The sequence below is a fragment of the Arachis ipaensis genome, chromosome B06 (genome assembly GCF_000816755.2).
Source record: "Arachis ipaensis cultivar K30076 chromosome B06, Araip1.1, whole genome shotgun sequence".
NCBI classification, from domain to species: Eukaryota; Viridiplantae; Streptophyta; class Magnoliopsida; order Fabales; family Fabaceae; genus Arachis; species Arachis ipaensis.
In genome coordinates this window covers 49,146,428-49,212,225 of record NC_029790.2, presented here as the reverse complement: position 1 = coordinate 49,212,225, position 65,798 = coordinate 49,146,428, and the positions used below count along the sequence as shown (strand labels likewise).

General features: G+C 36.2%; 2 protein-coding genes and 1 long non-coding RNA gene across 4 annotated transcripts; 1 reads left to right on the top strand and 2 right to left on the bottom strand.

Annotated features, from left to right (window-relative positions):
- LOC107648748 lies at positions 23,277 to 37,728 on the top strand. The gene is made up of 3 exons (XR_001622048.2): positions 23,277 to 23,370; positions 37,250 to 37,315; positions 37,524 to 37,728. It is a non-coding gene; the product is annotated as an uncharacterized LOC107648748 (long non-coding RNA).
- Positions 41,925 to 43,991, bottom strand: LOC107648747 (betaine aldehyde dehydrogenase 2-like). Of its 2 annotated transcripts, none has more exons than XR_001622047.2 (5): positions 43,842 to 43,990; positions 43,187 to 43,279; positions 42,952 to 43,093; positions 42,515 to 42,610; positions 41,925 to 42,153 (listed from the first exon to the last, which is right to left on the bottom strand). XR_001622047.2 is itself a non-coding variant. In XM_021104475.1 (5 exons), the coding sequence occupies exons 1-5, from the start codon at positions 43,880 to 43,882 to the stop codon at positions 42,139 to 42,141; spliced, it is 279 nt and encodes a 92-aa protein (XP_020960134.1). In that variant the 5' UTR covers positions 43,883 to 43,991; the 3' UTR covers positions 41,925 to 42,138. The 2 variants fall into 2 exon arrangements, 1 of the variants encoding a protein (XP_020960134.1); XM_021104475.1 differs by having other exon boundaries at positions 43,060 to 43,093; positions 43,842 to 43,991.
- Positions 63,537 to 65,792, bottom strand: LOC107648749. Its single transcript, XM_016352577.1, has 2 exons — positions 63,757 to 65,792; positions 63,537 to 63,606 (listed from the first exon to the last, which is right to left on the bottom strand). The coding sequence occupies exon 1, from the start codon at positions 65,730 to 65,732 to the stop codon at positions 63,894 to 63,896; it is 1,839 nt and encodes a 612-aa protein (XP_016208063.1). The 5' UTR covers positions 65,733 to 65,792; the 3' UTR covers positions 63,537 to 63,606; positions 63,757 to 63,893.

Sequence of the window (65,798 nt, the reverse complement as noted above, 5' to 3'; positions counted from 1 at the left end):
AAATTAATTACTTCCTTGCCCTTTTATGAATCAAAAAGGTGTTCTTTATTGTTCTTCATCACACTCAAAGTGTTCTTCATGTTCTTCATAAATTCTTCAGATTCCTTCTCTGTTTTTACCCGTTTTTCAGTCTTTTCAGCAACCGATTTTTACTATAATTCATAATAAATTAGCAGCCACTAAAACCCCATATTTTCTACATGATTTCAACACAAATTGAACCTCAATTTAAGCTTAGGGTTTCGTTTTTCCAGCTGCCCCAAGAACATGAACTTTAAAGCTTGAATTTCATCAAATTTCATCAAAATTTCACCAAATTTTCACCAAGAATCACTCATATAAATCATCAATTTCAAGCACAGCCAAACCATATCATAATCACACAACTCAAACACAATCAATCAAGATTAAATTCGTCAATCCCTACCTGGTTTTGCTGCTCCTATTTCGGTTAAACTTTCAGGTGGTCCTTAAGCACTTTTTCCTCCTAAATCACATCAAGAACAACTTTAAATCCAAAAACTCTCAAATGACCAAATCTCACTCAGTATGTTAGGAAGAGATATCTCACCTTAGATTTGCTGGAAATTCACGTTTCTTGGCCCTCAAGTCAAGTTAAGCATGATTCCTAAGGAAGAACATCAAGAAAACACATGTTTAAGCATGTTTCCTTGAAAACCGAATTGAAATGGGAGGGAGACAGCTATCTCACCTTATTTCCATCCTTGATAAGTTACATGGTTATGTAGAGGAAGAAGAGAGGATCATTTTGGTGAAATCGGAGTTTTGATTTGAGTTTTAGTTCAGAAGAAATCAAGCTTTGAAGATTAAGTGTTCATGAAAGTTTCTCTCTTTTCTCTCTTATTATTTTCGGCCAAAATGATGAAATAAGACAGCCTTGGAGGTCTTGGGGGTGTAAGGTGAGTTGTGATTGGTTGGCTTGGAGGTGGATTAAAATAATATTAAAATATCTCTGGTGTACAACTACTAAAACTAGGTGTATCGGAACACTCGTAAAAACATCTCTAAAAATTATTTTCTGAGCTACTAGCATAAATGAACACTAGTAACATATATATTATGAGAATAGTACATGTATAATGAGGCCTTAGCATTGCTAAATTCATCAGAGAGTGTTGGTGCTAAGCTACACCAGTAAACCGTAAACCCGGTTAAACCGATTTTCTGTTTTTAACTAAAACTGACTAGGTAACCTTATAATATTATTCAAGAAGCTTCTAATACTAATATAATGATAATATCATCCTATTATCTCTCTTCTCTCATAAATCGAGTCCGGTTCGTCAAACTGAGTCTATTTACAAAAAACCAAATCAAAACTTCTAACCGATACGGTTCAAAAACCAGGTTCTTCGTGACCGCGTTATCGAGCTTGTCTTGGAAAAGGTTCTAACTTAAAGATGACATAATGACAATGAGGATTGAGATACTTGATGATATATCAAAGGTTTTTCCCTTACTAATCTTCCGGAGAAATCCGTACTTTCAGAAAAGATTTCGCGTTCTCGAAAACCGGGGTTGTTACATTTAAGGTTCGATCTCTCAGTTCTCTACTAATCTTGCTTTCTAAGGCTTGCTCTTCTTCTACCAATCAACACTAATTTAATGCATAAATACACATATCAAGAGGTCTTTTGAGGGTTGTAATGGGGTTAGGGTCAAGGTAGGATTGTATTTGGCCAAGTGGACTAAAATCTGAATCCTTAATTAACTTAAACTTTCCACCTAGCTTTAGATAATCCATGTAATTATAATACAATATCTAACTATCCATTACCCATGTTTTCCACATATTCATGCATTCTAATTTCAAGTACAGTACATATGCATTGCTTTCACCACTTACTTTGGGGCATTTTGTCCCCTTTTATTTATTTGCTCTTTTTTTTTCTTTTCTTTTTTTTTATATATGCCTATAATAATTTTTTTTTCTCAATGCATATGATCGAATGCATGATCATGTCCTAAAAATTTCTTTCACATTTCATAAAATTCTAACATACTCAATTCTCAAACAAAATATTTCCAAACCCAATTTCCCCACACTTAAATCATAAGCACTCTCGCTAGTCTAAGCTAACCAAGGATTCAAATTAAGGACATTATTGTTTTTTGCTTAGAGTTAGTGATGAGCTAAAGTAAAGAACAAAGGGGTATAATAAGCTCAAAATTGGTTTGCAAGGGATAATGAAAGGGTAAGGCCATATGGGTGTGTAAGCTTAGTGAAACAAAGGCCTCAATCATATAAGTGCATGCATACATTAAACAATGGAAATATAGAATCAAGCAAGACAAAGATCATAATTTTAGAGAGAACAACACACAACAAAAATAAAATATTGGTTGATAAAATACAACCAATCAAGTAGGCTCAAAATCTCACAGGTTTTATGTGTTCGAGCTCTAAACCATGTTCCTGATGCCAAGGCATCTTAGGCTAGTTTCACTAGCATTTTTCTATTAGTTTTAGTGGTTTTATGCACTTTCTTGAGCTTAAAGTAACCAAGAATGGTTAAAAGAATAACAAAGCAATGAACCATCCAAACAATATGATTTTGATGCAATATCCATGAGTTTTAGTTAAATTACTTGAATGCTATGAATGGAAGATTTCTCATGAAATTTTGCAAGACTTTGATGCAATTGTTTGGATGATTTCAGGGAAGAAGAGGCTAGGCAAGGAAGCAACAAAATCAATAAAGGAAGCTTGAATATCACATGTGGAGTTTAAGTTCCAGTTTAAGCCTAAACTGGAGCTTAAACGCCAGCCAAAATAAAATTTCTTCAAAGAAGTTCAATAAAAATTTTAATTCAAATTAGTGGAATACTTTAAAAATTTTCTTGAAAAAGAAAATATTACTTTAACAAAGTGGTAAAATATGCACAAAATCAAACGAATATGCAATCAAACATGCAAATACAACAATAAACTAACAAAGGAAATAAAATGTTGTTGTTGAGAAGAAAATAACTAACCCATGGAGATCGGTATCGACCTCCCCACACTTAAATATTGCACCGTCCTAGGTGCATGCAGAGATGTACAAGTGGACGGGTTGTTTTAACTGACGCTTTTCTCCCAAAGAATGTGCAGGTGGACTTGTTTGTCGCCCCATGTAAAAGTTTTCTGTTCCCTTTTCTCGGTGGCCATCCTGAAAGAAGAGGAAAAGAAGGAAAGTAACCCAGAAATAAAGTTAGGAAAACAAATAAAGTATGGGTGGGTTAATGCCAAATAATAAGGATCTCAATTACATGGTAGCTACAACATGCAAGTGAGAAAATAGTAGAAGTAAATGGCATATCAAATAGTACAAAAATTGCAACAATGGGGATGAGTGTGGGTAATAAGGGACAATATAAATTCATGTCAATGCAAAAGAAATACAAGTATCATAAAAGATTGACATTGACAGAAGAATAATATCACCCAACATTGTAAAACAAGTCACTAAGCACCAAAATAATACCAGAAAGGACACAACAGTTGAATAAGAACATTTAACACCAATGGAAAAATAATGAATTTAGGAAAGAAAATAAAAATATGCACAAAATTAAAATGCAATGAATGTAAGTATGCAAATAAATTAAGTAAAAATAGAATGAAAGTGAAGAAAGATGAGAAGTTCAAGAGATGAAGAAGAAGGAAGTAAAAAAGAAGGAAGAAAGAAGAAAAAGATAGAAGAAATTAGGATTAGAAAAGAAAAGATAAGATAATTGGCGCTGACCTGGATAAGTTGTGCGACGTAGGCGACGCGGACGCGTGGGGCACGCGTTCGCATGATTGGCGATATTCTCAAGTGACGCAGACGCATGGGGCACGCGGACGCGTGACTTGATTTGTGCTAGTGGCACGAGTGCAGCCTCGCGTACACACAACTCTCTGTTTTAAATGCATTTTGCCAAAAATCTGGGTGACGCGTGCGCGTGGGTGACGCGGTCACATGAATGGCCATATTTTGAAAAACGACGTGGACGCGTGGGGCACGTGTTCGCGTGATAGGGCTTGTGCTTCTAGCACGACTCCAGCCCAGCTCCATCATAACTTACTGCCATATACCTATTTACGTCGATTTTGCAGGGTCACGCGTTTGCATGGGTGACGCGATCGCGTGGGAGGCTATTTTTCAAAATGACGTGGATGCATGGGCAACGCGTTCGCGTGGGCATGCTTGTGCCTAAGGCACGCCTCCAGCCACACTTTCACGTGACTTTCTATTCAATTCTCTTTTCTTCAGAACGCACCTATGACGCGGACGCGTCTGCGACGCTTGCGTGTCGTGTGCATTTTTTTTATGCAATATGCAGATGCAAATGCAGAATGCAGGTGAATATGCAGAAATTATAAATGAACACTAGTAAAAATGAAATAAAATAAGATTAAGAATAAAAAAGGAACGATTATACCATGGTGGGTTGTCTCTCACCTAGCACTTTTAGTTATAGTCCTTAAGTTGGACATTTGGTGAGCTCCTTGTCATGGTGGCTTGTGCTTGAACTCATCCGAAAATCTCCACCAATGTTTGGAATCCCAATAGCCTCCGGTGTCCCAAACTAGGCATGTAAAGCCCTTGAGCAAATTCAAACAGGTTTTCAGGCTCCCAGGCTGTTGAATGTCAGAATATATTCTAGGATCCCAAACCTTACTTTTATACCCGCCTTTGTCCCGATCTATACTTTTCCAGCCGGGCGGTATGGAATTTGTATTCTCATTGAGTTGACCAAAAAATTTCCGAGACCCATTCAATCAAACTTGATACCAATCCTTGCACTTCAAATTGAAGCATGGAACCTCATTGAATCTTGTATACCAGCTCTGAGTACGAACCATTTCCTTCTTACTCTTAAAGCTGCAAAGAGCTCTAAGCTGGCCATCTGTCTCAAGTAAAGCATATTCAAGTGAGCTAATTAAGCTTAGATATGAGAGATTTACCCACTTGAATGAAGGGATGGGTGGTTATGACTTTGGGGGAGAGGTCTCCAACAACTTTGGCAAGGTGATTTTCAGCTCCATTCCCTTGAGCTCTTCCTTGACAACTTCCACCTCTTTGCAAGCTTCTTCAGTATCAACCTCTTCCTCTTGGTAGCTTTCTTCCAATTTGATCTCTTCTTCATTGTTCACCAAGGGCATGGGAGGTTGTACTTCTTCTTCTTTAATCTCCATGTCCAGTCTAATGGGAGAGGATTCAAATGTAGATAAGAATTCATCAATGATTGAATCCATCTCTTGATCATCCCCTTCAAAGTCTTCAACCATGATATGCCTTGGAGGTTGTATACCCTCCTCAACATCAAATTCAAACTCCTTAGAAGGGGGCTCTATGATTGGGCTTTTCCATGGATGTTCCACATCTCCTAAGTCTTCGACCACTTCTTCATCTTCAATAATTCCGGCTTACTCCAATTGTTCCAATACAAGGTCATGCTGCTCACTGTCCACCAGACTTTCTAGTGTCTCCTTCATGCTATATTCTTCATTAGATTCTCCACATGAAGCCATGGGGGTTCTTTGAGTGTCCGAACGTCTGGAAGGTAATCGATTTATCGCTTGCTCTAGTTGATGAATGGTTGCATGAAATTGATCTACTGTTTCTTTGAGGCGAGCCTGTGATTCTTGGGTTGATGGATATGGACATGGTGCATATGGAAGTGGTGGTCCTTGGGGGTAATTGGGTTGGAATTGGGGTGGATAAGGATTAGGGTCATATGGAGGTGAATGGTTGTGGGTGGCTTGTGAGTATGGTGGTTCAAAGCTATGTTGAGGAGGTGGTTCATTGACATATGATGGAGCTTGCTGGTTACTACAAGGGGGTCCACCATATCTATCATCTTGGTACGTACCTCGGAATGGCTCTTGACCATAGTAATTTGGTGGAGGTTGGTTGTCACGGAGAGGTCCACCATAACTATTGTCTTGGCATACATTGTAGAATGGTCGTTGTCTATGGTACCTTGGAAGGTGTTGTTGTCGAAAGGGTTGATCAGATCCTCGTGGCTCCTTCCATCTGTGATTGTTTCGACCTTGATGCATGTTTCTGTTATATCTTCCATTCTTTTCAACAATATTAGAACCAAACTCAAAGCGACGGGGGTGAGAACTCATAGTAGCTAATAGAAATTAAAAACAAAAATAAAAGCAAATAAACAAGCAAAATAAAATATTTACCATAACCAATAATAAGGCACACGTTTGCGATTCCCCGGCAACGGCGCCATTTTTTGACGATCGGATTCTTGCTAATTTATAATTTTATAAAAATAATCACGTTGTACGTATAGTTTCTAAACTAACAGAAAATCCTTTCGTACAAAAATTTGTTTGTCACAAGTAACAAAACCAAATAAAATTTATAACTGAAGTATTTAAACCTCGGGTCGTCTTCTCAAGGAATTACAGGGAGTTGTATTTATTATTGGTTATTGAAAAGGTAGAATTTTGAGTTTTTGAAATAAGGAACAAGTAATTTTAAATGACAAGAAAAATAAATTAATAATTAGAAAATCTCTTGGCCAGGTATGAGAACTGGAAATCCTATCCTAGTTATCCTTATCAGGTGTGATGAGAATTGGATTTTGCTCCCACTTAGTTAGCCCTTAGTAAATAAAGGAAAATCAAGTGGACTAATTAACTTGATTCCTCAAGTCCTAGTCAACTCCTATGGAAAGACTAGCTTTAGAGGGATCCAAATCAACCAGCAATCCCAATTTCCAATCAACTGCTGAGTTTGACAACTCAAGTGTCACCAATTACTCAACCAAAGTCAAAAGGGAAGAAAATCTACTCGAATGAAAGTAATTTGGATTAATGAGAAGCATCAATAACATAAATTAAAGAAAGCAATTATAAGTCTGAAATATCTCAATATGTATTAAATAAGAAAATCAATTCTAACATGGAAAGTTCATAAACCAAATTGAAAAGATAAATAACAATTAAAGTAATAGAATAAATAAAAGTAAAAAATAAACTAAAGGAACATTGAACCTGGAATGAAGAGAAGTAGCCTAATCCTAATCCTAATCCTAAATCCTAAGAGAGAGGAGAGAGCCTCTCTCTCTAAAAACTACATCTAAAACCTAAAATTATGTATATGAATGTTGTATGAATTGTTGTTAATAAATGGATTGATTCCCCCACTTTGTAGCCTCTAATCTGTGTTTTCTGGGCCAAAAACTGGGTCAAAAATAGCCCAAAAATTGCCCCCAGTGATTTCTGATACGTCCAGGTCGCTGCAAAGTCACGCGGAAGCGTCGTCCACGCGTTAGCGTGGATTGGGTTTTTGCTAGGTCACGCATCCGCGTGATCCACGCGTTCGCATCACCTGGCTTCGGGGAAGCGAATCGTTGCGAAGCCCCAGATGTTAGCTTTCCAACGCAACTGAAACCGCATCATTTGGACCTCTGTAGCTCAAGTTATGGTCTATTTAGTACCAAGAGGTCAGGCTGGACAGCTTTAGCAGTTCCTTCAGTTTCTTGTATTCCTTCCACTTTTGCATGCTTCCATTCCATCCTCTAAGCCATTCCTACCCTATAAACTCTGAAAACACCTAACACACATATCAAGGAATCAAATGGTAATAAGAGAGGATTAAAATTAGCAATTTGAAGGTCCAGGAAACATGTTCTCAATCATAGCACAAAATCAGGAAGGAAAATGTAAAACATGCATTTTGTATGAATAAGTTGCAAATACTTGATGAAACCACTCAATTGAGCACAAGATAAACCATAAAATAGTGGTTTATCAATCTTCAACCTCAGCTTGTCTATCACAGCAAAGGAGATAATCCTCAATCTCAACTTGCTTACTCGTAAGCTGGACAAAGCCACTGTCCTCACCACATAAATCCAAATCTCATTTCAATCAAACATAATTTTAATCATAACCAAAAAAATCAAATAAATAATATAAAATTGGACCGAAGGGAAGCCTCAATATTCTATCCAACTCTCCGATGCGACAAGAGAGTGAATTCTTAACCTCAAGCTTGTCCACCGTGATAAGAGAGGGAATCCTCAACCCCAGCTCACTACAAGAAAAACACCCATTCAGCCACACTTTTTTAAGCTACATTTGAAAAGTGTCGCCTATTCCTAGAATACGCTACGCTTTTTCAGATGGTGCCCTTTTATAAGAGAAAAGGAAACACTACTGAGGCATCACTTCAAAAGCGTCTCCTTAGATATTTTAAATATTGCTTATAAAGATTAGCCAAATCTGAAAGGCTATTGATACACTTTCTTTTACCAAAGAGAGCGCTTTTAAAAGTAACTCATTTGTTAAGTTTTGGGAGCACATTGTAACAACCCCGGTTTTCGAGTACGCGAGATCTTTTCTGAAAGTACAGATTTCTCCGGAGGATCAGTAAGGGGAGAACCTCTGATATATCATCAAGTATCTCAATCCTCATTTTCATTATGTTATCTTTAAGCTAGAACCTTTTTCGAGGCAAGCTCAATAACGTGGTCACGAAGAACCTAGTTTTTGAACCGTATCGGTTAGGAGTTTTGATTCGGTTTTTCGTAAATAGTCTCAGTTTGACAAACCAGACTCGATTTATGAGAAAAGAGAGATAATAGGATGATATTATCATTATATTAGTATTAGAAGCTTCTTGAATGATATGATAAGGTTACCTGGTCAGTTTTAGTTAAAAATAGAAAATCGGTTTAACCGGGTTCACAGTTTACTGGTGCAGCTTAGCACCAGCACTCTCTTATGACTTTAGCAATGCTAAGGTCTCATTATACAAGTTTTACTCTCATAATAGATATGTTACTAGTTTCATTTATGCTAGTAGCTCAGAAAATAATTTTTAGAGATGTTTTTACAAGTGTTCCGATACATCTAGTTTTAGTAGTTATACACCTGAGATATTTTAATATTATTTTAACCCACCTCCAAGCCAACCAATCACAACTCACCCTACACCCCCAAAACCCCCAAGTCTGGTTCATTTTCACTTTATGGCCGAAATTTCCAAGAGAGAAAAAGAGAGAAAAGTTCTTAGTTCCAAATCTTCAAAGCTTGATTTCTGCTGAATTAAAACTCAAAACAAAATTCCAATCCAACCAAAATGATCCTCTCTTCTTTCTCTACATGATCATATGACTTATCAAGGCTGGAATCAAGGTGAGTTGGCTGCACCATCTCCCTTTTGATTCGGTTTCAAGGAAACATGCTTAAACATGTGTTTTCTTGATGTTCTTCCTTAAGAATCATGCTTAACTTGACTCGAGGGCCAAGAAACATGAGTTTGCAGCAAGTCTAAGGTGAGAAATCCCTCCCTAACATTCTGAGTGAGATTTGGTTAGTTGAGGGTTTTTGGATGTAAAGTTGTTCTTGATGTGATTTAGGAGGAAAAAGTGCTTAAGGACCACCTGAAAGTCTAACCGAATTAGGAGCAGCAAAACCAGGTAGGCTATCACGAAATTAATCTTGATTATTTGTGTTTTAGTTGTGTGAATGTTGTTTGATTTGGCTGTGCTAAAAATTGGTTTCATATACGATTGATTCTTGGTGAAAATTTGGTGAAATTTTAATGAAATTCAAGCTATGAATTTATGTTCTTGGGTGCAGCTGGAAACTGAAACCCTAGACCTTAAATTGGGGTTTAATTTGTGTTAAAATCATGTAGAAAAGATGGGATTTTAGTGGCTGCTAATTTTTTATGAATTATAGTAAACATCGGTTGCTAAAAAGACTAAAAAACGGGTAAAAACGGAGAAAGAATCTGAAGAATTTACGAAGAGCATGAAGAACACTTTGAGTATGATGAAGAATAATTAAGAACAGGCTTTAGATCTTTAAAAGGGCAAGGAAGTAAAATTTTTGTGGTTTAAGGAGTTATTTGGTAATTTCTGAAAGTTAGGGTGGTTAAAGTAGAAATATTAAAAGTTACGGATGGTAAAAAGTGAATTTTAAAGGTTAAAGGTAAAGATAAGGTAATTTTCAAAAATTTAATGATAAAATAATAGATAATAATAAAATATTAAATAATAATATTTAATCAAAAATATTATTTTAATAAAAATAATAAAATAATGCGAAAAAGGCAGTTTTTTGTAAAAGTTTTAGAAAAGACAACTTTAAGCGCAGAATCTCATAATTACCTTCATAAAACACTTAGGGAGTGGTAAGAACATATTAGTGAGGCAAAGATAAAAGAAAGATAAAAAGTTGAAGAAAAGATAAAAAACAAAGAAAAGTCTGTAAAGTTTTAACGACAGAAAAACAGACAGAAACTACTGAACGAATTAAGGCAACATTGTTAGTCCTTGAGTTGCGACTAAGAGGTATTATATGAAAAGTTAAACTGTTTCAGTATAGACTTAATGAACCTATACTTTGGACAGGCTAATGGTGCACGAAATCACAATCACACTTTTGCAATTCCGTACAACTAACCTGAAAGTGCACTGGGTCGTCCAAGTAATACCTTACGTGAGTAAGGGTCGATCCCATGGAGATTGTCGGCTTGAAGCAAGCTATGGTTATTCTGTAACTCTTAGTCAGGAAATTAGTAATAAAAATGATTGGATTTATGAAGAGTAAATAACATAAAATAAATACTTGTATTCAGTAATGGAGAACAAGTTGAGGTTCTGGAGATACTCTGTCTTCTGAATTTCTGCTTTCCTACGGTCTTCTTCTTCACGCATGCAGATCTCCTTCCATGGCAAGCTGTATGTTGGTGGATCACCGTTGTCAATGGCTACCATCCATCCTCTCAGTGAAAATGGTCCAAATGCACTGTCACCGCACGGCTAATCATCTGTCGGTTCTCACTCATGTTGGAATAGAATCCATTGATTCTTTTGTGTCTGTCACTACGCCCAACACTTGCGAGTTTGAAGCTCGTCACAGTCATCCCTTCCCAGATCCTACTCGGAATACCACAGACAAGGTTTAGACTGTCCGGATCTCAGGAATGGCCGCTAATAATTCTAGCCTATACCACGAAGACTCTGATAGTGAACCAGGAGGCTAAGAGATACACACTCAAGCTCATGCAGATAGAACGGAGGTGGTTGTCAGGTACATGTTCATAGGTGAGAATGATGACGAGTGTCACGGATCATCACATTCATCAGGGTAGTGCGAGTGAATATCTTAGAATAGAAACAAGCGTGATTGAATAAAAAACAGTAGTAATTACATTAATTCATCGAAACACAGCAGAGCTCCTCACCCCCAACCATGGGGTTTAGAGACTCATGCCGTCAGAAATACAATGTGAAGTGTAAAAATGTCATGAGATGCAAAATAAATATCTAAAAGTAGTTTTTATACTAAGCTAGTGACCTAGGTTTACAGAAATTGAGTAGACTAAAAGAGATAGTACAGAAATCAACTTCCGGGGCCCACTCGGTGTGTGCTTGGGCTGAGCATTAAAGCTTCCATGTGTATAGACTTTTTTTGGAGTTAAACACCAGGTTGTAGCCTGTTTCTGGCGTTTAACTCCGGTTTGCAACCTGTTTCTGGCGTTTAACGCCAGAATAGGGTAAAGACTTGGCGTTAAACGCCAATTTACATCATCAAAGCTTGGCCAAAGTATGAACCATTATATATTGATGGAAATCCCTGGATGTCTACTTTCCAACACAATTGATACTGCGCCAATTGGGCTTCTGTATCTCCAGAAAATCCATTTCGAGTGCAGGAAGGTCAGAATCCAACAGCATCTGCAGTCCTTTTTCAGCCTCTGAATCAAATTTTTGCTCAGGTCCCTCAATTTCAGCCAGAAAATACCTGAAATCATAGAAAAACACACAAACTCATAGTAAAGTCTAGAAATGTGAATTTTGCATAAAAACTAATAAAAATATAATAAAAATTAACTAAATCATACTAAAAACAACCTAAAAACAATGCCAAAAAGTGTATAAATTATCCGCTCATCACAACACCAAACTTAAATTGTTGCTTGTCCCCAAGCAACTGAAAATCAAGTAGGATAAAAAGAAGAGAATATAATATAAATTCCAAAATATCAATGAAACTTAGCTCTAATTTGATGAGCGGGACTAGTAGCTTTTTGCCTCTGAACAGTTTTGGCATCTCACTTTATCCTTTGAAGTTCAGAATGATTGGCATCTATAGTAACTCAGAATTTAGATAGTGTTATTGATTCTCCTAGTTCAGTATGTTGATTTTTGAACACAGATACTTTATGAGTCTTGGCCGTGGCCCTAAGCACTTTGTTTTCCAGTATTACCACCGGATACATAAATGCCACAGACACATAACTGGGTGAACCTTTTCAGATTGTGACTCAGCTTTGCTAGAGTCCCCAATTAGAGGTGTCCAGGGTTCTTAAGCACACTCTTTTTGCTTTGGATCACGACTTTAACCGCTCAGTCTCAAGCTTTTCACTTGACACCTTCACGCCACAAGCACATGGTTAGGGACAGCTTGGTTTAGCTGCTTAGGCCAAGATTTTATTCCTTTGGGCCCTCCTATCCATTAATGCTCAAAGCGTTGGATCCTTCTTTTATTTTACCCTTGCCTTTTGGTTTAAAGGGTTACTGGCTTTTTGCTCTTGCCTTTTGGTTTAAAGAGCTATTGGCTTTTTCTGCTTGCTTTTTATTTTTTATTTTTTTTTATTTTCGCCATTTTTTTATTTTTTTTCGCAACCCTTGTTATTCACTGCTTTTTCTTGCTTCAAGAATCAATTTTATGATTTTTCAGATTATCAATAACATTTTTCTTTTTCATCATTCTTTCAAGAGCCAACAAATTTAACATTCAAAAACTCCACTTATAAAAAATATGCACTATTCAAGCATTCATTCAGAAAACAAAAAGTATTGCCACCACATCAATATAATTAAACTAATTTCAAGATAAAAATTGAAATTCATGTACTTCTTGTTCTTTTGTAATTAGGAACATTTTTCATTTAAGAAAGGTGAAGGATTTATGGGACATTCATAACTTTAAGGCATAGACATTAGACACTAATGATCATGTAGTAAAGACACAAAACATAGTCAAACATAAAGCTCAAAACCAAAAACAGAAAAACAAATAAACAAGGAGATTAAGGAACGGGTCCACCTTAGTGAGGGTGGCGTCTTCTTCCTCTTGAAGAACCAATGGTGCTCTTGAGCTCCTCTATGTCTCTTCCTTGCCTTTGTTGCTCCTCCCTCATGGCTCTTTGATCTGCAGTCAAATGCTCTACCACTGAACTATGGACCCTTGAGATGAACCTCTTCATCTCTCATGATTCGGGGGTGGAAGCAACTGCCTTTCTTTTCCTCTTTCTAGAGGTTTCTCCAGTCTTAGGTGCCATAAATGGTTATGGAAAAACAAAAAGTAACACTTTTTTCCACACCAAACTTAAAAGGTTTACTCGTCCTCGAGCAAAAGAAGAAAGAAAGGAGTAGAGGGAGAAGTGGAGGAGATGGAGGTGGGTTTGGGAAGGGAATAGTTTGAATTTGAATGGTGAGGTAGCTGGGGATCCTGTGGGGTTCACAAATCCTGAGGGGTCAAGGACTTCTCATCCCTGCTCCATTTATGCGTGCAAAATGCCCTTATAGTGCAATTCTGGCATTAAACGCCAGGCTACAGCCTATTTCTGGCGTTTAATGCCAACTTCTCTTCCCTTTCTGGCGTTTAACTCCAACTTGGTGCTCTGTTCTGGCGTTAAACGCCAGCTTGTTGCTTCTTTCTGGCGTTAAACGCCCAGAATGGTGCCAGACTGGGCGTTTAAATGCCAGCAAGTCTGTCCTCCAGGGTGTGCTATTTTTTATACTATTTTTGATTCTGCTTTAATTCTGTAGCTGTTTTTATGACTCCACATGATCATCAACCTAAAGAAAATATAAAATAACAATGGAAAATTAAATGAAAAAGTAATTAACATAGATAAATAAGATTGGGTTGCCTCCCAATAAGCGCTTCTTTACTGTCAATAGCTTAACATTACTGAGCCTTATAGTTTGCAATGTCTGCAAACTACGGAGCTTCCTAAATAGCAAACAATTGCTCATCCAGAAAGGTTTCAGAGATCTCAGTAGGAGGGAAGGATGCTCCTGCTACTGGTTCTATCTGGGACAGGTGATCAGCTACTTGATTCTCTGTCCCTTTTCTATCTCTTATTTCTATATCAAACTCTTGCAGAAGCAACACCCATCTTATGAGTCTGGGTTTTGAATCCTGCTTTGTGAGGAGATATTTTAGAGCAGCATGGTTAGTGTACACAATCACTTTTAATCCTACTTGTCAATTCCTTTTCTGTGGTTGTGTAATTCTTCTGTGCGTTATTTAAAACACAGTTGGCATAGTAAATGACGTGCAGAAGCTTGTTATGCCTCTGTCCTAATACTGCACCAATGGCATGGTCACTAGCATCACACATTAGTTTGAATGGTAATGTCCTGTCTGGTGCAGAAATAACTGGTGCTGGGACCAGCTTAGCTTTCAGAGTTTCAAATGCCTGCAGACACTCTGTGTCAAACACAAATGGCGTGTCAGTAGCTAGCAGATTGCTCAGAGATTTTGTAATTTTTGAAAAATCCTTTATAAACCTCCTATAGAATCCTGCATGCCCCAGAAAGCTTCTGATTGCCTTAACATTGGCAGGTGGTGGTAATTTTTCAATTACCTCTACTTTAGCTTGATCCACCTCTATTCCCTTGTTTGAAATTTTATGCCCAAGGACAATTCCTTCAGTCACCATAAAGTGACATTTTTCCCAGTTTAAAACTAGGTTGGTCTCTTGACACCTTTTCATAACAAGTGCTAAATGGTCAAGGCAGGTGCTGAATGAGTTTCCAAATACTGAAAAATCATCCATGAAGACTTCCATAAATTTTTCTACCATATCAGAGAAGATAGAGAGCATGCACCTCTGAAAGGTTGCAGGTGCATTGCACAAACCAAAAGGCATCCTTCTGTAGGCAAATACTCCAGAAGGGAATGTGAATGCTATTTTCTCTTGGTCCTGGGGATCTACTGCAATTTGGTTGTAACCTGAATAGCCATCCAAAAAGCAGTAATATTCATGACCTGCTAGTCTCTCTAGCATCTGGTCTATAAATGGTAAAGGAAAGTGATCCTTCCTGGTGGCTGTATTGAGCCTTCTGTAGTCAATACACATACGCCACCCTGTAACTGTTCTTGTAGGAACCAGTTCATTCTTTTCATTATGAACCACTGTCATGCCTCCCTTCTTAGGGACAACATGGACAGGGCTCACCCAGGGGCTATCAGAAATAGGATAAATAATCCCAGCCTCCAGTAACTTAGTGACCTCTTTCTGCACCACCTCCTTCATGGCTGGATTTAGCCGCCTCTGTTGTTGAACCACTGGCTTAGCATCATCCTCCAATAGGATCTTGTGCATGCATCTTGCTGGGCTAATGCACTTAAGATCACTTATGGACCACCCAAGAATTGTCTTGTGTGTCCTTAGCACCTGAATTAGTGCTTTCTCTTCCTGTGGATTTAAATTAGAGCTTATGATCACTGAAAAAGTGTCACCTTCTCCCAGAAATGCATATTTCAGGGATGGTGGTAGTGGTTTGAGCTCGGGTTTAGGAGGTTTCTCTTCTTCCTGAGGAATTTTCAGAGGTTCTTTTATTTCCTCTGGTTCCTCCACATCAGGCTGGACATCTTTAAAAATGTCCTCTAGCTCTGATTCGAGACTCTCAGTCATATTAACCTCTTCCACCAGAGAGTCTATAATATCAACGCTCATGCAGTCGTTTGGAGTGTCTGGATGCTGCATAGCTTTGACAACATTCAACTTAAACTCATCCTCATTGCCTCTCAAGGTTAATTCCCCTTTTTGGACGTCAGTGAGGGTTCATCCAATTGCTAGGAAAGGTCTTTCTAGAATGAGAGTTGCACTCTTGTGCTCCTCCATTTCCAGCACTACAAAGTCAGTGGAAAAGGCAAATGGCCCAACCTTGACAATCATGTCCTCAATTATGCCTGATGGATATTTAATGGAGCCATCAGCATGTTGGAGGCATATTCGGGTTGGTTTGACTTCTTCAGTCAAGCCAAGCTTTCTGATAGTGGATGCAGGTATTAGGTTGATACTTGCCCCAAGATCACATAGAGCTTTCTTAGTACAAGTACCCTCTAATGTGCATGGTATCATAAAGCTTCCCGGATCTTTAAGCTTCTCTGGTAAGCTCTTTAAAATGATTGTACTACATTCTTCAGTGAGAAAAACTTTTTCAGTTTCTCTCCAATCCTTCTTATGACTTAAGATCTCTTTCATGAACTTAGCATAAGAGTGTATTTGATCAAGTGCCTCTGCAAACGGAATCTTGATTTCAAGAGTCCTGAGATAGTCTGCAAAGCGGGCAAATTGTTTATCCTATTCCGCTTGGCGGAGTTTCTGAGGATAATGCATTTTGGCTTTATATTCTTCAACCTTAGTTGCTGCAAGTTTATTTCCTACAGAGGCAAGTTGAGAAGCCTTCTTGAGGGAGTTATTATCAGCACTTGCAGGTGTCTGATCCCTCATTGGCATTTGAACACCAGTATTGGACGTGCATTGGGTGTTTAACGCCAAATTCCAACCCTTTTCTAGCATTTGAACGCCAGAACTGGACATTGATCGGGCGTTTAACGCCAGTTTTTCACCCTTTTCTAGTGTTTGAACGCCAAACTTATTCCTCTCTGGGCTCTTACTGTCCTCAGAGGAATTTTGGGTAGTAGGTTGCTCATCCTCTGTCAGCTGTTCCTTTCTTGGCTTTCTGCTGCCTTGAGTTGAGATATTTAATGTTTTTCCACTTCTTAATTGAACTGTTTGGCACTCTTCTGTTATCTGTTTTGATAACTACTGTTTTGTCTGATTCAATTGTGATTCCATATCCTTGTTAGCAATTTTGGTTTCCTATAGCATCTCCTTAAATTCTGCTAACTGCCTTGTTATAGAAGATAGTTGCTGATTGAGTTCAATAACTTGTTCCTGAGGACTAAAGTCAGTTGATACTGCCTTAGTTTCTTCTTTCATGCAGGACTCATTACTTATGTACAGATGCTGATTTCTAGCAACTATATCAATAAGCTCTTGAGCCTCTTCAATAGTCTTTCTCATGTGTATAGATCCACCAGCTAAGTGGTCTAGAGATATCTGAGCTTTTTCTGTAAGCCCATAGTAGAAGATGTCTAATTGCACCCACTCTGAAAACATTTCAGAGGGAAATTTCCTTAGCATCCCTCTGTACCTCTCCCAGGCATTATAAAGGGATTCATCATCCTCTTGTTTAAAGCCTTGGATGTCCAGCCTTAACTGTGTCATCCTTTTTGGAGGGAAACATTGATTCAGGAATTTGTCTGATAACTGTTTCCATGTTCTTATGCTTGCTGTGGGTTGATTATTTAACCACCTCTTAGCTTGATCTTTTACAGCAAACGGAAACAGTAACAGCCTGTATACATCCTGATCTACCTCCTTGTCACGCACTGTGTCAGAAATTTGCAAGAACTGCGCCAGAAACTCAGTAGGTTCTTCCTGTGGAAGACCGGAATACTGGCAATTTTGCTGCACCATGACAATGAGCTGAGGATTTAGCTCAAAACTGCTTGTTTTGATGGGAGGTATACAGATGCTACTCCCATATGCAGCAGTAATGGGGTTAACATATGACCCCAGAGTCCTTCTTGACTGTTCATTTCCATTTAGGTCCATGATGGATAAAATGGAATTGATATGAATTGCAAATAAAATATATTTTTGTTTTTATTTTATTTAAGTAGAAAATAAATTTGAAAACGAAAATAATTACTTAATTAAGAAGATTTGAAAAACTTTGAATATGATTTTTGAAAAAGATTTTGAATTTTGAAATTTCAAAACTAAGATAAGATAGAATAGGAAGTTTTAAAATAAAAGTCTGAATTTTTAAAGAAAAATTTGAAAATTAATTAAAATAAAGAGAAAAGATATTTTTGAATATAATGAAGAAAGAGAAAAATAGTAAAAATGACACCAAACTTAAATTTTTAGATAAAAAGAAGGAAACAAACAGGAAAACTTTGAATATCACGATGAACACTAAGAACAACTTTGAAAAATTTTTAAGAAAACAGAAACACAAAGGACACCAAACTTAAAAATTTTTTATATTATGATCACTAATAATTCGAAAAAAATTGAAAGAAAAATAAAATCATGCAATTGACACCAAACTTAAAATATGAAACTAAACTCAAACTGAAAAACTCAATTATTAGTTTATAAAAAATTTTCGAAAAATTTAAAAAGAGAAAATAAGGATTTTAAAAAAAAGTTTCAACCAAAAACAATAATAGAAGACTCTAAACCAAAAAGAAAAAACTTTTCCTAATCTAAGCAACAAAATAAACCGTCAGTTGTCCAAACCCGAACAATCCCCGGCAACGGCGCCAAAAACTTGGTGCACAAAATCACAATCACACTTTTGCAATTCCGCACAACTAACCAACAAGTGTACTGGGTCGTCCAAGTAATACCTTACTTGAGTAAGGGTCGATCCCAAGGAGATTGTCGGCTTAAAGCAAGCTATGGTTATTCTGTAACTCTTAGTCAGGAAATTAGTAATAAAAATGATTGGATTTATGAAGAGTAAATAACATAAAATAAATACTTGTATTCAGTAATGAAGAACTGGTTGAGGTTCTGGAGATGCTCTGTCTTCTGAATTTCTGCTTTCCTACGGTCTTCTTCTTCACGCACGCAGATCTCCTTCCATGGCAAGCTGTATGTTGGTGGATCACCGTTGTCAATGGCTACCATCCATCCTCTCAGTGAAAATGGTCCAAATGCGCTGTCACCACACGGCTAATCATCTGTCGATTCTCACTCATGTTGGAATAGAATCCATTGATTCTTTTGCGTCTGTCACTACGCCCAACACTCGCGAGTTTGAAGCTCGTCACAGTCATCCCTTCCCAGATCCTACTCGGAATACCACAGACAAGGTTTAGACTTTTCGGATATCAGGAATGGCCGCCAATAATTCTAGCCTATACCACGAATACTCTGATCGTGAACCAGGAGGCTAAGAGATACACACTCAAGCTAATGCAGATAGAACGGAGGTGGTTGTCAGGCACGTGTTCATAGGTGAGAATGATGACGAGTGTCACGGATCATCACATTCATCAGGATGAAGTGCGAGTGAATATCTTAGAATAGAAACAAGCGTGATTGAATGAAAAACAGTAGTAATTGCATCAATTCATCGAAACACAGTAGACCTCCTCACCCCCAACCATGGGGTTTAGAGACTCATGATGTCAGAAATACAATGTAAAGTGTAAAAATGTCATGAGATGCAAAATAAATCTCTAAAATTAGTTTTTATACTAAGCTAGTGACCTAGGTTTACAGAAATTGAGTAGACTAAGATAGATAGTGCAGAAATCCACTTCCGGGGCCCACTCAGTGTGTGCTTGGGCTGAGCATTGAAGCTTCCATGTGTAGAGACTTTTTTTGGAGTTAAACGCCAGGTTGTAGCCTGTTTCTGGCGTTTAACTCTGGTTTGAAACCTCTTTCTGGCGTTTAACGCCAGAATAGGGTAAAGACTTGGCGTTAAACGCCAATTTGCGTCATCAAAGCTTGGGCAAAGTATGGACTATTATATATTGCTGGAAAGCCCTAGATGTCTACTTTCCAACTCAATTGAGAGCGTACCAATTGGGCTTCTGTAGCTCCAGAAAATACATTTCGAGTGCAGGGAGGTCAGAATCCAACAGCATCTGCAGTCCTTTTTCAGCCTCTGAATCAGATTTTTGCTCAGGTCCCTCAATTTCAGCCAGAAAATACCTAAAATCACAAAAAAAACACACAAAATCATTGTAAAGTCTACAAATGTGAATTTAGCATAAAAACTAATAAAAATATAATAAAAATTAACTAAATCATACTAAAAACTACCTAAAAACAATGCCAAAAAGCGTATAAATTATCCGCTCATCAGCTAACTATTCATACCAAAATTTACATAAGCTTTAAATACATACGTTAAGCAGAGAAATCAAAGCAGAATAAAGTAAAATAGAGAACAGAGTAACCAGAGTAGAGTAAAGAGATATAGAAAACAGAGTAACCAGAGTAGAGTAAAGAGGTACAGAGAAAAGAGAAACCAGAACAGAGTAAAGAGATACAAAGAGAAAAGAGTAATATGATAAAGAAAAATGGTTTGAGCCAAGATATTGTGAAAGTGAAAGATGTAAAGTTTGAATAGTATGATTGAACAGAGAAAGAAAGAGGTACTGCATAAGAATGTGAAAGTGATGATGAATAATGAGAATGATAATGAATGATGGTAATGAGAATGATTATGTGATGATCTGCTGCGTCAAGGCAGTCAGATAGATAGTGGTACGACCACAGAACATTTTCCAGTGCTACACAGCTATTGAGAGCTATACCTGCAACTGATAACCTGGGATCACTTGCAGAGGATATTAATTCATACACGGCTAGAATGCCGCACCTGTAACGCAAAGATTGCTTACAGAGGATATAATTTCATACACGGCTGGAATGTCGTCACCTGTAAGGCAGAGTCTGCTTACATAGGATATGACGCATACGCCAGTTAGTGAGAACTGTACTTATACTGACTGGAAAACTTTACCCATTTCAGCTGCTTCGGATTACGTCGGGAGTGGGTAGAAACCGACAGATGAGCTCATTACCTGCACTAGGGCTAGACATGCATCATACTTGGTTGCGCATTTACTCTGTTATGGTTGGTGTTTGAATGTATGCTTTCTTTGTTTGTATTCTTTTCACTGTGCCTGTGTTTTATTTTCTTGTATTCTCTTGTTTGTGTTTTGCTTTCTATTTTCTCTGTTTTCTCTAGTTATCTGCTTCTTTTGTTCACTGCTTTTCGGTATTCTGCTATTTATCTGCTAAACAACACGGAATTAATGAACTTAACTAATAACCCCGGCCCTACTAAGAACTCCCCAGTTCTTATCCCATTCTCTCCCTTCCTCCCCTCAGATGGAGATGGGCGTGATATTCTTTGAAGTCGAAGACCTTTACATTTATAAGGACCCAGTGTACTATGGTTACTACATTTTGAGCACGAAGCCTCGTATGAGATGTTACGCGTTACGAAACCATCCCTTCCAACATCCTCTGTCTAGCCCGCAATTTGACCCCGATGCTCCTTACGACTTTTCCTTATCCTGGTTACACCCTGACGCACCTGGGCATCCTTTTCCCGATGGTCCCGGACACCCTATACCAGCTCAACCTTTGAATGTGGTGGAACATGAGCCTATCATTCCTGATGAGCCCGAGTTAGCTGGTGACTACGTACTTGTGATACCACCAGAGTGGGACTTTCCCCCTGAGCCGATCCCTGACTTTCCACAGCCTGATGAACCGGCATTACCGGACGGTGAGGTAGCTCCTATATACGCTAACGGACCTGTGCTCGCGAATAGTTTTGTACATAGTGACAGTAGTGTTTCTGGTGGATCTGATGGTATAACTGTAGTTGCCGATGATGAGGAGGAGGAGGATCCTGAGATAGAGACAGAGCAGGATGAGGAGATGGTCGAGCCTCATGACGATCTTCTGAATGGCCACGTATAGATATAGTCTGACAGCCGTAGGGGCATTCTTTTGATGACACTCTAGTCTGACATTATTTGTTAGTTAGTCTCTCACTTGTGTTAGTACACCTGAGAGCTAGGAGCCATATAGTGGTTAGGCTAGCCTGGGCGCCAGTTTAGCGACTTTTTGTATGGGCCAGGCCCTGGGAGTGCCATGTATATACTACCTACGTAGGATGACGTGGATGTAAACTGACTTAATCTTTTGTGAACGCTATATGTTTTGTTATAGTGTACATGATGTATAATATTAGCTGAGTTATATGTTTTTTTATGCTTCCTTATTATTTCTATCAGTGTGTGCTTATTTATTTTACTCCTTCGCTCGCAAAGATATAAGTAAAAAAAAAAAGCTACCCATAAAATTGGCAACGTTCTAACAAGGAACAGGCTCATATATTAAGTAATAGTCAATAATTAGGAAGAACAAGTTGGTAACACTTGGTTTCTTGTATGACCATGGCATACTAGGAGTTGGGTCATTACACACATTAGAAATGTTGCCTAATCTATGTAGGCCTAAATCCATGCGAGACTTAGTAATTTTTTTTCTTTTTCATCCATACTACACTAACACTTAACCAAATCATCAGAGAACATAACACTCACCCTTCTTCCCTTTTAGGTGCGCTCTCAGGAACATCTTCTAGTATACATGCCAATGTATCATATACTGAGCCTAATGAATATTTTTTCTTCGATTCGTCACCAATTCATGCTACATGCACAAACTCACACACCTTCTCCTTCGATTTGTCGACGCCGCTCATCCCTTCTACAAGGGTTTTCACCTTCAATTCATCGCTGCTCATCTCTTTTTCACCGTTGCAGATCATCACCATGCTTACCAAGTAAGCATTATGTGCCTCATTCTCTTCTTCTCGCTCATTATCTTACTCGCTCTGTCTCAATTGCCCTCTCTGTGCAGTGTCGAAGAAACTGTGTGCTCTCTTGTGACCCCTTCTCTGCTCTACTGTGAAGCATCATAGTTTCCGAGGAGGCAAAGCATCAATCCCTAACAAGCGAGGTAATCACCCGATGATGATCATGGATCTGTGAAATTTGGGAGGTTTTGGGTTTTGATTTTAGGCTTTTTAATTAGGGGTTTTAGCTTCTGTATTCTGCGTTGTTTATTTGTGGACTGCCAGATCAAACTAAAATCACCAATGTAAATTTCACCATGTGTCAACTGAATTATTATTCTTATTTTTGTTATTATTGTTGTTGTTGATTTTTTTGTTTAAATTTCACTTTTAAAGAGAGCAGAGTATTCTCAAGAGAGGATTTTTCTTATGCTTTTAAATTGCTTTGTTGATTGAATCAATAACTTGAAGTACTTGTGAATTTTAAGATGGATTTTGGGAACCCAAGCTTGATTTGAGACATATGCAGTGATTGCAGTCAATTGCGTGTTCCAATTCCTACTCAAATGGGAGAATATATATTGTAGAATTTAAATGGACATTTTCATTTGGTAATATTATGACACTTATGCAGCTAATTTTTTAACTATAAGTACTCTACTCTAATTTATATCTCTTATCCTTCATCATTTATTTTCTATTTCTTCCATAAACATTCGAAGATGCGATGCAAAGAGAAGAGAAAAGAAGAGGAGAGAAGAGAGAAGAAGAGAAGAGATGCGAAGAGAAGAGAAGAGAAGAGAAGAAAAGAGAAAGTAGTGCCGGAGTAGTTCGCATTCACCGTTCACCCACTCGTTGAAGCTCTGAAGCTAGCCATCTAATTATGATTATCTTTTTCCCCTCTTGGTAGGTAGTTCGGAGCACAAAGTCTTGAAGCTAATTTTAGCTACAAATTTTCTCAAATAATTTGTTACTCATTATACGCATGTCTTTGTATATGAATTTATATATATTTTCTCATGTCTTACATGTTTAGGGAGACTACACTTTTTTCGCATCTTATTACTTGCCTGTAAAGACTAAATCATGCTGAATTTTATAAATGTAAAGACTAATCGTGGACATGAGCTGTTTATGATTGTTGAAATACCTTTTCAAACCTATAATCTTTCTTTTCTTTGAATATGTCTATTTATGTGATTCTATGCTATATATGATTAAGTTCTCTATCAAAAGAGAGAGTCTGAGTTGGAATTTTTATTATTTACCCTTATTTGATTATACTATTCAAATTTTGAATTTATGTTACAAAAGCAATGTTGCAAACCATTGGTTATCATTTGCCTTTGGATAAGTTTATATTGCCATTTAGTTATAGTATGTAGCCCAATTATTGGGTTTGAATTGCTAGTCTAGTTTTATTGAAAACTATAGATGAAATTACTGAATCAGCTACCTTTTTTTCCAATGTTGAATAGAGAGTAATAGAAGGGGAATCATCTAGTTCCATTGAGATGCATTTAGTTTATGTCTAGGCAAGATTAGAAATTTCACTCATTTCTTGACAAAGTTACAGTGGAAACAAATGTTGTCAGCCTTGATTAAAATTGTTCTTCACACCTATTTCAAGCTAGTTTCTTTTCTGATTATGAAGTGAATAGTAGAAAAAAATTCTGTAGTTTCATCTTTGTTTTCTTTGTGTCTGTTGTGCAGGTTGGCACTTTGCTATTTTGATTTATTAAAGGTAACACTACAAAAAAAATTAGTTTTAGTGACAAACTTTTAGCGGCAATAATATAATAGCCACTATTTCTATTGTTTAAGCTATGTTATTATGGCAACTATATAATTGCCGTTATTATATATATTATACCGGCAATTATTACTATTGCCATTAAGTTATTATTTTTTATACTTTTAATTCTATTCTCTCTAAATCAATAGTGGCCATTATCAAGATAGCCATTAACTTTTTATTATATATTTTTTGGTCTTATCTTAATTCAGTTGACTCACAAGCTCTGTCCCCAACTAACCTAAAGAGAGAAACTCCTCAAGCTGTTCCCTCCGTCGCCGACCACCGCCGTAGGCCTTACTATCGCCGACGACCATCCATCCTCCTTTAATCATTCACACTCATTCAAATTGATCATTCTTCATGTTTTTATCTTCCCCCCTCAGATCCGCATCGCTATTCTTGTTCATTTGTGTCTCAGATCTCCATTGCTAGGTTCGATTTCTATCGCCAAGGAAGAAACGAAAATATGGCAGAACCTGCAGCACCTTCATCTTTAAAACCATCGTTAATAGTGGCAGGGAAGTCCGACGCGGAGATTGGGGAGGTTCTTGATCAGATTCTCACTTCCGCCACATGCATTGTCGCTAATCTCACGTGCACTACACTCTTCAAATCTCAATCTCAATCCAATCTCTCAAACACACTGCAATATCTCAATCACCACTCTTACTCGATCTTCTTCACTGTCTATTGTAACCGACACGCCTCCGCTGCTTGCACCATCATCGGTCTTGCACGCTCATACAATCTTCAGATATCAATTTTGGTCTCGATGTCACTTTAACCTCTCTGATTGTTTTCTATTTAGGTTTTCATCTTCAATTTCTCCGATTTTGAGATTTTCAAAAACTTTGTGATTTTTGCGTCTTTCTTTTGTGTGTGATGTGAGTGCAGCGGCTATAATTTTGGTTTTGATGTCACTTTTATCTAATTTTGATTTCTATGGAACGGAGTAACTTAATTTTTGTTCATATTTTTGCAGGTGTGGCATTTTTGGCGTTTGTTGCTGGAGTCGCTGAAGGTTGAATTGCTGCAGGGGGTTGTTGGGCTTGTTTTCGGCAACGAGAGTTCATATGCATATAGGTAAAGTAGTTCTTAAATGTTATTGCAATTGGAAGCTTTCTGCAAGTGTAGTCAGTTCCTACCCTTTCCTTTTTTCTGATTTCATATGCTATAACTTATAATGGGACCTGAAGAATGTTTTCTTGCTTTGCTATATGAATGTTGTTTAAGCGCATTGTGTATTGGTCATTTGATTGAATGTTAAGTGTGAAATTCACTCTGCTTAACTAGTTTTCTTTAAATCTTTTTTGTTGTATTTAGTTTCCCTTTACTCTATGTCATCATTTTCAATTATCCAGATACTACTTATTTATTTATTTATTTATTTTTATTTTGAATAATCTGTTGCTTAATCTTACTACAGTAATGAGTTCCTAATACTTAATGCTACATGCTTGGTATTTTATCTTGTAGCTATGTTAAGTGGTTGCTTGACCGAATAAGCAATGGTAAACTTGCAAATGAAAGAAGAAATGCTATTATTGAGCTTCAAGCTATTGTCTCAGAAAATCAGGCTTCCCAGTTAGAATTTGGTGCCACAGGTATACTTAAACGAATTGTTTTGTTCTATTTTCTTTTTATTTATTTTTTTATATTGATGATTAATGCTTCAGGATTTCTAATGACTGCGTATTATGTACCCTCTTTCTTATCTAAAATGGCCTTAAAAAGAGCATAATCGCATTAAATTAATGCAATTTCATGAACCAAATGATATATATTATGGTACATTGCTTTAAAATGGGTTTGTGCTGAATTTTAGGTGAAAAGAGCAAACAAAAGGGGAAGAAAATAACATATAAAGCTGGCCATGTAAAGCTGGGCGTGCCACTTGAAGCTCTGGAGTGGCACACCAAGATTTTAAACCAACTCTCAACAATGGGCGTGCCACTTGAAGCTATGGGCGTGGCATGCCAGGCCAACATTCCAGCAAAGAAGGTTGAAGAATTTTACATAGGCGTGCCACTTGGAGCTCTGGGCATGGCATGCCAAGTTTGTGAAGCCAAAATCTCAAAGAGGGCGTGCCACTTGGTGTTTTGGGCGTGGCATGCCAGGGTTAAGTTTCAGAGGAGAGATTTTGATCCCCACTATGGGCGTGGCACGCCAAGAAGTGGGCGTGGCACGCCGGGGCATATGCCAGCCTGACCTCCTCTTATTCAAATGAAAATATCTTGAGCTACACAACTCCAAATGAGATGCTTCTAGTGACATTAAAAAGTAGACATCCAGAGCTTTCCAACCATTATAACACTTTATAATGGACACTGAAATTGAGGATGATATTGACCCCGAAAACACAGGGAGCAAAACACGTCTCTGTAGAGTTACCAGCCTGACCTCTTCATCTTCAAAGGAACATAACTTGGGTTGTAGAAGTCCAAATGATGTGATCTTGGTGGCTTTGGAAAGCTGACATCAAGAGCCTTCCAACGATATATAACACTTTAGGGTGGACATTAACACTTAGCGTTGCAAAATCTGGGCGTGCCACTTGACATCGAAGGCGTGGCACGCCAGCTTTATTTTCATAATGGGCGTGCCACTTGGAGTTCTGGGCGTGGCACACCAGTTCTAATAGCCAGAGAGCATCATTGAAAGCGTGGCATGCCAAAGAATGGCCGTGGCATGCTAGTTTCATAATATATGGGCGTGGAACGCCAGAGAGTGGGCGTGGCACGCCGGGCTACCTGATAGACTGACCTATTCACCTTCAAATAGGCATAACGTGAGCTACAGAGATCCAAATGAGTTGATTCCAAAGGTGTTGGAAAGATAACATCCAGGGCTTTCTAACAATATATAATGGTTCATAGTGGACATTCAATTTGAGGCTCAAACAACTCATCAATTAAGCATTGCAAAGTGGGTCATACTCCAAAGGGCGAAATCAAGTGGGCGTGGCACTTGAAACCACACGCCAACTTCTTCCTGCTGCCCCCAACCTTCAATAAAGTCCACTCCAACTCTCATTCAAGCCACACTTATCAACCAATCAAGGTCACAAGAAGCATCTAGAATAGTTTATTTTTATTTAATTGTAATTTGCTTTTAATTTCATTTAAGTTTGTAATTTAGGAGAGCCTATATAAAGGCCTTAGTTTCATAGAATTAGTCACGATGGATTGGGGGAGTCTTCGGACCCTCTCTGTTCACCATCAGCTTCCTTTCTTTTCTTTCTTACTTTTGTAAATATCTTTTAGTTATGAATCACTAACTCTTTCCATTGGGAAAGAGAGCTCTATTATTTTTCAATGGATTGATTGTTTTTATTCTTCTTCTTCTATTCATCTCTCTTTGATTTACTAGAAAGAATTTTGTTCTTCATTCTAGTATACAATTATCTTGGAAAAGAGATTGAATGTAATTGGATTTTATGGGAACCTTGGAAGAGGAAACATAAAACCATGCTTGAAATCCTTTTTCACACTTGAGTAATCTGGGTTTTAGTGTTTGGATATGGTGACATATAATCCTCCCTCTACTTGGACCTATAATGATATGTGGTATAATCAGGGACCATTCTTCATATCTTCTCATGAGCAATTAGACCAAGGAATTGGCAATTGATCAAGATTTGAGAGATTGAGTCACCAAGGGATTGGGGCTCAATCAATCATGATTGCCAAGAGGTCAATGAGTTGAATGATTGAAGATGAAATGAAATCTATTAATCTAGAGAATGCAATATCTCTTGATCCCAATGTTTATTTTATCTTTCTTTCTTTTATTTACTTTATGGTTATTTACATTTTCTGCACTTTACATTTCTAGCACTTTACTTTCTTGTACTTTACTTTCTTTGCCATTTACTTTCTTGCACTTTATTGCTTTCCTTTACTTTTATGTCATTTACATTTCCTTGTTGATTATCACTCCAAATCTGAATAGTCTAACTAGGATAATCAATTAACTATTGTTTGCTTTAATCCGTTAATCTCTGTTGGATTCGACCCCACTCCTAGTGTGTTATTACTTGACAATATTTGGTGCGCTTGCCAAAGAACGGATTCACCATTTTTATATAGGGAGTAAATTCGACTCATCAAGTTTTATGGCGCTGTTTCCGGGGATTAATTGTGATTAACAAACCACCGGTTGGTTGATTACCTAGATTAGACACTTTTTTTCTTTGTTTTTGTCATTTAATTTCTTTTAATTTTCTCTTGCTAGTAAGGTATTTTTGTTGTTGCCTCACTAAGAGTCTCTCATCTGTGACAATGGGGATTCCAATTTCTTTTGGTAATTATTGTTTGAGACAGAGCATTTTGCAAGTAAGAATGGAGTCTACCTCATCTTTTGATCAATCATGTCATATGGGATATTGCCCACCACCACAAAATGATTCTAGTCATTTTCCTAATGGTGGCTAGGAATATCACCAAAGAATGATAGAGTATGAGCAATCAAATGAAATAGAATACCTCCCAGAGCCACAAAATAGTTCATATTGTTATAACAACTATAGAAATTTTGGCTTTAGAAGGAATTTTAATGTTGCATACCCCTTTCTTCAAGGACTATCATCCCATAATTGTCCAACCTATGCACCTCCACAAAATCTTCTAGAATTTGCAATGGAAGAACTCTCCAAGAGATATCTCTTCATTGCCCAACTCAGTGAGTTTTTAAGGCAAAATGTAAGAGAGGTGATTGAAAATATGGAAATCTCAAGGAGAAATCAAGAAGAGCAAAGAGATAATTGGCACAATATTTTGTTGCTGAACCAACCAATGTCTTTCCTTGGCTAGGGGAAGAATATTATGCTATTAGTCTAAGGAATGGAAAAGTGCCTAATGTGGGTGAAAATGAGGAATTAGTAGAGCAAGAAGAAGAGATCTTTGTACCAATAAGAGAGCCACCATTCCAAGAAGTTCTTGATAAGAGGATACTCCAACCATCTCACAACACCCAAGTTCTAAGAACAAAGAAGTGAAGACAATCAACCAAAACACTGGAATGAGGATTGTGACTAAGATACAAAGGACAACATTCATAAAGAAGAAAAGGTCAACTGCAAACAATCCAACCCCTGCCCCAACAAGAAAAGCAAATCAAGCAAATAAAAAAAGAAAGCTTGTTGGGAAGAGGCCTACACAGGGGACATCAACTTGCTCTTCTCTCCCCTTGAGGTCATTCCTCTTGAAAAATTGGAAGAAGAGGAAGAAAGTTGAGAACAACATGTCAAGCTAATGACACTAAAAGAGTGCTTGTTGAGAGGCAACCCAACCGTAGGTAACATTTCCTTTCTTTGCATACTTTACTTTCAATAATTTGGCATATGATTGTATTCTAAGTATGGTGTTGCCATGCAACAATTTAATTTTCAATCTTCACTGGGTACTTGCATCATGCTAAAATGAAAGTGTCACGCTAAGTTTGGTGTTGCCATTTATCTTTCATGCTATGTACCATGCATACCACTTATTAATACAATCATATTGCCTCTGTTTCTTTCTTGTGCCTTTGTTGTGATTCTTAATTTTGCTTGCTTAAACACATGTACTACTAACACTCTATTGTTTAAGACATTCATGAACTATCATAAACCCCATCACCACTGTTTTATTTGTTGCTTGAGGACAAGCAATCATTCTAAATTTGGTGTGGGAAGGAGAAGAATAGGAGGAAAGTGACAACAACAATGAAGATGAACTACAAGGTGGTAAAGTTCTTTTTCCTCTTACTTATTTCCAATATATTTAAATTGCATGATTGTCTTCTATTTTTTTGTATGCATGTGTGATTATTTGTTGTGAATAAGCATAACTTGATTGCTGAATTGTAACATGTGCTATGACATTATGACTACCATCTTGAATTTTGTGAGTCAAAGTAATGAAGTTTCAAGATCATAAGCAAACAAGGTCATTAAAGAAGAAGTTAGCATGAGCTTATATGTATTGGGAAGCTAGCATGATTATTGTTGCTCAATTGCATTTGAATTTGTTTGATTGAAGTTTTCATCTAGGACATTTTATGAAATTTTTTGAAATCATGAAAACCTTGAAGAAGCAATTGTAAATAAGGCAAGAAAAAGAAAAGGGAAAGAATGAGAAAGCTGAAGGCTATGAGTACCAATGACAATTCAATTGTTAAGTACTTGTGTTGTTTATGTATCAAGAAAAAAGTTTGAAAATAAAACACTTAGAGTCAAGACTAGGCTCAAGTGCAAAAGCACTCCCTCAAAGCTCAAGGCTCTGAGCATCAATGATTAGAGAGTAAAGAAAAGAAACAAATGAGCTTAAAAAGTCCTCTAATTAAATACTTGTGGTGGTTATGTATCAAGTGGTAACAGTTGAAAATAAAGCATTTAGAGTCGTAGATTTCAACACATGGTGCAGAGCACCCAAAAAGTTAAGCTAAGAAAAGAATGAAAAGCTTGTTTCAAGGAAGGAACATAAAGAAAAAGATTTCATAAAATGAGCTAGATAGAAGCATCAATCATTTGAATGTCTTTTGATTGTAGCATTCATAAGAAACTAGCCAACCATGAACATAAAAATTGTTACTCTTCTCACCTTAGTTTGTCAAACTTTATTGCATGATTATTTATTTGCTTGAGGACAAGCAAAGTTTAAGTTTGGTGTTGTGATGACTGCGCATTATGTACCCTCTTTCTTATCTAAAATGGCCATAAAAAGAGCATAATCTCATTGAATCAATGCAATTTCATGAACCAAATGATATATATTATGGTACATTGCTTTGAAAAGGGTTTGTGCTGAATTTTAGGTGAAAAGAGCAAACAAAAGGGAAGAAAACAACATATAAAGCTGGGCATGTAAAGCTGGGCGTGCCACTTGAAGCTCTGGGCGTGGCATGCCAAGCTTTTAAACCAACTCTCAACAATGGGTGTGCCATTTGAAGCTATGGGCGTGGCACGCCAGGCCAACATTCCAGCAAAGAAGGTTGAAGAATTTTACATGGGCGTGCCAATTGGAGCTCTGGGCGTGGCACACCAAGTTTGTGAAGCCAAGATCTCAAAGAGGGCATGCCACTTGGTGTTTTGGGCATGGCACGCCAGGCTTAAGTTCTAGAGGAGTGATTTTGAACCCCACTATGGGTGTGGCACGCCAAGAAGTGGGCGTGGCACGCCGGGGCATATGCCAGCCTGATCTCCTCTTATTCAAATTAAAATATCTTGAGCTACACAACTCTAAATGAGATAATTCTAGTGCAATTAGAAAGTAGACATCCAGGGCTTTCCAACCATATATAACACTTTACTATGGACACTGAAATTGAGGAAGATATTGACCCCGAAAACCCAAGGAGCAAAACACGTCACTGCAGAGTTACCAACCTGACCTCTTAATCTTCAAAGGAACATAACTTGGGTTGTAGAGGTTCAAATGATGTGATCTTGGTGGCATTGGAAACTGACATCTAGAGCTTTCCAACGATATGTAACACTCTAGGGTGGACGTTAAAACTGGAGGTGAAAAATGCCATTATTTCAGCATTACAAAATCTGAGCGTGCCACTTGACATCGAAGGCGTGGCACGCCAGCTTTATTTTCATAATGGGCATGCCAATTGGGGTTCTGGGCATGGCACGCAAGTTCTAATGGCCAGAGAGCAACATTGAAGGTGTGGCATGCCAAAGAACGGGCGTGGCATGCCAGTTTCATAATATATGGGCGTTGCACACCAGAGAGTGGGCGTGGCACGCCGGGCTACCTGATAGACTGACCTATTCACCTTCAAATGGGCATAACTTGATCTACAAAAATCCAAATGAGTTGATTCCAAAGGCGTTGGAAAGCTAACATCCAGGATTTTATAAAAATATATAATACTGCAACGTTGACATTCAATTTGAGGCCCAAACAACTCCATCAATTCAGCATTGCAAAGTGGGTCATACTCCAAAGGGCAAAATCAAGTGGGAGTGGCACTTAAAACCACACTCCAACTTCTTCCTGTAGCCCCCAACCTTCAATCAAGTCCACTCCAACTCTCATTCAAGCCACAATTATCAACCAATAAAGGCCACAAGAAGCATCTAGAATAGTTTATTTTTATTTTATTGTAATTTATTTTTAATTTCATTTAAGTTTGTAAATTAGGAGAGCCTATATAAAGGCCTTAGTTTCATAGAATTAGTCATGCTGGATTGGGGAAGTCTTCAGACCCTCTCTGTTCACCATCATCTTCCTTTCTTTTCTTTCTTACTTTTGTAAATATATTTTAGTTATGAATCACTAACTCTTTCCATTGGAAAAGAGAGCTCTATTATTTTTCAATGGATTGATTGTTTTTATTCTTCTTCTTCTATTCATCTCTCTTTGATTTACTAGAAAGAATTTCTTTCTTAATTCTAGCATTCAATTATCTTGGAAAAGAGATTGAATGTAATTGGGTTTTAAGGGAACCTTGGAAGAGGAAACATAAAACCATGCTTGAAATCCTTTCTCACACTTGAGTAGAATCTGAGTTTTGGTGTTTGGATATGGTGACATATAATCCTCCCTCTACTTGGACCTATGATGATGTGTGGTATAATCAGGGACCATTCTTCATCTCTTCTCATGAGCAATTAGACCAAGGAATTTGAATTTGATCAAGATTTGAGAGATTGAGTCACCAATGGATTGGGGCTCAATCAATCATGATTGCCAAGAGGTTAATAAGTTGCATGATTGAAGATTAGATGAAATCAATTAATTCGGAGAATGCAAAATCTCTTGATCCCAATGTTTATTTTATCTTTCTTTCTTTTATTTACTTTATGGTTATTTACATTTTCTGCACTTTACATTTCTAGCACTTTACTTTCTTGTACTTTACTTTCTTTGCCATTTACTTTCTTGCACTTTATTGCTTTCCTTTACTTTTATGTCTTTTACATTTCCTTATTGATTATCACTCCAAATCTGAATAGTCTAACTAGGATAATCAATTAACTATTGTTTGCTTTAATCCGTTAATCTCTGTGGGATTCGACCCCACTCTTAGTGGGTTATTACTTGATGATATTTGGTGCGCTTGTCAAAGAACAGATTCACCGTTTTTATATGGGGAGTGAATTCGACTGATCACTTTCCTATATTGATTAGCATCTTAAAGGAAGAGCACAAAGATGTTGAAATGGTGACAAACTTTTCTTCCTTATCTTGTCTTCTTTCTAATTGTTTTGTATTGCTCAAGGCCTGGGTCCTGATCCTCAAGTTCACCATTAGTTATTAGACAAAATAAGGGAAATAAGAAATAAAAAAACTAGAATGTGAAATTTCTGAGCTTGTTTTTCAACAGCTTAATATGAGATTCATAGAATAGTTCACCATGCTAACTCTAGAACTCAATACCATCTTCTCTCTAGGACTACGCAATATGCTGAATCAGTATAATGGTCATATTTTACATTATGTCATCCCTAAAACAATTTTCCAATCTTGGCTTTGAGCTTATCCAGTGAACTTATTTACTTTTTCCTTTTTCCTTTGGAGAATGATAAACTTTCCTCAATATATTTAAGATATTTTAGATACTGATACATTACTCAACTTACTTCACCGTGTCATATGTTACTTTTGTTAACCTCGTTTAATGATGTGTATAGCCTAATAGGGCATAGGCTTTGTTATATGTTATTGTGTTTGTTTATGATTATTGAGTGGGAATTCATTGCTGCATTTCTTTATTTCTCTTTCAACCCTTCTATGGTTGTGTTTTTTTCCTCTTTTTTTTACCACTCGGATGTGAATTCTCTCTCATGTATTTGTACCATTTGCTTCTAGTATCAAGTCCGAATAGTTTATTAGTTAAGATTACATTGAATTGTCCATCAAGGTTCGTGGTGCCCTGGAAACTCTAGTAAGTGCACTAACTCCCATTAATCATGGAAAAGGGTCAAGTAATGAAGTTCAGCTAGCCTTGATGAACACTGATTTACTTTCTAGAGAAGCAGACATTATCTCTCTCCTTTTAAGTCTGTTGGTAAGAATTTCCTTCTAATCATGGGATGTATTTTGAATTATGTCTCAAGAATTTTGCTTGATTTCTAGGCTTATATTGCATATAAATAATCATTATATTGTTTTTGTCATTTTTCCTTTAGGGTACTTTGACAGAAAGAGGATGATTTCTATGTGCGGTACTATACTTTGCAACTGCTGACTGCCCTTCTCAGTAATTCTCCACAGAGGTATTAGTATCATAAATTCTATTTGGATTAGTTCCTGAAATTGTTAAATCATCTTTCTCAGTAAAGACACTTGCTGGATTCCTCTTCAGGTTGTAGGAAGCTATATTGACCATCCCTCGTGGAATAACACGGCTAATGGATATGCTCATGGATCACGAGGTACAAGACTTGAAAGCTCCGCAGTCTTCTCAGTAGCTTTTTCAAACTTAATTGTTGTATTTTCTCATATGGCTATACAATATATACTTGTTTAACCATTCGTATTTATGTTGGCTGGTAAAATTTCAATAACTATCTCGGTGATAATCTGGTACTCTGTAAAACTATTTACCATTGGAAATTGGAATATTCTAATATGGGTTGCCTATTGATCCTCATTTTAAAAGCTTGAAATATAATAATCAAAGTTTACCTCTATGTAATAAGGAACGAGGCCTTATTGCTTCTTACTCACTTGACGCGTGCAGCTGAGGTAAACTTTTTGTTGTACTAGTATTTTTTATATTTATTATGTTGGATGATAGAGTGTTTGTCTTATTTAAATTATTTAATGATTATAGGAGATTCAAAAGATTGTCGTCTTTGAAGGTGTATTTGAGAAGATTTTCCGTATCATAAGAGAGGAAGGAAATTCAGATGGTGGAGTTGTCGTACAGGTGATATATTAATAATGTCAGAACGTTAAGTAAATTTGTTTTGTGTGCTTCATGATGAAGCATACTAACCCATGGTTATGGTCTCTACTTGGAGCTTCCAAATTTAGATTTCCTCAAGTCTTTATGCACACAAATATTTTTCTTTGGGGATAGAGGAGTTTAGTTAAATGAGTCTTGCAGAGAGCTTACCTGTTTTGTTTTCTAATTATGATGAGCTAGTTTTGTTTACAAGTCAATATGATGTATTATTATTATTATTATTCGGATAAAAATTTATAAAACAATATGTTCCAAGCTATTTTAAGACATTATGTCTTTCTGTTACCAATTCCTTCATATTTGTATAATTTATCACCTTTTGTTTGTTGACTCTGTTCTGTTTATTCAGTTATAATCCTGTCCTGGTACTAACCTCAAATATGTATGGTTCAGGTACTGTTAAGAGAGACCATAGGACTTGATTCATTGATATCAATTTTGAAGCTAAGAGGAAGTGCTTTCTCTTTTACTCAACAGAAGGCTAGATTCTTTCAAATTTTTGCTTAAGTTTTTTTCTAAGTGAACCCATATAGCTAACCATTTTTATAAACACCATGCTACTAGACAATCAATCTGCTCAGCGGATTAGAAACCATTAGACTGCTTATAAATGGTTCCGAGGCTGATATTGGGAAAGACATGAATTGATCATTAGCTATGTGCTGATCATTGATGTAATATAGATTTGTAATATTTATGTTGTTTAAATTTGTATTATACTTTATTATTTTTCAAGAGAAATTCGTGTATAAATATTTTAAATTTATTTTATTTTGTAGTAATTAATTTTAACATATTTATATTTTGTACAATAATAATAATTGTTGGTAAAAATAATTTGAAATTTAAAAAAAAGACAGGTTGTTATTTCTAAAAGAGTGAGTATAATTAAAAAAGTTTTAATATTTTAGCGGCAATAGTAATGGCAACTAAAAGTGAACATTACAATTTTAGAATTATTTTTAGTGGTCATATAAATTGCCGGTAAAATAGGTTTTAGTGGCAATAGTAATAGCTACTAAAAGTAAATAACATTGCAATCTTAGAATTACTTTTGGTGGCCATATAAATTGCTAAGAAAATGGCCGCTAAAAGTTATATACTTTTTGCGGCCATTAAAAAGGTCTTTATCGACAAATGTTATAATTGCCGCTAAAGCTTTTTAGCGACAAAGCATAAGATGGCTAATGTCTAAATATCGGTAAATGTAATAACGGCTATTTTTATTGCCGCTAAAAGTAAAATAAATGGCCGCTAAAAGTGATTTTTCTTGTAATGTAAAGGGTAAAGCTAGTTTTAAATTTATGTTTGTCTTTTCCTACTACATTGCTTTGCCAAGTTGAAATAGATAAACTTAAGAAGAAAATGAAAGGAAGGGTACCTATTACATGGATAAAATATTTCTTACATAGTTATACATAGAAATCAGATTGTGGGCTGGGCTGAAAACACAATTAATAATGCATAGAGAAATTTTAAACAGTTTTGTCTCTTGGATTAATAATTAACTATTTATCGAATAGAATAGTTGGATTGAGATCTATAATAGTTGGATTGAGATAATATAAAACCAAATGTTCTGAATAAGAACACAATTTCAAATCCAAAGAGAACACATTAATTTTATGTGCCAATACACAATTTATTTATTTATTTTTTGTTGTCCTAGTGTCTAGAAAATCGTGGGCTCCAAAGTATATAATCCTAGCCTCTTAACACTTATTGATTTGTTAAGTATCCTTCTAAATGAAATTGTAATTATTTTTTGCCCTTTGGTTAAGAATTAGCTGCTAAAATCTAATGGCATGATTAGTAAATAGTTCTACTTTATTTCAGCTTATACTCATATTTATTGCTATGCAATTTTTTTATTCATTTGTTTTAGACTTTGGTTTGGTTCTTCAAACATGATGAAATTAAAATCATATTAAGGGAACTTATAATATTTTTTGCCGGTTTTAGTCCAAAAATTCTGATGTGAAATTAGTTCTTGTAGCACTGCCATTACTTCTAGCTTTTCGTTTTCAAATTCATTTATATAAATTGAAGTTTTGTTTCTGATTCAACTTTTCATCTATGTAGTCAATTCCTGAACACAGAAAAAAGATTGACAATTCTTATGGATTCTGGCAGCAAAAATATTAGAAGGTAAGAGAGAAACTTCTGCTCAATCTTACTACTAATGTATGTGCCTTCTTTATCTTTGGTAGTACGTTATTTTAGAAAATTATTAAATAAATTAAATATTAATAATAGAATCTATCATGAAGTAGAAATAGTGACATTTTAAAAGGAATTTTCCAAAATTTTGATGTGAATTTTTTTCTATCTAAACCTTTTTGGCAGGGCATGGCAGGGCATGGATTATAGGAAGTCGTGGGGGTGAAGACAGAATTGATGTAGGATATAATATTTTAGTTTTTTATAGAGTATTAGTAGTAAATTCTAAGTGGTCTCATGCTTATTTTAATATGACTATGCTTAATTTAGTGTGAGATGTATGAATATTAGTACTTTTGGATCATTATAAATTTATTTTATTTATAGATAATTTTTATTATCTAAAGAAATTTAGTATAATTATGTATTTATTTTTATTTTATAATATTTAATTCATTTAATTAAAAATACTTAGAATATATATATACAGAAAATTAAAAAAATAAAAAAAAATAATGAGGGACCCAAGGCTACACTTATGTAGAGTAACTATGGTTATACAAAAAATTAAAAAAAAATAATGAGGGACCTAAGGCTACACTTATATAGAGTAGCTATGATACACAATGTGGCTACGCTTTACAGGTGATGCAATAGCGTTAAAAAGCGTAGCCTATTCTGGTAAAAATAAAAGCTGAAAAGCGTAGCCTTTGGTCCAGGACAGCATCACTTGAAAAGCGCACCCTATTTCCAAACACCAAAAGCATAGCCCTTGGTGCAGAAAAGCGTATCCTTTGAGAATAGGCAACAGCCGAATAGGCATCCCCCACTAAACGTCTTCGTAGGCCGAAAAGTGTAGCCTTTGCCTAAGGCATCATTTTTTTTTCACTTTTGGCTACACTTTCCAAGTGTACCTGAATGGGTTATTTTCTTGTAGTGGCTTGTCTATAACAGCAATTTCATGAGCAGGACAATGCTACCGTCCTTAGAACGTCAAAAATACTACCTTCTCAATTATAATCACAACACGAGAGAGGGAATCCTCAATGTTAACTCGCTTATTCATTCCAGGATATAGTTCCCGTCATACTTTTCAATCATAATCTTGTCATAATCCCCATTCACTTATAAAACGTATAATCTAGAGGGAATTTGGTGCACGAAATTGCAATCACACCTTTGCAACTCCGCACAACTAACCAGCAAGTGCACTGGGTCGTCCAAGTAAAACCTTACGTGAGTAAGGGTCGATCCCACGGAGATTGCCGGCTTGAAGCAAGCTATGGTTATCTTGTAAGTCTTAGTCAGGAGATTAATGATAAATATGATTTTGTTTATGAAAAGTAAATAACATGAAATGAATGGTACTTGTGATTCAGTAATGAGGAAGAGGTTGAGGTTCCGGAGATGCTCTGTCGTCTGAATCTCTGCTTTCCTACTGTCTTCTTCTCCAAACACAAATGGCTTCCTTCAATGGCAAGTTGTATGTTGGTAGATCACCATTGTCAATGGCTACCATCCATCCTCTCGGATGAAAAATACCAGGCACAGTTTCTGTACGGCTAATCAACAGTCGGATCTCTCGTCTCGGATGAAAATTACCAAGTACAGCTACCGCACGGCTAATCATCTGTCGGTTCTCACTTGTGTCGGAATAAGATCTCTCTATCCTTTTGCACACTGTCACTGTGCCCAACATTCACAAGTTTGAAGGCCGTCACAGTCATCTCGTTCCAGATCTTACTCGGAATACCATAGACAAGGTTTAGACTTTCCGAATCTCAGGAATGCTGCCAATTGGTTCTAGCCTCTACCACGAAGGTTCTAATCTCACAGATTCGAATGCTCTATTGTTAGGAGATGCAAATCGAACTCGTGGATTAGAAACCCAAGAGATACACACTCAAGTGTCGCCCAATGACTACGTTGAGCTCATGTAGAACAGGAGTGTTTGTCAAGCACGCATTCATAAAATTGAGAATGATGATGACTGTCACGGATCATCATATTCTCTATATTGAAGTACGAGTCAGTATCTTAGAATAGAATCAAGCGTGATTAAATAGAAAACAATAGTAATTGCATTAATCCATTGAGATACAGCAGAGCTCCTTACCCCCACCTATGGAGTTTAGAGACTCATGCCATAGAAGATACAATATAAAATGTAAAATGTCATGAGTTGCAAAATGAATCTCTAAAAGTAGTTTTTATACTAAACTAGTAATTTAGGTTTACAGAAAATGAGTAACTAGGTGTAGATAGTACAGAATTCCACTTCCGGGGCCCACTTGGTGAGTGTTTGGGCTGAGCTTTCAAGCTTCCACGTGCATATGCCTCAAATTGGAGTTAAACGCCACACTGGGTGTCAAAATGGGCGTTTAACACCAAGAAGTGTGCTAGTTCTGGCGTTTTACACCAGAAAAGGGTCTTTGGCTGGCGTTTAACGCCAGTTTAGGCCGTCAAATCTTGGACAAAGTATAGACTATTATATATTGCTGGAAAGCCCAAGATTTCTACTTTCCAACGCAGTTGAGAGCTTGCCAATTAGGCTTCTGCAGCTCCCGAAAATCCACTTTGAGTGCAGGAGGGTCAAAATCCAACAGCATCTGCAGTCTTTTCTCAGCCTCTGAATCAGATTTTTGCTCAGGTCTCTCAATTTCAGCCAGAAAATACCTGAATTTACAAATAAATACACAAACTCATAGTAAAGTCCAGAAATGTGATTTTTGCACAAAAACTAATAAAAATATAATAAAAATTAACTAAAACATACTAAAAACTACCTAAAAACAATGCCAAAAAGCGTATAAATTATCCGCTCATCAGAATCCTCAATCTCTCCACTTCCTTATCAATTTACAAAGCTTAGGTTCATTAATCCCTATCTTTCATGAATTATCATCATCTCTTAATATCTTAATCACCATCATCACACCTTAATCATAATTAGTCATCATCATCTTTCAACATCATAATCATCCTCATCATACCTTAATCATAATCAGTCATCATCTCTCAACATCATAATCATCCTTATCATATGTCTCATTAACACGTGAATGGGATAAGACTACCATTCTCACTGCAAGCGGGATAAAACCAGGATCTGCCCGTCATTTAAAACAAATAAAACAATGACTCCTTCATCAACCAGAAAAAACTAGAACACTACTTTAAAACACTTGTAGATATGTTAATCAATAGTTACACATTAACACAAGCAATAATTTTAGACTGGAATCGGTTCTAACTGCTTTTGCATTGACTGGTTAATGGAATTTTTTATTTATATTCTTTTAGAAAAAAAACCTAGTGCAAATATTTACTCCTTAAGTATTTAGCTTTGTCCTATGATGTTTGAATGAGGAGTTTCTTGCAACCAAATAATTTATAATGCTGTATCTCTAATTCATAATGATCAAGTGTCATTATCTTTTTAATATAATCTTCAAACTTCAGAAATGAACATGATTGGTTGAGATATTGATGGTGCAATGTGCTCAGATTAAGTGTATTATGAACCTATGTGCTCCATAAGAGTTGCAACCCCATCGCAAAACTGTAGCAGTTCCATCTCTTTCTATTAGAAATTTAGAACTAGCTAGCTCAATTTCTTTGTATCATAATGAATAATGAATATCAATTATATTTTCTTTTTGTATGTGAAGTAATGAATATGATGCACATCAAAGATAGTTATAAATAACTAAGATATTAATAGGAACACAAAATCGAGACTATGTTATAAATAACTCCTAAATCAAACAAAGACGCTGCTTCAACAAATACGCAGATATAAGATCCTCACAAAGTCAAAATAGTATATCTAATAGTACTATAGTAGAGAAATAGAGAAGACTTAGATTACCAGCTCAACTTGTTTGGAGGCCCCAAAATCTGCAAGTTTAATGCAACCTTTATTATCTACAAGAATATTGGCCCCTGCATTTATAATCTAAAGAGAGAAAATTACAATATTGGACCTACCCAAAAGCATCAACCTATTTGAATTCTTTTGGAATGTATCTTCTAGCTTTCTCTGCCTTAACAAGATGGAGTTAATACAAGGCACTGATAAACAAAGAAAAAGAACAGTTAATGAAAGAAACAATTCCTATTTCCCACAAATTAAAGTTGAACATACATAACAACACTTAGAGAAAGATTCATTGTTACAATTTTGCAGACTTAGTGAATTACCTTCCTCTAAATACCCATGTGATGTCTTTTAAAGCCACCAAAGTTATTTCCAACATGTCAAGGCCAGCCTGGTTTGCAAAGATGAACACCGGCACTGACTACGATCCAGACAGAGAATCATATATATCTTAAATTAAAGGCTTTCACGGAAATGATAAACTCTACTATGAACAAAACATCTGCCATACCTTCAAAGAACAGCACAAAATGGCATCCTGATGATGCCACAAATGTTTAAGCACTGACTCACTAATGAGAGAATCAGATCTCAGCAACTCTTGCCCCAAATAATAACTGTTATTAGAAGAAAAAAGAACAAAAAAGTGAAGGGCATCATTAGATACTTTTCAAGAATGAATATTCAACAATAAAGCTTAAACACAATACAACAGATGCAGACTTGCCTATAACTGCAGCAGATCCAGTTGGCTAGTGTAAGAGCCTCTGGAGAACCAGGAGAGAGTTTTGAGCCAACTGCCGGGTTTATACCAGATGGAGAAATCGCCATGGAAACCCTCTGCACAGAGGAAATCACACTACGGATGTCTGCTCCATTGCGACGGCGCTGGCTCGGGGATCAACAGTTTGAGAGTTGCAACAGGAATCTCTCATGCTTTAGAAATCTGGATGAAGAGAGCAAGGGATAAGTCAGGACAACCTCCAATAGAACAATTTTTATCAAATAAACTAGAATTCTATCCCTGAAATGAACAGTATTGCCTAGTTTATGTTAAAGATAAGAACCATTGCCTTAATTATGCAATCAAAATGATCATGTTTTCTGTTTTCATAATTGTGAAAAGAAAAACATAAACATAAGAAAAATACTGTTTACTGTCTTCATTTCTTATTTTCACGGCTTCCTTTTTACAAAATTTTGAAAACAAGTTACACAAAAAATGTAGACAAAAAATAAACCAAACCAAAAAAAACTTTTCGTTTGTGTGCTATCTAAAAAGTATTTAAACCTAACTATGTCCAAACCTGCACTTTTCTTTTTTCCTCCTCAAGCTCCATAATTTTCTTCCCAAAGTGCTCTTTGAGTGCTTCAGTATCAATTCCAATGCGCTTCATCTTAGACTGCAAGAAAGTAAAAATGTACGGCAATTAAAACACCATAAAATGGAACACTTACTGATTCACTGTTTGAGGCCCCAAGATATTAGCATAAGGACAAATTAAGAAAAACAATTAGCACATTCCAATATCACTTGTTTTTTGTTTTTAGCCTTCCAATATTAATGTTATGGAAACCGATGCTGCAAAAATCCTTTATTTTAAAGTTCAATATACTATAGTGTATATAGTAGGAGCAGAAAAGACAAGCTTTATTTAAAAACTTGAAAGAAAAAAAAAGGTAATGACCGAAGAAAAAGCTTTAATTTTGAACTCTGGAGTTCAGGTTTAAGAACGGCCAATACCGTATGGTGTACGAGCTTCTCGTATATTCATTGTTCTTCAGTTACTAGATTTATTTCTAATCTGTTATACATAAAGAGAATATTTAGTACACACGAAGGAAGGCCCACTTCTTTGCATATGTCAGCCAACTCCAAACATGTCCTGAAATAAATCAAAGCATAGCCTATAGTTCAGCAAAAATAACCAAGACTCAAAAAGAAGCAAAGATTTTGCAAGGGCTGCTGAGAAATATACACAGATGCCAATTCGGAAGGCTTCAATATTGCAGCACAACCAGCTGCCAGAGCAGGGGCAACCTTCCATGTAGCCATTAACAGAGGATAGTTCCTAAAACATGATATCTAGTTAGCCATCAAGATAGCAATTTTGCTAACAGAGAGAGGTAACTAGTTTAGGGATTGTAAAAAAATATAACAGCTAAAATATCAAATAATCATCCATAACTGAAATCAATAAATCAACATCACAGTAAAAAACAGCAGCTCTTATTAACACAATAAAAAACACCAGCTGCACAACAGAACCAGAAATCAAATAAATCATCAACAAAAATTCAAAAACAGCAACAAATAATCAACAAAAACTATGAAATCAATAAATCAACAAAAATTCAAAAACAACAGAGCCAGAAATTCAAAAACAGCAGCAGCAGTATAGCAAAGCCATTTTTCATCAATAATTTCAACAAAAACACAAAACCCTGTAATCTTATCCATGATTTCACTTCCAGAAACAGAGTTAATCAACTAAGAACAAGCAAGAATTAGGGTATCAATTAATCATCAAGCAGTAAGCCAGTAACAGAGTTAATCAACCAAGAACAAGCCAGTAACTACAAACAAAGCATTTTCAAGAAGCAGTGGCTTAAGAAAGCAGCAAACAAACTCACCTGAGTCGCATAAGTCCGCTGAAAAGGGCTCTTCTATGCATTGAGCTGAAAGAGAGAGAGAGAGTACGGACATCTTTGAACTGAAGGAGGCCATAAGGTCGCCGAGGTAGGAGACAGTGCGATGAGCGGATTCAATGAGCGGAAGACGAAAATGAAGATTAACAAGATGAAGAAAGGTGAAGGGCTAAGGGCGAGTGACGAAGATTAACAGTGCGATCAGCAGATTCGATGAGCGGTTTCGAGTGACAAAGGCTAAGGGCGAAGGGCGAAGGGTGAAGGGTGAAGGGCGAAGGGCGAAGGGTTCAGGCCGAAGTGCGAAGGGTGAAGGGTGAAGGGTTCAGGGCTAAGGCTAATGGGAGGCGCTCTTCAGGCTTAGGGTTTCGAGTGATTAGGTCTTTGGGTAAAGGGTTAGTGTCTTGTCTTTGGGTTGGAGACCGGGTTGGGGACCGGGTTGGGAGCCGGGTCAGGGGCCGGGTTAGGGTCAATGAGTTGGAGCCCCTCTCGCCACGCTTTTAAAATGTCAATGTTTTGCTCTACGGCCACGCTTTTGAAGCGTGGCAGAAAAGCACCTTTTGGCCATGCTTTTAAAGAGTGCCAAAAGCGTACTTGAATATGGCCACGCTTTGTAAGCGTGGCCATAATGAAACCCTGTCGCCACGCTTTCAAAACGTCCTTGTTTCTCTTTATGGCCACGCTTTTGAAGCGTGGCAAAAAAAACGTGGCCGTTTCTCTAACCAATTGCCACCTATACAAAAGCGTGGCCGTTGATGCTTTTCGCCACGCTTTTGAAGCGTAGCAATAAAAAAGGTGGCCAAATCTCTAATCTATTGCCACCCACATAAAAGCGTGGCCATTGACCACTTTTTGCCACACTTTTGAAGCGTGGCAACAAAAAAGCGTGGCCATAGGCCTTTTTTCTTGTAGTGATGGTACTTGTGATTCAGTAATGAGGAACAGGTTGAGGTTCCGGAGATGCTCTGTCGTCTGAATCTCTGCTTTCCTACTGTCTTCTTCTCCAAACACGCATGGCTTCCTTCAATGGCAAGCTGTATGTTGGTGGATCACCGTTGTCAATGGCTACCATCCGTCCTCTTAGATGAAAAATACTAGGCACTTTCTGTACGGCTAATCAACTGTCGGATCTCTCGTCTCAGATAAAAAATACCAGGTACAGCTACTGCACGGCTAATCATCTGTCAATTCTCACTTGTGTCGGAATAGGATCTCTCTATACTTTTGCACACTGTCACTGCGCCCAACATTCGCGGGATTGAAGCTCGTCACAGTCATTCCGTTCCAGATCCTACTCGGAATACCACAGACAAGGTTTAGAATTTTCGGATCTCAGGAATGCTGCCAATTAGTTCTAGCCTCTACCACGAAGGTTCTAATCTCACGGATTCAAATGCTCTGTTGTCAGGAGATGCAAATCGAACTCGTGGATTAGAAACCCAAGAGATACGCACTTAAGCTGTCGCCCAATGACTACGTTGAGCTCAGGTAGAACGGGAGTGGTTGTTAAGCACGCGTTCATAAAATTAAAAATGATGATGAGTTTCACGGATCATCATATTCTCTATATTTAAGTACGAGTGAGTATATTAGAATAGAATCAAGCGTGATTAAATAGAAAACAATAGTAATTGCATTAATCCATTGAGACACAGCAGAGCTCCTCACCCCACCTATGGGGTTTAGAGACTCATGCCGTAGAAGATACAATATGAAATGTAAAATGTCATGAGTTGCAAAATGAATCTCTAAAAGTAGTTCTTATACTAAACTTGTAACTTAGGTTTACAGAAAATGAGTAACTAGGTGTAGATAATGCAGAATTCCACTTCCGGGGGTCCACTTGGTGAGTGTTTGGGCTGAGCTTTCAAGCTTTCACGTGCATATGCCTCAAATTGGAGTTAAACGCCACCCTGGGTGCCAAAATGGGCATTTAACGCCAAGAAGTGTGCCAGTTCTGGTGTTTTACGCCAGAAAAGGGTCTCTAGCTGGCGTTTAACGCCAGTTTGAGCCATAAAATCTCGGGCAAAATATGGACTATTATATATTTCTGGAAAGCCCGAGATGTCTACTTTCCAACAAAATTGAGAGCATGCCAATTAGGCTTCTGTAGCTCCCAAAAATTCACTTAGAGTGCAGGAGGGTCAGAATCCAACAGCATCTGCAGTCCTTTCTCAGCCTCTGAATCAGATTTTTGCTCAGGTCTCTCAATTTCAGCCAGAAAATATCTGAAATTATAGAGAAACACACAAACTCATAGTAAAGTCCAGAAATGTGATTTTTTCACAAAAACTAATAAAAATATAATAAAAAGTAACTAAAATATACTAAAAACTACCTAAAAACAATGCCAAAAAGCGTATAAATTATCCGCTCATCAGAATCATGATCCTCTCCACTGCCTTATCAATTTACAAAGATTAGGTTCATTAATCCCTATCTTTCATGAATTATCATCATCTCTGAATATCATAATCACCATCATCACACCTTAATCATAATTAGTCATCATCATCTCTCAACATCATAATCATCCTCATCATACCTTAATCATAATCAGTCATCATCATCTCTCAAAATCATAATCATCCTTATCATATCTCTCATTAACACGTGAATAGGATAAGACTACCATTCTCACTGCAAGCAGGATAAAACCAGGATCTTCACAACAACTTCATCCGGCTAAATCAAGCATCAAATTGGGAATAGTTTAATTCAACTTATGATTTAACCTCATACTCACTTTAAGGCTTAAAACTTGGTTGTCATACTTAAAACTTGGGGTTTCGGTTGCTTACAAGCTTGCCGGAAAGGCCAAATAGTAAAAACAGAGTTTTAGTAAAAAACTAGACTTGCGCGTACGCATGACTCATGCGTACGCACAACCCTCAGGCCAAATAGTGCAAGGCATGCATACGCACGACCTGTTTTGTGTAGGTAAACACCACGCATGCGAGCATTACTCGTGCGTGCAACCCCAAAAGTTTTCTGGTTCATTCCACAACTCAACCTTTTACATTTTCAAATTTCAAACCCTCATAACTTTCTCTATAAAAGTCTATTTTTTCTTATTTTTATATCGTTTTAATAGTAATTTAATTATCTTTAATTTGAGAAACTTTTCGCTTAATTTTAAGCTCTGGGCACTAAGTTACGGTCCGTGGAAGTTGACTGAAAATTACTCTTATCAAAATTTTGCATTAACTCCTTTCATGCTAAATTCTCAAACTTCTCTCCTTTAAAACCAACCCAAACAACATTTTAAGCATACTGAATGTTCCATCATCATTCTTAAACACATTATAATCATTCAAGACCTACCACATCCAATTCCTAGAAATTAATCATTATTCACTTCACATCGATTCCTCTTAAAAATTCCCATTCAATACAATTAGCATAATGCCCAACACAAATTACCAAATTTAACCTTAATAACACATCGTTCCCAAATTACTCAAACAATTCAATCACAACAACTCATCAATATCAACTAATTTACCAAAATTCATCCAATTCCAGCCTCCGGCCCAATTTCAACACTAATCATCATCATATACCAAAATTTCACTACTCATAACCAGATTTCAATTCAAAGCACACATACATACATACATACATTTAGTTACTAATCGCAACATCAACTAATGCAATCCACACTTATCCTAGGGTCAATTAACCTAGGCATTCACATAACTTTACATAATGCCTACTTGAAACTCAAACTCGTACCTTAATGACGGCAGTTTTCACACATTTAATTTTCTTTCCTTTCTTGCCAAACCAAACTCGTCCAACACCAACGAAGCCTCAAACAACAGCTCCAAGATCAGTTTAAGCTCCCAAAGTGTACCGAATCACCCAACAACTCTAATATTACCAATTTCACATTTATATCAACCTAGGGTCATTGAATTGAAAAATCATAAGGGGATAAAACTTCTTTATCTTAACCCATTGTAGATTGGGATGGAACCCACTTGGAATTCATGCTAGAGCAACCCTAAACAACCAAAATCACAATAACTCAACACCTATTGAACCAAAAATATGAATTACTAGAGGAAACAAAAATGGGTGAAAATCTTAGTGTTCCTTAACATATTTTTCAGTTATAATTGAGAGAATTTCGAGATGAACACGGGCCACAAACGGCTCATCAATCGGAGCTCTGGATTAAAAGTTATGAGCAAAAAAATGGTGGTGAATAAAAGCTTAGTGTTCATGGCTTCTCATCTCTCTTCTCTCTTCTAATTCGTGCCTCTCTGTATTATATTGAAGGAATAAGGCTGAATTGCATTCGGTGAGGGGGTGTTAGTGTTTGGTTTCTGGGCCTTGGGCCCAAGTGTGCCTTAACTCTATTTTTGGTGCGTTTGGCCTAACTTTGGCCCAAAACCTTTAAGATTAGTGTATTAATTCGCATTCTAAATATTTTATCTCCCCAAATTATAGATTTTAGTTTCTTATTCTTCTTGTCTCATATTCAATTTCTCTCACTCGTAGTATCAGACAGATCTAGGCCGATGGAGTCACTTTCATTGCCGGTACGCACTTTTTGCATTTAGTTGTATTGTTCCGCCCAATTTTATTTTCTCTTTTAAATTTCCACCAAAAAATATCCAATTTGTAAATTATTAATTTCTCAACCCACTTTGCATCTAATTTAATTTATAAATGACAATTTATCCAGGTTTTACACCTAATATCTTGCTGTCTTTTGGTATCACTAACAAAATATATGAGATGATATTAGAGCCTTTGATACTTAAATTTCTCTTTTAAGTGATGTGTAGTTGGTGAAGTTCTGGCACAATAGTAAAGTTCCACTCTCAGTGAATGTGTTGAGGAATATTTATAACAAAACTAAAACAGTGTTCAAATGATCCAAGGTTCTTGTAGTTCTTATATTCATTCTTTTCAATTTTCACCATGTTATAGTGGGGAAGTTGCACATATCAACCCAGTAGATCCTAGTTTTTCTTGGAACGTTGTTACACTAGATGGGAACAATATCATTGCTAGTAACAATAAATGCTCAAGTTATCAATAATTTGGCCTTTGAAAGTAGATAATCAAGTAGTAATATATATCATTTTTCCCTTTGTAATATTTTTGCAATTTGCAGCAACCCGGTTGATGTTCCTCAAATCAAGTACAGAACGTTCACTGAAAAATCAAAGGAAAGCATTCTATGGAGGCGGTCAGATATAAGAAATCCCGTGTTCAGATGCTCCAACAAGGTCGAATTACAGACATATAGATTCCATCAATTTAGAAATGATTCAAATGATTAACCAGATTTTTGCTGCAGATTAAGTCATTGTTGTCTTTTCTTGAGTGTAGTATATTGAAGATCCCAGTCAAGGAGGCTTGCCAAGGCATAGCAAAAGGTATTTTAAGTTACTTTGTTTCATTTCTTTGATTTTAGTTACCTTGTTTCCAATGCTGATGTTATAATCTCTTTCTTTCATATTGATTAATACTAGTATATAATAACAGCAATAATAATAAAACTAAGAAGAATAATAAATTATTATTATTTTTGTCCTTGTGGTGGTGGTGGCAAGTAACTAAATCGGGAAGAGATGTCTCCAAGGCTGGTGAATCCTTTGAGAAGGTTCGAAGACAGTAGCGGTAGATTGTTCTCAAGTTTGAAATTGAGGTCCTTATCAATTTTGCCTACCGGCCTCATAATCTTGGTGACTTTCTTTCTTTCTTTTTCTCACATTGAAATTATTGGATTTGTACATTTTTAGCTCACTTTAATAGAGAATTTATCTCAACCAGCTAAAGATTTGGTATCATGATAGAGTATAGTGCACCACAAATTAAAGTAACCAAATGCAGTTTGAATCTTAAAGTAGCTAAATTACTTTTAATGCCGACAAAGCTTGATTAGTATTGTGTCTGATATATTTGGATATATAGATTACAATATTATAATTATAAGATATAATATATTTGGAGACATGCTTTTGATAGATTTGCTTTGCGTTTAGTTCAATTTTTCGGTACTTTGTGTGTTTGGTGAGGTTCTGATTCTGGCTTTGTTTTTTGCTATTTTTTATAGGGTGGTCTGTTTTTCATTGTCTATATGCATAAGAGATCAGATTTGTTTCTTTCTGTTATTGTTCTCATTTTGTTTCTATGACGAACATTTTATTTTCTGTGTATTACAAATAACATAGCTTATTGATTTTTGGTTATGAATATATTATAGGTGGATCTGGTGGGCAATTAGATTCTGTTAGCAGGATGGAAGGTAGTTTTTAATTTTAATTTCCTTGTCCTCTTGGTTATGATTTGTTTCATTTTCATGTTATTTACTATTTAATATAGTATTGTGGTTTTTGACTTGATTTGATTTCATTATTTCGCTGCATTCTACTTTACTTTTGACGTATTGATTATGAGTTATAGTTTACATGGAAAGCTACTTCCTAGTTAAGGAACCTCATAATGTCATACTAGTAGGGAAGGTTTGTAACTCCCTTGATAGATTTCCAACTCTTAAGAAGTCTTAAGTAGTGATGAAAGATTTGTATTTTTGTGATTACTTTCTCCTTATGATAATTTGAAGTTGAACATCGGCTTGCTGCATTATGTGCAATTTTTTCCTCCAGTACTTCATTAAGTTATATGAAGAAGGGTTATTGAACACTTTCTAGTTTAGGGTTGGTTGTTACGGTGAATTATGGGGACAGTAGTGGTGTTTGTAATGACACTAAGATCTGCATTTTTAGTACTTATTATGATCATGATATAAACTACTCATTTACTTTTGATCGTTAGCTATGTGCTAATTAGTTTATGTAGAATTTTGCCAAACTCAACTTCTTTTGACTAAACCAAACCTCAATATCACAATTCACACTTTTAAACCATTCCACTCACATACTAAAACTCTATCAATACTATTCATCCCTCTCCATCCTCAATTCAATCTATCTCATGCATTTAATTTCATAATTCTCATCATAAAGTTCCATTCACCACTTCAATTGACATAAGATAACAACAACTAACATTTTACAACCACAACTCTCACTCACCACATCAATTCACATGCACAAAAAAACATTCAACATTTCACAACCACATGAGCCTTGCTCAATTAATCCTTTACCTCAATCATCAACTTATCATCATAAATTTTCTAATTTCTCATTATCTATCAACAACAACATCATCAATCATCAACATATCAACAATTACACATTATTAACATCATAATTCGTCCAATTATCACAATCATCATAATCATCAATATTCATACTCCACCATATACAACTCCTTCAACCTTCATCAAAATCATCATCAACCATAACATTTATATGCAATTAATCATACAACCACATCATTCAATCCTGTCTTAAAGGTCTCTAGCTTAAGTGTCATGAAACATTACATATTATATAAAGAAAACTGAAACTATACCTTGGTCGATTTCCAATATGCACCAAAATACCAAATTGAGTTCCAAACAAGTCTCAATCACCAAAAATAATCCAAAGCTCCGAATTAACTCCAACAATCACAATTTCAAGCTATATACACATTATTTAAAACAAATCAACCTAGGGTTCCATATATACACAAAACCACAAGGGATTCGAATATGCTCATCTTACCCAATGTTTATTGGGACAAAACCTAATAGCATGCAAGTGCTAAAATCTACCTAAATTCCCAAAATCACAAAAATCACTCATTCACCATAACCAAAGTTTTGAATTTATTGGGAAGAGAGGATTGGGCCAGAAATATCAAAATTATTACCAATTTGTTTGATGATATTTGTAGAGAATTCTGATATGAATGCATGGCCACAAACGGCTCGTCAATCAGAGCTCTGTAGCTGAAGTTATGGTCACCGAAAGTGATGCATGAATAGTGACCAAACCCTCACCTCTCTTCAATCTCAATTCAGCGCCCTTGTCTTTGTTTTAGGGTAAGAATGTAACACCCTGACTTTTAGCACCTCATGATTGCACTAAAGGTCTGGGCATTACCTAACTTTACTCCTTGAATTTCATACTTTATTTATTTGACATCGAGCCTCTAAACGTTAACTTGTCGATAGTTTTTAAGAAAAACGAAATTCCTTTTTAACGAATTAGATTTTTTATTGGAGTTACAGATTTAAAGTAATCAAAGTCAGAAGCTTGAAGGCTCCACGGTTTCTTTCCCTCATTCTCGGTCACTCTTTCATTATTTTCTTTCAATTTTGATCTGGTTCCGAAAGAGGAAAATGAAGATAGTATAAAGTAAAAAGGACTAATGGTAAGTAACGCCTGAGCTTTTAGCATGATCATGAAGTGCTAAAAGTTAGGGTGTTATAAAGAATGAGTTGAATGCTCATTAAAAGGTGTTTATATATGTTGGGCTTGGGTCCGGTCTAATCCGTTAATATTTTTGGCCCGTTTGGCCTAACATTGGCCAAACCTTTAAAATTAGGGCTCGGTTTTCAATTCTAAATATTTTCCTAAGTTTTTTTACTATTTTCTTATTATTCTCACACAGTACCGGGTATACTTGAGACGGTACAGTCGGTAATTTACTAGTACGCATTTTTACGCAATTTTCTGCAAAAAAATACATTTTCCAACTCGAAAAATTCTACTGAATCTAAATCTCACCTTCAAATTTTTAAATTAAGACTTCTAATTTTTTAACCTATTTAGGACAATTAAATTATTATTATTTTATTTTAATTAAACGGTTAATAAAATTTTGGTTCTCACATATTTAATTAAAGAACCTTATGATTCTTTTTTCATAAGATATCTAGTGAAAGATGAGGGAATAATGCAAAGATAATTTGATTTATTTATGTTGATAATAAAAAGACTGAAGAAAGATAAATTGGCACGTGTGATTAGGGGAAGGTCACGAGAGGGTGACGATATTATAGTTATGATGCCGAAGAATAAATATTAATAAGCCGTGGGCTTTGTATGTGGATGATTGTAACACCCTATCACCCTAAGCCATACCTCTAGCCGTAAAGCGAAGTATAACAAAGTACCACGATAGTTCTAAAGCTCATATAATAATATATGTAGAAAGAATTAATAATATGAGGAGCCCGATGAAGAAATAAAGCCGAAAACAGAGATAGAAAAGTGTGAAGCATTCACACGATATCTATAGCACAATGATACAAGAAAAGACATAATACACTAGTAATCAAGATATAAGTATGATAATCAAAAGAACACCAGCCGCAGCCCGCGGAGTTTAGACCGACTAGTTACATACAGACATAACAGAGTTTTTGAGTTAAAACAGCATATACATCCTGTCTCTCAAATAAGCCTCTAAGGCAATAAAGTGTAAGATACAAAAGCAAGAGTACTACAACAAAATAACCAAAATACAAAGGATGATAAAAGATCCTTCACTCCAGCACTATGTCGCAACTCACTGAGGTGGGTTACGACCCGCATTTGAAAAATAACAACATATGGTATGAGAACCAGAGGTTCTCAGTATGGTAATAGTGACCAATATATAAGATATAAGGTTCCGGAATGCCAAAGGCAATCCTAGAACTTCACATCGAAATAGATATTCAACCTTAACAAAAAATATAAAATATAAATCATAATTAGGGTATTCTAAGTTAGGGAATTTCTGACTAATACTAGTCATTGCTGTCCTACAGCCGTCACCAACCTATCCTCCATGTGATCCCATCGCCACCGCCTACCAAGACTCTTCAATTCCAATAGAAAACAAAATAAATACAAACAATTAAAGCACAAGTACATATACAACAAGTAGAACAAATAGCAAGTAGGCATGCAATTCTTTTAGGCATAACAGAAGTTAAGCAAAGCAAGCAAACATATAGAAGATGCATATGATGAATGCCTGTCCTAATTGGCTCGTGATATCACTTGTCGGTCCATAAATGCCAACCCGACACATCCTTTCGGATGTAGCCTTTCTGCCACGTCAGGTATATAGAGCCATGCACACTATTGTGTTGTGGATGTAGTGCCCGACACACTATCGTTCCAAGGATATAGTGCCTGTCACACTCTTACGATAGAGAAGGTTATGTGAGCGGGATACCACCTCAGCCCTTACATCTCAACGTAAGCAAGATTAACCACCGTCTTTACGCTGCCGCCGCAACCTCGACAAGTGGAATTAACCATCGTCCTTGCCAGGTGCATAGTGACTCAACAATCTCAGTATATAATAGTGTACAACAATATTTCTCAGTGATCATCACCCATTCAATCCAAGTCCATTCATACTCAAGTCGTCAATCTCATAACCATACTCAATCATTTCCAAGTCTCAAACAACTACTTAATTCCTTAAGTTCATAAGCTCATCATCAATATAGTACTCCATCAAAATTTCCCAACTAGTTCATCCCTCATACTCCAAAAACCTAAGTCTTCTTTGTCTTCTAAACTCATAATAAGAAAGGCCCATTCTAAGTTACCTAATTCATCCCATTGTTCTCAAAGTCTAATTACTAGTTAGGAGTTTTAAACTAGAAGTCAAAGAAGTTTAGAAAGCTAGAGAACCCTTGAAATTGAAGAAAAATAATTTTTTAGCAAAACAGGGCACGTATGTTGAAATTTGGGCGTCTGTGTATATGGCATCCTGCTCGCGTACGTGAGATACCCCAAGTAGAGGAGAAAGCTTGCATCGCGTGTTTAAAAGTCGTGTATGCAAGAGTTAAAATTCATGCTCGCGTAAGCATGCCAGGGTCCACGTACCTGACGGCACTTGGCAGCGGCCAATGCTCGCGTCGCTTTCACAGGTCGGCGTAGGCAAGCCTTATTAGTGTTGGAAAAATTCAAAAGCTACAGAATTTCAGATTTTAGCACCAAACTTTAAATGTGCATAAATTTTTCGTTTTAAAACATTTTCTTTTCATTCTTTAAACGTCTTTCATTTAGATCAAGTTTCATAGAAAATGGGGGTTCGGAGGCCAAGTTATGCCTCGCCAAATTTTGTCAAAAATAAGTTTTACAAAAACCAATAAAGTTCTCTAATTTTCAAAACTTTAAACCAATTCAACCTAAAACTCCAAAACACTTCAATTGACATCAGATCTAACTATTTTGTCTCGAACCACCACTCTTACCAAATTTTCGTTTATAATACATTATCCTCAAAATCATCAATCCGAATCTTCAAATTTATCACACTCACACCATTCTCAATCCAAAAACCCATCAATAATCATTCTATCACTACCAATCCTCATAATTATCATCATTTAACCCCAATTTCAATAACCAATGCCATTTATCAACAACAATATTATAATTCATCAAAATCATCATACATCATCATTTCAAGAATTATCAACAACCAGTTCAATCCTATCCTAATGTCCACTTGCCTAAGGTTCACGAAAAATTACATATTACATAGAGAAAATTGAAATCATACCTTGACCGATTCCCAATATGCACAATTTCACCAAATTTGATTCCAACTAGCTTCTAATCACCAACACCACTTCCCAAGTCACCAAATATCAAGCTATATATACTAATACCATTAACATCAATACCTAGAATTCACAATATACCAAACCACAATGGATTTTGAGAAACCTTTCCTTAACACAGAAATTGAGGATGAAACCTGATAAACCCAATTTTTAGGGTTTATCTTGTGCTTAATTTAGGGAATTTTATCAACTTTTCTCATATTTATTCAATAAAACGGCATGGTTTCATGACTTTCTCCTAATTCTACTTAATGGTTAAAAACGTGCTTTTTAGGCCTTTAATTGGTTAATTTTAATTCACCACTCGATGCCTTGATATGTGTGTTAGTGATTTCAAATTTGAGAGGCAAGGAATGGATCAAAGGAGTGAAGAGAAAAGCATGCAAATGGAGAATTCATGAAGAAATGAGCTTGTGGAGATTTCAAGTCGACGTGCATGCATGAGCGACGCGCATGCGTGAGAAGGTCATTTGTCAATGACACGTACGCGTGACAAGACACATACGCGTGACAAAGTGAATTTCAAGATGACGCGTACGCTTGACCCACGCATACGCGTGGAAAGCGGCACGTGACCTCCTTAAAGGCAATTCGTTGGGGGAGATTTCTGAGCTTCCCAAGCCCAAATCTAACTCATTTCTGAGGCTACTTCATGCAGAATTCAAGAGGGGTCAAGGGAGAAGCAATTAGTTGAGTTTTCACCAAGCTTTAGTTAGTTTCTAGAGAGAGAAGCTCTCTCGTCTCTCTAGGATTAGGTTAGATGTAGATTAGGATTTCTTTAGATCTAGGTTTAATTCATGCTTTGATTTACTTTTCCTTTATCAATTCTTGTTTCTTTGTCTTTACTTTCCTAGTTTAGTATTTTACCCCTTGTATTTGGTTACTTTGTTGTTGATGCATTCTTGTTCCTTTTATTTTCCTTTAATGCAATTTATGTTTCATGTTCCATTGTTGTTGATTTGAGTTGTTGTTGTTAATTTTCTTGCAATTGGTAGTTGTAGATTTACATTTCTTGCAATTTTACCATGCTTTCCTTTTATGCCTTCCAAGTGTTTAACAAAATGCTTGGAAGGATATTAGAGTAGATTTTTGTGTTCTTGGCTTGAGATGGTAACTTAGGTGAACTTGAGTTGCTAATGTCCAAGTGATTGATAATTCGAATCCATTGACTCTAGTTTTCACTAAGTTAATTAGTCAGGTGACTAGTAGATTGATAAAGCTCATTTAACTTTCCTTCACTTGTTAGAGGATGACTTAATGGGATTGATCCTTGCAATTATCATGTTTTGGTTAGTAACAAGGATAAAGATCCTTAACCATCAACCCTTGCCAAGACCTTTTATCATTTGAGTTTCATTTACTTTCTTGCCATTTATTTTTCTTGTCCTTTATTCAAAACCCCAAATATACTTATCCCATACCAATAACATGAACACTTCCCTGCAATTTCTTGAGAGACAACCCGTTTAAATACTTTAATTATTTTTATTGGGGTTTGTACTTGTGATAAACAAATTAAATTTTGATTGAGAATTATTTGTTGGTTTAGAACTATACTTGCAACGAGATTTCATTGAGAAATTCTTTACTGACAATTTTCCTACATCAAAACCCAATGATTTGTCACTATTGATTGGCACCTAAACAACCAAATTACAAAAATTCACTTAGAAACTAAATCTTATTTTTGAATTTTATAAGGGTAGAGAACTAGATGAGATAGAGTAAGTTTCTTACCACTTTGGTTAGATACAAATGACGGACACTGCAAAAGCTTCGCGTGGCCGTAAACGGGATATAAATCGGAGCACCGTACCTCAAGTTACACGCAAAAGAGTGAGAGTGTGAATAGTGTTTTAATGGTTGCTCTCTCTTTTCTCTCACCAGCTGCACTCCTTCTTTCTTTAGGGTTTATGAGGCTGAAAAGGCTTCTTAATAGACTTATATAATGTTGGGCTTGGGCCCAACATGAATCAGATTCAACCCGTTAGTGTTTTTGGCCTGTTTGGTCCATATTTGGGCCAAACCTTTAATATTAGTGCCCGATTTTCAATTCTAAATATCTTCCTGAGTTTTTCTACTGTTTTTGTTATTCTCACATAGTATCGGATAAACTTAAGCCGGTACTAGAGGCAAATTTACTGGTACGCATTTTTACGCAATTTTTCACAAAAAATTATATTTTTTCACTCAGAAAAATTGATTGAATTCAAATCTCACTGTTAAGTTTTTTAATTTAGATGTCTAATTTTTTGAACTTATTTCAGAAAATTAAATTATTATTTTATATTTTCTAAATAATCGGTTTTAATTACGGTTCTTACAATGATAATGCGGGGACACCCGTAAATTTGGAATGGCTTCCAGGAGAAAGGGTCACATACTTCAGCTGGAGAATCAACGCCTACAAGTACTTGCAAAGGTCATGTTTGACATACTTCAGTTGGAGAATCAGCACTTTCAAGAAGTAAAAACTTGCAGATGTTATGTCACTAGAATGCCTTATCCGACTTGCAAGTTGGATTGCATCGGGTGCGGGTCGAAACCGACAAATGAGCTCATTACGTGTGATAGGACCAGATATGCATCATCCTTGCTGCGCATTTTCATTTTACTTGATAATGTGAAATTATTTGTGATTGTCTTCTTGTATTTGTGCATTCCTTAATGGTATTCTGAATTATTGTGACTTGCTATTTCTCTATGATTCTTGTGTATTTGATTGTGAATTAATTGAACTGTGACAATCCTGACTTAACTGATTACCCTCGACCCTACTAAGAACCCCCCAATTCTTACCCATCATTCCTTCCTTCCCCATTAGATGTGATTGAGATTTTCTCTAACGACGACCGTTGATGTTTGGGAGATGAGGATGTAGTTTTTCGGTGTTTTTTGTGTTCTCCTAGTTTTGTGTTTAGTCTCTCACTTTTGATTAGACTCATTGAGAAAGTAGGATGTATATAGCTGACTAGGCTAGCTTTTTGGGCGCCAGCTTCACTACAAGAAAAATATGTTTTAGCGACAAATTTTTAGTGGCAATAATATAATAGCCACTAATTCTTTAATTTAAGTTATGTTTTTGCGGCAATTATATATTTGCCATTGTTACTATATATTATAATGGAAATTGTCATAATTGCCACTAATAAATATAAAAAAGCTTTTTTTAATGAAAAATTTTAGTGGCCATAGTATTATAGCTAGTATTATTCTTATTAAAATTACTAAAATTATACTATATTAACAATTATCGTTATTATCATTAATAAATATAAAAAACAAATTTGTAGTGTAAGAGATTCAAAGAAAGAGATTTAGAGAGATCTTAAGCTCACCGCGGAAGCCCACCGTAGCCGGCGCTGCCACCCTCGTCACCGCAGTTCAGATCGAGCCCAGTATTATTCTTATTAAAATTACTAAAATTATACTATATTAACAATTATCATTATTATCATTAATAAATATAAAAAACAAATTTGTAGTGTAAGAGATTCAAAGAAAGAGATTTAGAGAGATCTTAAGCTCACCGCGGAAGCCCACCGTAGCCGGCGCTGCCACCCTCGTCACCGCAGTTCAGATCGAGCCAAGGCGCCTCCTCCACCAATGCATCTCCAGATTTGGTAGCAATGCATCTACAGATCTGGTAGCAATGCCTTCTTCACAAATGAGGTTTGTCGCTACATTCGTCTCTTATCTTTTCTGCTCTGCCATTGCCGATCTCTCACCTTCACAACACCATACCTCCGCCGCTTGCACCGCCACCAGTTGCACCGCCATTAGATATTCTCCCTTTATTTTTTAGATTTTTGTTTTTATTTTATATTTTTGTTAATTATGAAATTCTGCAGGATTTTGGTGTTGTTTTCGCCGTCGCTCAACTTGCTCTCCATGGCCGCCATGTGAAGTAGGCTCTAACATGACAACACCAGCAGCATCACGCACGTCTTCCTCCTCCGGTAGAAGCGGCGATGACATTGGTTTCAAGACTCACTTTTCTTGGATTAATGTTTGTTTCACCAGCCCTGCTTGATTAATTACGTTTTCGGTTACTTGTAAGTCTAATTTCTTTTTGATTATGTCAATTCTCTTTTATTATATAGTTTGAAACTCTCTATTATGTCAATTCATTCTTGATCTTAGTTTAAAACTTTTTTGAAGATCTTCTGGATATTTAAAAAACATACTTTGCTATTATAAAGATCTATTTACTTAGTTTTTAGTTCTACTTTAAGTTTTGACTGATTTTTGTTTCAATGTATTGTAATGTTGGTATGCAAATTAGTGTTGTTGGTTCTGCACTGGTTCCTGTTTGATTTGGATAGGTAACAATCATTTGGAATGATGATTTAATGTGCTTGAAATTCTGATAGTCTGATAAACTGTGACCATGGTTTGATCTCTTTGACTGTAAACAGAAAATTCAATAGCATCCCTCATCTTTAGAATATTCTATCTTAATATTGATGACATCAAATGACTTAAAATTCGAAGTGACCTTGTGCTCTTTTTTCAAAGTTATCATTTCCATGCATCACATCTGTTATGAGTTTCTATTTTCTTCACCTTTTCATTTTTCTTTTGTGCATGAGAAATAGTTTTGTGGATTTTATATTATGCGGTTTGATTTTACAGCATGACCGTTAGAGAATTGGGTTTATCTGATACTGTTCTGGACTCGTTGGCTCAATGCTTTTCTAGAAATACTAGTGAAATTAAGGTTTATTTTTGTCATTCATTGGTATTGTCCCTATTGTATTTACACTTCATCTCCGTCTAGATTATTCTTATAAAACCTGGTCGTAGTGTAAGCATTTGTCCAGCCGTTTCACATTTCCTTTGTGCTGGCTTTATAGAGATATGAATCACCATCAAACGTCTTATACATGCTAGATATGAAACTCTTAGTAATGAAGACAATGCTGCTAGGGATTCCAAGAATGGAGATACCAAAGATATTTCTCAAAGTGAAAAGTCTTTTCTGGAAAAGGATCTTGAAGCAGCTCTTGACTCCTTTGACAATCTTTTTTGTCGACGCTGTCTTGTAAGCCTTTTATCCCATAGGGGGTACTGAATAGACTTCATTTTCTTTTACTCTTTATATCTCGCCAGCAGCCCTAACGTCAATTTTCACCTTTTTAGGTTTTCGATTGCCAATTACATGGATGTTCCCAGGATCTTGTCTTCCTCGTAAGTTTTATTGGTAGGTTATTATCTTCATGAACTTTCTTGCATATTTCTTGACTCAATAAATTTAACAGGCTGAGAAGCAACCTCTGGAACCCTCTTGATACTGAACATGAACCATGTGGGCTGAATTGTTTTAAATTGGTATACAGTCTCTGCTTTTGATTTGTCTGAAGAATTTTCTGAAATAGTTTACTTAAGGTTCTTGAATTATTTTAGGTACTTAAATTAGGAAGGTTTTTCAATGCTACCTCTTCTGCCCAGGCTGATGTTGAAGAGAAATGTTCAGGTAGTTCTTTATCTAGGAAGAAGTCTTTTGCTAAAAGGTGAATAAAATGCAGCCAAAGTGAAAGTACCTTGAAAAGCTCTTGAAAAAGGACTGCTAGAGAAAGGAATAATGGAGATATTTGGGAGAAACAGGTCAGCATATGCTTGGATCAAATGTATTACCTGTGCCTTCTCTGATGCTTACTTTCATGCGTTGGACCCCTAATCTTCATCTTCGATTTGTTCATGCTGTTCAAAGACTTGGAGGACAAGAGAGTAAGTTACTTTATTCCATTAACATAGATCTATTTTCTTTTCCAATTTTATTTAATCTTGCTCGGGTAATGATTAATTAACTCCATAGTTTAGTTAATTTATATGTTATTATTACATATATTTGCTTCTTCTTTTTTTAAATAATATTTTCTTATTTGGGATGTGTGTATATATATAGGAGCAACACCAAAATTGGTTCTTCAATTGATGAATATCAAAGGTTTAATTATTACTCATGTCAAGAGTCATTTACAGGTATATATATGAAGTTAGATAATTGTTATCACAATCTGAATTTGAATCTTTTAATTTGGTTAATTTCTTTTATTTCTATTTATCTATTTCTTTTTTTTTTCAGATGTACAGGAGCAAGAAGGTAGAGGACACAAATAATCAAGGTACATATATATAAAATGTTTAGTTTAATTTTTTTAATTACTCTCTACAAGATTATCAATGAGTAATTAGGGTTACATTTGTACTTAATTGCAAACCTAATGAATTTGATTATGTGTGTATATATATGACAGTAGTAATAGCTGATCATCATAAGCTTCTAATAGAAAATGGAGAGAGAAATAATGTTTATAATCTCAGCCAGCTTCCCATGCTTCAAAGTTATAGGTATACACACATTAGCTTCATCACAATAATTAATTTAATTAATTCAAATTATCTCAAATATTTTTTTAATAATTCTTATAATCATTGTAAATAATTACCTTACAAACGTATAACTGTTTTCTTATATAAGTAAATAGATTTATAGAGTTGGCTTTATTTGCTCTGGGAACGAGTAAACAAAAATCAAATTGTAAGAAAGAAATAATTAGACATAAAGGAGGCGCATGTCTATATAATAAAAGACAACAGAAGTAGACAGTGCAACTTAAGAAAACCATAGTAGCTGATGCACTTTAGTTAGCTTTTGTACAGTTGACTATGTTGATGGCTGCAACTAGTAACCAGTAATTAAATATTTAATTAGAATATGAATTCATTACTTTGTCCATTATTGTTGATATCATACTCAGTTGAGCTACTTTCTGTTTTATAGTTTTATTAGCCGAACCTTTTGGTTTTATCTCTATAATCTTTAAGCGTCAGAGAGTTCAAATTTTTAAGTTTAATTAATCACTAATACGATTCATTCCTTTTCTTGTAGCAACCAAAACATGTACTTTTTAATTGTATTCAATGTTTTTTGATGTCATGAGTCCTGATACTATTTGCATGATGCTGATTTTTTCCTCAAGTTTTCTAATATGCTTTAGTTTGTTTTCATGTACCCTCTCAAGTTTGTAATTGATTTGCGATGCTGTCCTTTTAGTCATGTTTAAGTAATATCCAGCTCTAATTTTACATGCAGGAAGAGACTATTTACTATGATAATTGATCTTCCAATAATATTTGATGTTGTTACATGAATGGGAAAAGACACCAGCTTCTAATTATAGCAGTAACAAATCTAGGCTAAAAATGAAAGTTAGGCTACTTTTAAATTCTTAGATCAATTGGTAAAAACGAAAGTTAGGCTACTTTTCAAGGTGCAACTTTAGATCATTGCTAACACTTGTATTGCTACATTGATGTAATATAGTTATAGGCTTGTAGCATTTTTTGTTGTTTAGATTTGTAACATGATTTATTACTTTTCAAGAGAAATTTGTGTATCAATATTTTGAATTTAATGAAAGTATAGAAAAAAAAAAGATAATTTGTTGCTGCTAAAAAAATGAGTATAATATAACTAAAAAAAACTTTAAGATTTTAGCTACAATAGTAATAGCAGCTAAAAGTGAATAATAGTATAATTTTATAATTTTTTTAGTGGCTATATAAATTGCCGGTAAAATGGATTTTAGCGGCAATAGTAATGGCAACTAAAAGTGAACAATGTTTCGATCTTAGAATTACTTTTAGTGGCCATATAAATTGCTAAGAAAATTGTCCCTAAAAGTTATATGCTTTTTGCGGCTATTAAAATGGTCATTACCGGCAAATGTTATAATGACCACTAAAATCTTTTAGCGGCGAAGCATAAGACGGCTAATGTCTAATTTCCGGTAAATGTATTAGCGGCTATTTTATTGCCGCTAAAAGTAAAATAAATGACCACTAAAAGTGATTATTTTTGTAGTGCTTAATTATGTTTATAGTGACAAGATGGAAGGGTTGTACGCTAACTTATGACCTGTGTGACAGTATATATATATGTATATATATATAATGTATATTATCTCTATTTCTCTGATGTTTGTGTTATTTAATCGTATTTATTTAATTATTTCAGTTTTTACGAAAATTTGAACGCCACTATTATAATTATAGGCTTAATAGTAAATACTTAGTTAAGTTTTAAAAAAGCAAATTAGTAATGTTTAATTTTCAGTATGATCATGACATATTAAAAATTGAGCCGTTTTATAACTAATGATAATTTCTTTTCCTTGAGGAGCATATAGTGAAATCGAAACTTGTATTACTATCTAATGATTAATGCTATCCTGGCCTCTTCCTAGGATTGTAAATTTAAAATGGATAATGATAGAGAGACAAAAAAAATAGTCAAAACTTATCTTATTTTGCATTAATTAATTATCGCAACAATTAATGAATGCTAAATAAGACAAATTATAACTGTTTTTGGCTGATTTTCTTTGGCTACCAAACATTTTCAATTTGAAATATATCATATATGTTACAAGAAAAGTTGGATAATTTTCTATGCACTAATTCGCATATTTGACCAGACCTAACACGTAATAATAATTAAAGAGTAATTAATACGTAACAAAATAAGGACTTAATAATAATTTCTACATGCTTAAACTTGCATGGCTATGTCCTTCTTCCGGAACAGCAGCACCATTATTTTTGTTAGAAGTCCCCATCTCAGTCTCTGCAGCCTCAAGTTCTCTTCTGAATTTGCCATAGATATCACTCCTGTAAAACTTTCTTGTCCTCAATACCAATATGAACGAAACAAAGCAACCAATCAAAGTGGAAGCAGTGATTATAATAAAAGCCATTCTATAACACCGCACTCCAACGCAAGAAAGGTCCTCTCCATCAACCCTCTTAAGCCCTTTCGCTTCCAATAGCTTCAACGCCTCTTTATCATACAAAGAGCCCGTCACTTTCACATTCAATATGTAAGATCCAACGGGACTCGCCGCCGCACCAAAATTGTACAATGTTGAGTAGTATTTGAGACCAAAGATTTCGGAAATGATTGCAAACATTAGAGGCCACTGAGCTCCAAAGCAGAACCCTATGATCACCGAAGACAAGTAGAGAGAGTTTGGAACACCGAGAGCTATGAGGACGTGACCAACGCAAGAGAGAAGCATGACCAGTGAGAGCATCAAAGGCCGAGGGAATCTGTACTTCTTCAAGAGAATCTCCGACGCAAAGCCGGAAGCAACGCGCCCGAGGTAGTTCCATATGCTAACTAGCGATACAAACGTTGTGGTGCTCTTTTTAGGGTACCCTAGAGAGTTCCCAATCTGTCCCAAGTTGTCAATGGCGGTTAAGGTTCCACCCACACCAAACGTGGTTGCAATGAATAGAATCAACATGTCAATGCTAAACAAGGCTTGTAAGATGGTATAGTCCTCCCCCCTGCTCGGAGGTTTGAACGCGGTGCTCCAACAAGAAGCGGATTTAGAATCAGCAGAATCAGTGTCAGTGTTAGTGTTAGTATTAACAATATTAACACTGACACTGGGATCGGATTCTACTGCTGCTGTTTCTTCAGATTTATAATTTATGCTCGAAGGTTGAACTTCGGTAGTCCTGGCTCTAAAGTTGTTGAATTCCTCTCTAAACACAATAGCAAGAGGAAGAAGAAGCAAGAAAACAACTACCAAGCCATCCACCACGTCCTCGACGGTGGTAAAACTAAGCTTGTTTTGTACTATGATAAGCACCATAAGAAAAGCAGCTAAACCAAGAGAAATATACAAAAGATTGTTAAAGACTTTGAGCTCCTTTTTCTGTTGAACCGCATCGAGTTTCAAGATCCTAATGGTGGGTAGGAAAATGAAGGAAACCGCAGCCGGTAACCAACCTATAAGTAAGATAAGAGACTTGGAATCATCACCATAGAAAGCATGGTAGAGCTGCGTGATAATGGCGCCACTTAAACCAACATAGCCTTTGAGAAGGCCTAGTATGCTTCCGCGGCTACCGGGGAAGTTCTTGACGCACGTGACTAACGCCCCGGTGTTCGCAAAAGACTGCGAGTTGGCACCAATGCAAATGTACAGGCACATCTGCCAGATCTGCGGTCTGGGAATTCGGTTAGTTACTGAGAGCCAGATCATGAGGTAACCAAAGAGGTTCATGATTGCGCCGATGGAGAGAACAACCCAAGTGGGAGTAATCTCATTGATTAGTCCCGAGAGCACGCCAACATTGGCGCCAAGGTCTTTGAAGAAGCTTAGCATGTTGAGGGTAGATTGGTCATATCCTAGTGAGATTTTGATGTCGTTGGAGTACAAGCCGAACATGTAAGTTGCACCCGCAACGGCCATGATTAGAAGTGAGGCGAATACCATGAACCAACGGCCCTTGATTACTTGGTGAGTGAATGACATTATTGCCCTCCACCCACCTTTAGGGAACTCGGATGAAGAAGAAGAAGCCACCACCATTGTTTTGTATTTCTAATAAGTGGTGTTATTTGGATTATTATTCTTATGGTTTATTGTAAGCTTATG

What these genes read in the sequence shown, in the direction of transcription:
- LOC107648749 (XM_016352577.1), bottom strand. Translation starts at nt 65,732, where the DNA reads ATGGTGGTGGCTTCTTCTTCTTCATCCGAGTTCCCTAAAGGTGGGTGG.
- LOC107648747 (XM_021104475.1), bottom strand. Translation starts at nt 43,882, where the DNA reads ATGCATAGAAGAGCCCTTTTCAGCGGACTTATGCGACTCAG. An exon ending in CCTTCCGAATTGGCATCTGT is followed by an intron (nt 43,094 to 43,186) that starts GTATATTTCTCA and finishes GATTTATTTCAG; the next exon opens with GACATGTTTGGAGTTGGCTG. An exon ending in TGGCTGACATATGCAAAGAA is followed by an intron (nt 42,611 to 43,059) that starts GTGGGCCTTCCT and finishes ACTTTCTTGCAG; the next exon opens with TCTAAGATGAAGCGCATTGG.